A 72,089-nucleotide genomic window follows, 5' to 3' on the forward strand; every position below is an offset into this window, starting at 1 on the left:
ATTGCTCATAATACTCCAAATGTGGTCTGACCAGAGCCTTATAAAGCCTTAGAAACCCTACAGTACAGAAAGAGGCCATTCAGCCGATCGAGTCTGCACCGACCACAATCCCACCCAGGCCCTACCCCCATATCCCTACATATTTTACCCACTAATCCACGCATCCCAGGACACTAAGGGGCAATTTATCATGGCCAATCAACCTAACCCACACATCTTTGGACTGTGGGAGGAAACTGGAGCACCCGGAGGAAACCCACGCAGACACGAGGAGAATGTGCAAACTCCACACAGACAGTGACCCAAGCCAGGAATCGAACCCAGGTCCCTGGAGCTGTGAAGCAGTAGTGCTAACCACTGTGCTACCGTGCCGTGTACTTAGTCGTACATCTCTGCTTTTATATTCTAATCCTCTCGAAATGAATGCTAACATTGCATTTGCCTTCCTAATACCAACTCAACGTGCAAGTTAACCTTAAGAGAATTCTGAACAAAAAGTCCCAAGTCCCTTTGCACTTCCAATTTCTGAATTATCTTTCCATTTGGAAAATAGCTGATAAATCTATACTTCCTACCAAAGTCAGTAATCTCAAATTTTCCCATGCAGTATTCCATCTGCCGCTTCTTTGCCCACTCTCCGAACCTCTGCAGCCTCCCCACCTCATCAATCCTACCTGTCCGTCCTCCTATCTATGTATCATCTGCAAACCTAGCCACAATGCCCTCAATTCCTTCATTTGAATTCACCGTTGGGGCGGCACGGTAACACAGTGGTTAGCACTGCTGCTTCACAGCTCCAGGGACCTGGGTTCGATTCCCGGCTTGGGTCACTGTCTGTGTGGAGTTTGCACATTCTCCTCGTGTCTGCGTGGGTTTCCTCCGGGTGCTCCGGTTTTCTCCCACAGTCCAAAGATGTGCGGGTTAGGTTGATTGGCCATGCTAAAAATTGCCCCTTAGTGTCCTGAGACGCGTAGGTTAGAGGGATTAGTAGGTAAAATATGTAAGGATATGGGGGTAGGGCCTGGGTGGGGTTGTGGTCGGTGCAGACTCGATGGGCCGAATGGCCTCTTTCTGTACTGTAGGGTTTCTATGATTTCTATGATCTAGATTATGATTGTAGAAAGTGAAACGTTGCGGTTCCAACACTGACCCTTGTGGAACTCCACTAGTTACTGGCTGCCATCTTGAAAGGGCCATTTTATGCCTACTCTTTGCCTTCTGCCAATCAGCCAATCTTCTATCCACATTAGTACCTTTACTCCAACACCACAAACTCTTATCTTGTTCAGCAGCCTGTTGTGCGACACCTTGTCAAAGGACTTCTGGAAAGTCAAGTAAATAACATCCACTCCTCTGACTAACCTACTCATTACCTCCTCAAAGTATTCTAGCAGAAACCATACTGACTTTGCCCTATTTTACCATGCAGTTCCAAGTGTTCCGAAATCTCATCCTTAATAGTGGACTCTAAAATCTTACCAATGACTGAGATCAGACTAACCAGCCTGTAATTTCCTATGTTTTGCCCCCCTCCTGCTTAAATAGGGCGTTAAATTAGCTATTTTCCAGTCCTCTGGGACACTCGACTACAGTGATTCCTGAAAGCTTACCACTAATGCCTTCGCTATCTCTTCATCTATCTCTTTTAGAACTGTGGGATGCAGTCCATCTTGTCCAGGCAATTTGTTCACCTTCAGACCTTTCAGCTTCCCTAGCACTTTATCCTTAGTAATGGTGACAATAGTCACATCTGCCCCCGACTCTCTTGAATTTTTGGTACGTTGTTGGTATCTTCCACCATGAAGACTGATGCAAAGTACCGATTCTGTTCCTCCACCATTTTTATGTTCCCCATTACTACTCCTCCAGCGTTAATTTCCAGCAGTCCAATGTCCGCTCTTACCTCTCTCTTACCCTTTATTTATCTGAAAAAAACCTTTGCAATTTTCTTTTATATTGCCAGCTAACTTATCCTCATATTTTATCTTCTTGCCCCCCCCCCCCCCCCCCACCTACCCCGCCTTGTTGTCTGGATTATTGCCTCCTTTCCTCTTTCACCTTATTATTCCCGCTCTCCAAATCATGATTTTGATCCTGTTTCTCCTCTGATGGTTAGTGTCAAAGGCTGTCATTTCAGGATGGCAAAGTGAACCAGCATACTAAATACTGCGAGGCAAATCCAGATCGGTCTAGGAAATGGAATCATTACTTCGGCACATCAACGGTGGCTCTTTCACTTTTCTTACAGCAGAATGGGTCTTAATGTAATGCAAGTGTGAACCAGAATCATGAGCAAGAGGTTAGTAGATAGCCCTCATCACACAGTGGCCATGCTTTGGTTTCCTCTGTTAGCTGCAATGCATCTGGCATGGCAGACTGTCACAGAATGAAGGCATAATGGTTGCTGCCATATATCTAGGGTGATAGGAAGGAGTAACAAGCCCAGAGAACCATGAGTGACCAGAGGTCTTCAGGATACGATGAGATGGAAAAGAAAAGCTTTTAACAAGTACAAAGGGAGCAAATCAGCGGAGGCATTAGTGAAGTATACAAAGTGCAGTGTGGCGATTAAAAAAGCAATTAGGAAAGCAAAGAGGGCATATAAGAAATCTCGGATGGTAAAAGTAGGGAGAATACCAAGATATTCTGTAAGTATGTCAATGGGAAGATTATAACTATGGAAAGAGGGGTTTATCAGAGACCTTGGGGGCAATGTGTGGGTGAAGCCAAAGGACATTGGTCCTCTAATCTACGCATCCCAGGAAACTAAGGGGCAATTTTAGCCTGGCAAATCAACCTAACCCGCACATGTTTGGACTGTGGGAGGAAACCGGAGCACCCGGAGGAAACCGGGTATTGAATGAATACTTCACATCTGTCTTCACCCAGGAAAATGAGGGTAAGGTATGGAATTCAGGGAGAGAGACTCTGAGGTTCTTGGGCAAATTAACACAGGGAAGGACAAGGTATTGGAGGTGTTGGCAGCCTTAAACATGGATAAATCTCCAGGTCAGGAAGAATTGTGCCTCAGACTGCTGTTGGATGCAAGGGAGGAGATTGCAGGGACTTTGACCCAAATGTTGAATTCCTCTCTGGCCACGAGGTAGGTGCGAGTTAACTGGAGAACCGCTACTTAAGAAGGGTACAGCTAGACCAGTGAGTCTCCCATCAGTGGTAGGGAAACTATTGGAGAAACTTCTGAAGGAGAGCATCTATCTCCACTTGGAGAGGCAAGGTTAGATCAGGGATAATCAGCATGGCTTCATCAGAGAGAAGTCATGCCTAACAAATGTGATTCAATTTTTTGAGGAAGTGACTAGGTGTGTAGATGAGGATAGTTCAATTGGTGTAGTTTTTATGGATTTCAGCAAAGTCTTTGACAAGTTCCCACGTGGAAAACCTGTAAAGAAGGTAAATTCACATGGGATACAGGGTAATTTGATAAAGTGGATTCAAAATTGTCTCAGTTGTGGGAGTCAGAATGTGATGACAGAAGGCTGCTTTGGTGACTGGCAACCAGTGTCCAGTGGACGTACCACAGGGGTCTGTGTTGGGTCTGCTATTATTCATCATTTGTAGAAACAACGTAGATGACTGTGTGGGGGTGGGGGGCGCGGGTGGGGGGGAGGGGGGGGGGTGGCTGGTAGGATTAGTAACTCTGCGAATGACACAAAGATTGGCTGGGTGGTTAACAGTGAGGCTGAGTATTTTGGGCTACAAAAAGATATAGAAGGAATTGTCAAATGGGCAGATAAGTGGCACATGGAATTTAACCCTGAAAAGTGTGAGAGGATACACTTTTGATTAAGTAATTTGACAATGAAGTTTTCAGTGAACAGCTTGACACTTAGAAGATTGCTGAAGGCAGAAGGGCATGTTAGTCGGGTGGTGAAAAAAGCATATGGGGTATGCTTTTTTCACTTATTACGCTTCATGAAGTCTTTATCAATTAAGGCATAGATTATAAAAGCAGGGAAGTCGTGTTGGAGTTGTATAGAACTTTGGTGAGGCCATATCTAGAGTACTGTGTGCAGTTCTGGTCACCATATTATGGGAAGGATGTGATTGTACTGGAGGGCGTGCAGAGGAGATTCACTAGGATGCTGTCGGGGATGAAATATTTAAGTTATGAAGCGAGGTTGGATCAGCTTGGCTTGTTTTTGTTGGAGCAGAGAAGACTGAGGGGCAACCTGATCGAACTGCACAATGTTATGAGGGATTTGGACAGAGTTTTTGTGGGAAAAATGCCACTTTGTGAGACAAACCTGAAGATTTCAACAATACAGTTTTATTTAAAGAAGCTTCGTGGAGAAAAGGCACTGGCACTCCGCAGTGCTTCTCGACAGCTACTTTCTCTCAATGAGACAATAGGAGCGGTCTATCTTTATACCATTTACACAATAGATGGACCGGACATCTAGCCATTTTCACATCGTTGTAATCAAGTCCGTGATCGATCGTTAAACACATCGTTATAGACAAATACGGACAGATACAGACATAAGCATGTTAACATCGCATTGTTCTATGAATGGATACATTTCCTACGTCAGTGACTATCAATGACTTTAGTTTCGGTCTATTCATACAGTAGTTTACAATAATTGGTTTTCCTGGAGTTTTGTATTCCCGATTCCACCTGTAGTTAATCTCATTATCTATCCCTATTGTCCTTATCTTTAAGCCCTGGCTGGCTTCCTGTAGGATTTGATTCCTGCATGTTTAACTTTGGGTAGCTGTCTGTCCTTTATGTTTTAATCTCAGGTGGCTGTTTGTACTGAAAGTCAGCGTCTGTTTAATGTCTCTTTCTCAGGTGACTGTTTGTGTGCCAGGCAACCATCTTATGTGTACCCATCTGTGTATTTTTCCTCCTTTAGTCCCCACTTTTGGTCGGATTATGAGTTTCACTAATCCTTAGACCAACGATACAATTTTTATATGTATAATTCTTTGTTGTTCTTTCCTTCTTCGTTTCTTCTGATGTCTTCAGGGATCTTCATCGGGGTTTCTTCTTCGATGTATACACTGGCTCCTGGCACAATTCTTGTCACCATCACCTTGCAACAGACTTTTAGTCATCCAACAATGAGACAGCAGACAATTACAATTGAAATGAGCATGACCAATCCATGTAATAAGTAAGATTCCCAGGACAACCCCCCCCCTCCCCCCCCAACTCGCCAATCCAGCCAGTTACTTCCATTCTTGGGTCCCTGTCTGAAGCTATCAAGTTGTTCTCTGATGCTATTGATGACCTGTGTAATGTTATAGGACTCGTCTGTGACATGCGTTATGCATTTATTGCCTATAATTTTACACACTCCCCCCTGTTGTGCTAACTGGATATGGTGTCTGTTGTGCATACAATCTCAGTTCAGCTATTTCTTGGTGAACAGCCTCCAGTGCTTTTGAAGTGCTGTTTCCCAGGACTGTTAGTCCACAAACAATATGATTCCTATTCTTTGCACTAATCACTCCTGCTGCCCCCCCCCTCCCCCCCCTCCACCCCCAGGGATAAGGCTCCAAGGAACCCATATCCCAGTGAGGATCCCATTGTGCCCAGGGCTTCCCAGTCAGTGCAGAATTCTTTGCTGATAGCCCGAGTTACGGTTCTCCTCCGAATATGCCCCTTCTGAGGGCATGGAACAGTCAGTGGTCCGATTGTTCCTACTGCAAAACGGTTTGGGAGGTTTGGTGTTTCTGTCATGTAAGTACCATTGAAGAGGAACTCATATCCCTTCTTAGCCCGGTAACATTTAGTGTCTTGATTATGAGTGTGTTCATATTGCCAATTGTTCGGTTTACTTGACTCCCCATTTGATCCCACCACCTGGTAAGTATCAAATGGGTATGTCCATTTGGCTGAGCTTACGTGAGTTCCATTGCATTGTCCACAAATAAACTGTCTTCCCGCGGTTATATTCAGACATTTCTGTTCATCACAAGTGCAAGTAAACTGTCCCTTATTAACCCGACAATGTTGACAGACACACTGCGTCTGTACGCAGGAATCGTTCTTAGGGACCAAGGCATAGGCACATCCCCATCCCTGCCCCATAAAACAAAGCAGATAGCTTGCAGTATCTGAACAAGATTTTCCTCCCACCTGTTGGAACCTCCTGCACACAGGGTCTGTGGGGTTTACAAGTCCCACACATCTCCCCTGTATACCTCTTTTATATTTGCCAATTTGTCCCTTACAGGGTGCATCTGATGTATCTACTGTATATAAGTCATGAGGGGTCCACCCAGGGGTGGCTACAAATAGGGCTTCTACCGATTGTGTTAATGGGTAACATACAGTTTGATTCCCGTGTAAATGTATGTGAGCTTTGTAAAACAAGTTATCCTCCGATCCAGTTAAATTTACAATCGTGACAACGCCAAGTAGTACAGTTACATATGCGATTACCTACATATTCGCAACGATCAAATATCAGACCTAACACTATAATTCATGTAATCTTTACAAGTTATATTATCTATTCACCCGTGCACACCAATCGTTCTTGCTTGCAGTCCTTGCCTATGTTGAGGAAAGCAGTTCTGTCAGTTACATTTAACTACATATCCCCCTTCCATAGAAAGCTTAGTGTGAATTAAATAACACTGGCCTTTTTTAGCTGCAGCTGGACATCCATTCATTTGTATGAAATCTTTTCAAAAGACATCGCTTTCCCCATTAAAATCACATGCCATACAGCTCCGATCTTTATATGATGTACTCTTACATAATCTCGAATTTGATCATTTGTTTGTATGCAAGCGCCGCACCACAGTACTTCATAAAATAATTATGTCTTTATCAATACACAGTATATAGTCTATAAATATATCATACAAAGTTGGTTGAGGCTTTTCAGGATTTGAATTTATTCTCGGGTCTATTTGGCAATGCTATACTTTATAATAAAAATAATCAAGCGGCAGCTGTATCATACCACTTTACACATTGTAACTGTGATATCCAAACCCCTTTAATTCAAGCCGTTTCCATTTTTAAACTGAGCTCCAGATCAAAACCCCCGCACTCTAGGAAAATAACAGGCGCTGAATCAAAATCAAAGTAAGTACAATACATACTAGTTATTTGATTAGAAACGTTTTGGTTTGATTCTTAACTGGCTAGATTTTAAGCTTTGCAGTGTTTTTATATTTGGCAAACCTTGAACAATACATGGCACATGAAATTCCGACGGCAGTATATAATTTTAACCGGTTACAGAATACTAAACTATCAGACGTTCGTAAATCGCGATATCCTGCGGACCTTAACAGTGTATTTCACTGACCTGATATATTTTAAACTGACTCATAGACAATATATTTACCTTATTTTTTGTTCCTGCTTTTCTACCTTTCCACAAAAGTACTTATTTTCTTCTCTTAACTTTTCAACTAACTCTTATAATTTCTACTTCAAGACAAAGGAAAGAGCACATGGTTCCTTCCAAGGTTTAAATCCTTTCTTAAATTTCAATTTACTTTCCAATTTTATTTAAACTCTTTATCAAACCTACTGTTGTAAAATCACAATTAGGGTAAGAACATTAAAACATTAAAGCAAACAAAACATCCACGCAACCACTTTGTTTAAACACACACACACACACATGGAAGCTTCCAACAGTCATTCCACAGCACGTCCTTTTTCATTCAAACTGGAATGTAGGTAAAACATTTAAAGAGAATACACAACGTTGATCAAGACAGTCCCTTTTATTGATCTTTCTTCCAAACTGTAAACCAAAGTAAATTCAAGAAATCTTATCACTTTAATCTTTAACAGTCTTAAAACTTCCTCCAGCCCCCCTGAGGCTAAATCGAAGTGCAAAGCACTGCACCCACTGCCTGCAACAAACAATCCACAGGAACAAACAGGCTTCAGCTCCTGTTCTCAATCTAATACAACAACAACCACCTACATTCGACAAGCTACCAGATCACACAAACACACTGAAATACAGAAACTAAGATCTCTCCTATCCACCTCCAGGTACGCCCACTAGCCCACTCTACCAACTCATCATAATCTTGGGACATAATCACTCCCATTTTTAGGATGACCTGGTGAGCGCTGGAGAGTCCATCCTTAAAAGCCTGGATGAACGCTCGATCCCCTCAACCTGGGTTCCCTTGTCCTGAGCACGCTGGGTATATCTGGAACAATTGTTCCCCGTATTCAGAAGCTCCTTCCCATTTTAACTGTTTTGTTGTGGTAATTCTGCTCCAGTTAGTGGGAGCATTCCCTAATACCCACTGAGTCTCTGCTTTAAACTGGGTGAAGGGTGCCCGTTGGGCATCTATCTCCGATGTTAGGGCGACTGCATGTGTCCACCGTCCTCCATTATAATCCTGTGCTGGAGGAGCGGCGGGTCCACCTGCCCCCACTTATCCGCTGGACAGGCTGCCCTGACCAGCTGGTGTATGTCTCTCAGGTGTAATTGGTGTCCTACCCAGATTGTGTCTAATTCTTCCCAGAATTTAGTGTTTGCGCTTCTAGGTTGTAATTTACGCAGGGAAGCCATTATCTGTTGTCTCTCACCTGGGGCGAAGGGTTGATAAGTTGCCTTTAGTCGCGCATTTGTTCCCCCTCGGGTTACTGTGGCTAAGTTGTGTTCTGGCACTTCCCACTCCTCTGGGGGAGTGGTTGGTCCCTGCTGTGTGGACTCATAAGGAGGTAGAGGAACAGTTTCCCCTCTCCATTGTTTTTCTTCTAATACCTGGTTTTGCTTCTCCAGTTCCCTCACTCGGGATTCTAATTCTCTAATCCTTTCTTTATCATCTCTTCACTTCTTAGTAGAGCCGACTACTTGGTCAATTAGACCAGCTAACTGATGTGTTAACATTACTCCTATCTTCTTTGTCTTGTTTCTCTTTTCTTTATCTATCCACTCTCTCTGCTGCTCTAAGGTGTGAGAATTATCCCAGCCATCTTTTGCATTCTCTTTATTAACTCTTTCCTGTCTGTCATGTAAATTTCAATGAGGGATCCTGCAGATCCCCTTTTAACTTCACTATCTGCCATTTCGCAGACTTCACTAACCCCGGCCACGATTACTCCCGAGTAAAGTGTGCTCTCTACCGTAGGGACTTCACTACCCCCGGCCACTATTACAACTCTAGCACCGTGTTTCACTACCGTTACAGGATTTCAAGTTATACTCACGGCTTCCACTATTACCACCTCGGCAATGTGCTTCTCCACCAGAGTCCGGTTTAGGTCAGAGTTGATCAAGCTCCTTTTCCGCCCCGCTTTTCACAACATTGACAGTACAGTTCCCAACTTTTCAAACTTTCATGCAATCAGATAGCAACTCTGCGTTTGTTTTCCACGACAGAGTTTGATGTTAACCGACCACTGCCACTTGTGCTTCACAATCCTAAGTGCCCTTGGTGTCTCTTGCCACACTTCAATCTCCTGACCTTCGCATGGGAGATTCCTCCTCTGAACAACCGGTCTAAGGCAGGGTTTTGAGACAGGCACTACCTTGTCCTCTTTGTCGGTCAGCACAAGCAACAGTTACTTATCACTATCAGCAGTTAGCACTTATCACTATATCATATACAACAATACTTATTACTACAAATACCCTTTAAGTTTTTAACCCCTTAAGTTTAACCCATTGAAAACTGTATTCTTGACCTTATCTGACTCTCACAGATTCAGTGGTCTCGACCCTGGCTCCGATCGTGGCCAATCGATCTCACCAGTAATAGGATCCTAGCCAATTACGCCAATTATTGTGGGAAAAATGCCACTTTGTGAGTCAGGCTTGAAGGTTTCAATAATACAGTTTTATTTAACGAAGTTTCGTGGAGAAAAGGCACTGGCACTCCGAAGTGCTTCCAGACAGCTACCTTCTCTCAATGAGACAATAGGAGCAGTCCATCTTTATACCATTTACACAATAGATGGAGTGGACATCTAGCCATTTTCACATCGTTGTAATCAAGTAGGTGATCGATCGTTAAACACATCGTTATAGACAAATACGGACAGATACAGACATAAGCATGTTAACATCGCATTGTTCTATGAATGGATACATTTCCTACGTCAGTGACTATCAATGGCTTTAGTTTCGGTCTATTCATACAGTAGTTTACAGTAATTGGTTTTCCTGGAGTTTTGTATTCCCGATTCCACCTGTAGTTAATCTCATTTACTATCCCTATTGTCCTTATCTTTAAGCCCTGGCTGGCTTCCTGTAGGATTTGATTCCTGCATGTTTAACTTTGGGTAGCTGTCTGTCCTTTATGTTTTAATCTCAGGTGGCTGTTTGTACTGAAAGTCAGTGTCCGTTTAATGTCTCTTTCCCAGGTGACTGTTTGTGTGCCAGGCAACCATCTTATGTGTACCCATCTGTATATTTCTCCTCCTTCAGAGTGGATAATGAGCAGCTGTTCCTCTCAGTTGAAGAGTCAGTGCCAAGGGGACATAGGTTCAAGGTGAGGGGCAGGAGGTTTAGGGATGCTGTGAGGAATTCTTTTTATCCCAGAGGGTGGCAGAGGTGGGATGTCTCACATCCTTTGAAAAGTACCTGGATGAACACTGGACATATCATAACATTCAAGGCTATGGGCCAAGTGCTGGTAGATGGGATCAGATGAAAGTTCAGGTGTTGCCTATGTGTTCGTGCAGACGTGATGGGTGTAATGGCCTCTTTTGCACTGTATGATTCTACAATTCTATGATATAACATTGACATACTTGATGTGATAGCTAATGCAAGGCACAAACTAACATTGAAAGACTACAATCCAAAACAATGTCCTTGCATAGACAGAGAGACATTTACAAACTTCGGAAACCTTCGTACTCACTCTGCCTCCGAAATGAAAGTAGCACTCTTCATATGAAAGCCTCAATGATTTTGCTTATGCAACAGTGTGCAACGAGCAGCTGTTAAGTTCTCCAGCTCCAGTCTTGAAGAATCCAGATGCATCAAATATATCTCCACACTCAACTACTCTAAGTGTTGCCTTTTCCCTCTGAGATTGTAGTTGATTTGATTTGATTTGATTTATTATTGTCACATGTATTAACATACAGTGAAAAGTACTGTTTCTTGCACGCAAAACAGACAAAACATACCATTCATAGAGAAGGAATCGAAAGAGTGCAGAATGTAGTATTACAGTCATAACTAGGGTGTAGAGAAAGATCAACTTAATGCAAGGTAAATCCATTCAAGAGTCTGACAGCAGCAGGGAAGAAGCTGTTTTTGAGTCAGTTCGTACGTGACCTCAGACCTTTGTATCTTTTCCGATGGAAGAAGGTGAAGCAGAGAATGTCCGGGCTGCATGGGGTCCTTAATTATGCTGGTTGCTTTGCCGAGGCAACAGGAAGTGTAGACAGAGTCAATGGATGGGCGGCTGGTTTGCGTAATGGATTGGGCTACATTTACGACCTTTTGTAGCTCCTTGCAGTCTTGGGCAGAGCAGGAGCCATACCAAGCTGTGATACAACCAAAAAGAATGCTTTCGATGGTGCACCTGTAAAAGCTGGTGAGAGTTGTAGCTGACATGCCAAATTTCTTTAGTCTTCTGAGAAAGTAGAGGCATTGGTGGGCTTTCTTAACTATAGTGTTGGCATGGGGGGAACCAGGATAGGTTGTTGGTAATCTGGACACCTAAAAATCTGAAGTTCTCGACCCTTTCTACTTCATCCCTATTGATGTAGACAGGGGCATGTTCTCCTTTACGCTTCCTGAAGTCGATGACAATCTCCTTCATTTTGTTGACATTGAGGGAGAGATTATTGTTGCCGCACCAGTACACCAGATTCTCTATCTCATTCCTGTACTCTGTCTCATCATTGTTTGAGATCCGACCCACTATGGTGGTGTCATCAGCAAACTTGAAAATCGAATTGGAGGGGAATTTGGCCACACAGTCATAGGTGTATAAGGAGTATAGTAGGGGGCTGAGAACACAGCCTCATGGAGCACCAATCTTGAGGATGATCGTGGAGGATGTGTTGTTTCCTATCCTTACAGATTGTAGTCTGTGAGTTAGGAAGTTCAGGATCCATTCACAGAAGGAGGTGCCGAGGCCCAGGCCACGGAGTTTGGACATGTGTATTGTGGGAATAGAAGTTGAAGGCCGAGCTGTAGTCAATAAATAGGATCTGACATAGGTGTCTTTGTTGTCTAGGTGTTCCAGGGTTGAGTGCAGGGCCAGAGAGATGGCGTCTGCTGTGGACCTGTTGAGGCGGTAGGCAAACTGTAGTGGATCCAGGTTGTCTGGGAGGCTGGAATTGATTCGTGCCATGACTAGCCTTTTGAAGCACTTCATCATGATGGATGTCAGAGCCACCAGCCCATAGTCATTAAGGCACACTGCGTGGTTTTGCTTAGGTACTGGGATGACGGTCGTCTTCTTGAAGCAGATAGGGACTTCAGATTGTTGTAAAGAGAGGTTGAAGATGACGTGAATACCCCTGCCGGCTGATCCGCGCAGGATCAGGTATCCCTTTTGGGCCAGTCGCTTTTTGTGGGTTGACCTTCGAGAAGGCTGTTTTGATATCTGCAATGATGGCCCCAGATACAGGTTCATCCAGGGCTTCTGGGGGGAGGGCATGCTCTCGCTGACGTCTTGCTCAAAATAGGCATAGAATGCATTGAGCTCATCAGTACGTCCAAGGAGTTCCTTACTGAAGTGCGTCAAGTGCTGATAGCACTTAAGAACATAAGAAACATAAGAAATAGGAGCAGGAGTAGGCCATCTAGCCCCTCGAGCCTGCCCCGCCATTCAATAAGATCATGGCTGATCTGACGTGGATCAGTACCACTTACCCGCCTGATCCCCATAACCCTTAATTCCCTTACCGATCAGGAATCCATCCATCCGCGCTTTAAACATATTCAGCGAGGTAGCCTCCACCACCTCAGTGGGCAGAGAATTCCAGAGATTCACCACCCTCTGGGAGAAGAAGTTCCTCCTCAACTCTGTCTTAAACTGACCCCCCTTTATTTTGAGGCTGTGTCCTTTAGTTTTAACTTCCTTACTAAGTGGAAAGAATCTCTCCGCCTCCACCCTATCCAGCCCCCGCATTATCTTATAAGTCTCCATAAGATCCCCCCTCATCCTTCTAAACTCCAACGAGTACAAACCCAATCTCCTCAGCCTCTCCTCATAATCCAAACCCCTCATCTCCGGTATCAACCTGGTGAACCTTCTCTGCACTCCCTCCAATGCCAATATATCCTTCCTCATATAAGGGGACCAATACTGCACACAGTATTCCAGCTGCGGCCTCACCAATGCCCTGTACACGTGCATCAAGACATCCCTGCATTTATATTCTATCCCCCTCGCAATATAGGCCAACATCCCATTTGCCTTCTTGATCACCTGTTGTACCTGCAGACTGGGCTTTTGCGTCTCATGCACAAGGACCCCCAGGTCCCTTTGCACGGTAGCATGTTTTAATTTGTTTCCATTGAGATAGTAATCCCATTTGTTATTATTTCCTCCAAAGTGTATAACCTCGCATTTCTCAACGTTATACTCCATTTGCCATATCCTCGCCCACTCACTCAGCCTGTCCAAATCTCTCTGCAGATCTTCTCCGTCCTCCACACGATTCACTTTTCCACTTATCTTTGTGTCGTCTGCAAACTTCGTTACCCTACACTCCGTCCCCTCCTCCAGATCATCTATATAAATGGTAAACAGTTGCGGCCCGAGTACCGATCCCTGCGGCACGCCACTAGTTACCTTCCTCCAACCGGAAAAACACCCATTTATTCCGACTCTTTGCTTCCTGTCGGATAGCCAGTCCCCAATCCACTTTAACACACTACCCCCAACTCCGTGTGCCCTAATCTTCTTCAGCAGCCTTTTATGGGGCACCTTATCAAACGCCTTTTGGAAATCCAAAAACACCGCATCCACCGGTTCTCCTCCATCAACCGCCCTAGTCACATCTTCATAAAAATCCAACATGTTCGTCAAGCACGACTTTCCCCTCATGAATCCATGCTGCGTCTGATTGATCGAACCATTTCTATCCAGATGCCCTGCTATCTCTTCTTTAATAATGGATTCCAGCATTTTCCCTACTACAGACGTTAAGCTGACCGGCCTATAGTTACCCGCCTTTTGTCTCCTTCCTTTTTTAAACAGCGGCGTAACATTAGCCGTTTTCCAATCAACCGGCACTACCCCAGAATGCAACGAGTTTTGATAAATAATCACTAACGCATCCACTATTACCTCTGACATTTCTTTCAATACCCTGGGATGCATTCCATCTGGACCCGGGGACTTGTCCACCTTCAGTCCCATTAGTCTACCCAGCACTGCCTCTCTGGTAACATTAATCGTATTAATCATAGAAATCATAGAAATCATAGAAACCCTACAGTGCAGAAGGAGGCCATTCGGCCCATCGAGTCTGCACCGACCACAATCCCACCCAGGCCCTACCCCCACATATTTTACCCGCTAATCCCTTAAACCTACACATCCCAGGACTCTAAGGGGCAATTTTCTAACCTGGCCAATCAACCTAACCCTCACATCTTTGGACTGTGGGAGGAAACCGGAGCACCCGGAGGAAACCCACGCAGACACGAGGAGAATGTGCAAACTCCACACAGACAGTGACCCGAGCCGGGAATCGAACCCGGGACCCTGGAGCTGTGAAGCAGCAGTGCTAACCACTGTGCTACCGTGCCGCCCCGAAGTATTTCTCCTGCTGCCAACCCTCTATCGTTAATATTTGGCATACTATTTGTGTCCTCCACCGTGAAGACCGACACAAAAAACGTATTTAAAGACTCAGCCATATCCTCATTTCCCACTATTAACTCCCCCCTCTCGTCCTCCAAGGGTCCAACATTCACTCTAGCCACTCTATTCCTTTTTATATATTTATAAAAACTTTTACTATCATTTTTTATATTAATTGCTAGCCTAGCTTCATAGTCTATCCTTCCTTTCTTTATCGCTTTCTTAGTCTCTCTTTGTTGTTTCTTAAATTTTTCCCAATCACTTGTTTCTCCACTATTTTTGGCCACTCTGTACGCAGCTGTTTTTATTTTAATACTCTCCTTTATTTCCTTCGTTATCCACGGTTGGTTCTCCCTTTTCTTACAATCCTTGTTTTTTGCTGGAATATATTTTTGCTGAGAACTGAAAAGGATCTCCTTAAAAATCCTCCACTGTTCCTCAGCTATCCTACCTGCCAGCCTGCTCTCCCAGTCTACCTTAGCCAATTCATCCCTCATCCTATCATATTTCCCTCTGTTCAAACAGAGGACACTGGTTTGGGACCAAACTTTCTCCTCTTCCATCTGAATCAGAAATTCGACCATATTGTGGTCACTAGACCCAAGAGGGTCCTTCACAATAAGATCCTTAATTCTACCTACCTCGTTACACAATACCAGATCCAAAATAGCTCGTTCCCTCGTCGGTTCCGTAACATGCTGTTCAAGGAAACTATCCCGACAGCATTCTAAGAACTCTTCCTCCATTCCACCCTTACCGACTTGAGTCTGCCAGTCAATGTGCATGTTGAAGTCCCCCATGATTATTGCCGTTCCGTTTTTACACGCATCCCTTATCTGCTTGTTTATAGCCCTCCCCACCTCAACATTATTATTTGGGGGCCTATATACCACACCTACTAGTGTCTTTCTCCCTCTACTATTCCTCATCTCTACCCATAATGATTCCACGTTTTGTTCCTCAGAGCCTATGTCATCCCTCAGTACTACCCTGATATTATCTCTTATTAATAGCGCGACCCCACCACCTTTTCCTTCCTGTCTATTCTTCCTAAACGCCTGATACCCCTGGATATTCATCTCCCAGTCCTGGTCACCTTTCAGCCACGTTTCTGTAATGGCCACTAGATCGTACCCACTTGTGCTGATTTGCACCATCAACTCATTCACCTTGTTCCGAATGCTTCGTGCATTCAGGCAAAGTGTCCTTATTCCAGTTTTTATCTGGACCCGCTTTGATGAGTCGCGAACACCCTCTCCCTCTACTCCCTTATCTAAATTACCGCCTTCATTCACTTGCACCCTCTCCTCTACAAGTAATTTTGTAATTCCCCTTACCCCTGCATCCTCCCCCCCATCAATTAGTTCCTTGATCCTAGTCAACTCTTCTAGCTCCCCTCCCCCCAACCTATCTAGTTTAAATTCTCCCCAGTAGCCTTAGCCAACCTAACGGCCAGGATATTGGTCCCCGTGTGGTTCAAGTTCCACCCGTTTTTTGTATACAGATCACCCCTGCCCCTAAAGAGGTCCGAATGGTCCAGGAACCTGAATCCCTGCCCCCTGCACCAGTCCCTCAGCCACACATTCATCCTCCACCTCACTCCATTCCTGCCCTCACCTTCCCGTGGCACAGGCAGTAATCCTGAGATTACTACCTTTGCTTTCCTCTTTCTCAGCTGTCTCCCTAATTCCCTGTACTCCCTTTTCACGACCCCTTCTCCCTTCCTACCCACATCAGCGGTACCAATATGTACCGCTACCTCAGGCTCCTCTCCCTCCCACCTCAGGATTTCCGGGACGCGACTAGCGACATCCTGGATCCCGGCCCCAGGGAGGCAGACCACCATGCGAGAATCCCGCCTACCTCCGCAGAAACGCCTGTCTGTCCCCTTCACCATCGAGTCCCCGATTAATACCGCCTTCCTCCTCTTTTCCTTAGCCCTCTGAGTTACAGGGCTGGACTCCACTGCAGAGACACGGCCACTGCTGCTTCCCCCAGGCGGGCAGTCCCCCCCAGCAGTACTCAAGCAGGAGTACTTGTTGTGCAGGGGCAAATCCACCGGGGTGCTCTCAACCACCCGAGCCTGACCCTTCCTGGCCGTCACCCACTTGGCCTCCTCCCGTGGCCCTGGTGTGACCACCTGATGATAGCTCTTGTCTATCACCTCCTCATTCTCCCTCATCAGCCTAAGATCCTCGAGCTGTAGTTCCAGCTCCCTAACACGGTCCCTCAGGAACCGCAGCTCGACACACCCCTCACAGATGTGGATGTCCGGGAGGCAAGATGCCTCCAGGACCTCCCACATCCTACACTGGGAACAACACACTGGTTTCACACTCATACTGGACACTTTATGTCAAGTAAGACAGTGAAAAGTTAATAAGAGTGTAAGGAAACAAAAACTCACCCCTGCTCGTCCAAGCCCTGTGAGCCAAAGCCCTGACAGCTCACTCAACTTCCCACTCACTCTGCTGCCCGCTACGATGCTGCCCGCTGTATACTTTGGTGCACTTTTAAACCCTCCAAAAACTTGATACACTTTAGTAAGGAACTCCTTGGTGAAGCATAGATACTACACATGCACACTCTTCCTCATGAAGGTTCGGGTGGAACCACGATGTACTGAACACCTTGGGAAAATATAACTTTCTGTTGAGAGATTTTCTCAATGTCACATGTTCTGCTTTCAATGGCCTATTCTCATTCTTCCAGTCATCCTGATCTCTAAGATGAGGGCTGGGTGGAACTGGTTGGGCAGAGGCTTGAAGCCACCTTCATGCGAAATCGCAGTGGTAACAAAGAATTTTAGCAAAAGCCAAAACAAAACATCCAGCAAATAATCATCAAACTGTTGATGGTCTCTGCCAGCATGTATGTATATCTACATATATATATATATAGATATACATATATGAGGGGGCAGTTAAGAGTCAACCGTTGCTGCATATCTGCGGCAAATGCCGCAGCCTGGAAACCAAAATAGAATCCATATTCTCAACTTGCGCTCAGGACGCAGACCAGCTGCGAAACTCTGCCAAGCAGACGAAACAAAGGAACTACACAATCTACATGCACACCAAGAACAGGAAACTTGAGAAACTCGGCATCTCCACCAGCAACAACCAAGCCACCCCCAGTACCACAGTAGAAAACAGTACCACTACAGGGAAGTCCATTGTCCACTTGTCGGACTACACACTTCAACCAGGTGAAATCCAAGTTCTCAGCCGAGTGCTCAATTTTTGACCCACCAGCAAAATAGACCACATCAGTCTCGCAGCAGACACAGAGGAATTCATCAGGCGAATGAGGCTGCGGGAGATCTTCCACAAACCCCAAGTGGCCAACAGCGAAAACAATGAGACAGCCAATGAACTGGAACAGCCGACAGAGAGATCCGCAGTGCATCCGAAGAGGAAAGAGTCGAATTGGACCCCTCCAGAAGGCCGCTGCCCTCGACTTGACACGTATGCCCAAGCCATCAGGAGGTGTGTCAACACCAAATTCATCAGCCGCACTCACAAGACAGCCCCGAACATCACCCAAGCACAACGCAATGCCATCCGCGCTCTCAAGACCAACCGCAACATTGTCATCAAACCAGCAGACAAAGGAGGGGCCATCGTCATACTGAACAGAACGGATTACTGCAAAGAAGTGTACCGACAACTGAACAACGAGGAACACTACAGACAGTTACCTGCAGATCCGACCAAAGAAAACACCCGTCAACTCAACACTCTGATCAAGACCTTTGATCCGGACCTTCAGAACACCCTCCGTGCTCTCATCCCACGTACTCCCCGCGTTGGAGATCTCTACTGCCTCCCAAAGATACACAAGGCAAACACACCTGGCCGTCCCATCGTATCGGGCAATGGGACCCTGTGCGAGAACCTCTCCGGCTATGTCGAGGGCATCCTGAAACCCATTGTACAAAGAACCCCCAGCTTTTGTCGTGACACTACGGACTTCCTACAGAAACTCAGCACACATAGAGCAGTTGAACCAGGAGCACTCCTCGTCACAATGGATGGCTCGGCACTCGACACCTGCATCCCCCACGATGATGGCATTTCTGCAACTGTCTCCGTACTCAACGCCGACAACTGCCAGTTTCAGGATGCAATTTTACAACTCATCCACTTCATCCTGGACCACAATGTCTTCACCTTCAACAACCAGTTCTTCATCCAGACACACAGAACAGCCATGGGGACCAAATTCGCACCTCAATATGCCAGCATCTTCATGCACAGGTTCGAACAAGACTTATTCACTGCACAGGACCTTCAACCGATGCTGTACACTAGATCCATCGATGACATTTTCTTCCTTTGGACTCATGGCGAACAATCACTGAAACAACTATATGATGACATCAACAAGTTCCATCCCACTATCAGACTCACCATGGACTACTCTCCGGAATCGGTTGCATTCTTGGACACATGCATCTCCATTAAGGACGGTCACCTCAGCACCTCACTGTACTGCAAGCCCACGGATAACCTCACGATGCTCCACTTCCCCAGCTTCCACCCTAAACACGTTAAAGAAGCCATCCCCTATGGACAAGCCCTCCGTATACTCAGGATCTGCTCGGATGAGGAGGATCACAACAGACACCTCCAGACGCTGAAAGATGCCCTCATGAGAACAGGATATGGCGCTCGACTCATCGATCGACAGTTGCGACACGCAACAGCGAAAAACCGCACCAACCTCCTCAGAAGACAAACACGGGACACAGTGGACAGACTACCCTTCATCGTCCAGTACTTCCCCGGAGCGGAGAAGCTATGACATCTCCTCCAGAGCCTTCAACATGTCATTGATGAAGACGAACATCTCGCCAAGGCCATCCCCACATCCCCACTTTTGCCTTCAAAGAACTGCACAACCTCAAACAGACCATTGTCGACAGCAAACTACCCAGCCTTCAGGAGAACAGTGACCACGACACCACACAACCCTGCCACAACTGCTACAAGACGTGCCGGATCATCGACACGGATGCCATCATCTCACGTAAGAACACCATCCACTAGGTACAAAGTACATACTCTTGCAACTCGGCCAACATTGTCTACCTGATACGCTGCAGGAAAGGATGTCCCGAGGCATGGTATTTTGAGGAAACCATGCAGACACTACAACAACGGGTGAATGAACACCGCTTGACAATCACCAGGCAAGACTTTTCTCTTCCTGTTGGGGAGCACTTCAGCTGTCACGGCATTCGGCCTCTGATATTCGGCTAAGCATTCTCCAAGGTGGCCTTCACAACACACGACAGCACAGAGTCCCTGAGCAAAGGCTGATAGCCAGGTTCCGCACACATGAGGACGGCCTCAACTGGCATCTTGGATTCATGTCACACTATCTGTAACTCCCACAACTTGCCTGGACTTGCAGTCTCACTGGCTGTCCTGTCTGGAGACAATAAACATCTCTTTAACCTGTGTTAATGCTCTCTCCACTCACATTGTCTGTACTTTTAAGACTTGATTAGCTGTAAAGACTCGCATTCCAATCATTATTTATTATTCTGTAAATTGAGTTTGTGTCTTTATATGCCCTGTTTGCTGTTTATGAGCAGATCTCCCACTCACCTGACGAAGGAGCAGCGCTCCGAAAGCTAGTGGCATTTGCTGCCAAATAAACATGTTGGACTTTAACCTGGTGTTGTTAGACTCCTATCTGAAGCCAGCCAGACAAAGGAAGGATGGTCAGATTCCCCTCCCTGAAGGGAAGCCAGATGGGGATTTAAGACAGTGATTCATGGTTATCATTAGACTTTTAATTCTTGATGTTAATTTAATTCAAATGTCATGATCTGTTGCGGTGGAGATGCGAACCCGAGTCCATCAGATCTCTGGATGGCTAGTCAAATGACAATACCACGATGCCATCCCTGCCCTGCGTAAGGGTGCTGACTGGATCATTGAGCTCCAAAATATCAGGGCTGCTGTCAAAATTGCATTGCCTGCTAACTAAAGTCCTGATCTCGCTGACCTACACATTCCCAGCAGATGTCCACTGCAGTAAGATGGTTTGCAACTTGTTTGGCATTGGAAGTGTACATGGGTATTGCAGATGTCATTATACAACTTGAAAGGCAACTGAACAGCTCAAAAATAGGTAGGTATAAGAGCAAATCAGTGAGCATTCTGGAATCTGAAACAAAAACAGAAAATACTGGAAATCTCAGCAGGTCTGGCAGCATCTGTGAGAGAGAATAGAGCCCAACATTTTGAATCTAGATGACTACCACCAGAGCTGAAGATAATAGAATATATGGTGATATTTATACTGTTAGGGTCGGGAGGGGGGGAATTTACAATGATGTCATAGACAAAAAGAGAAGGGAATGCAAATGGTGGGAATAAATGCTGAGCATGGTACTAATAGTGGTCCATTAAGAGACCAGAATATATAAATGGCAGAACAAAGTTAAGCAGAGTGTCAAATGGCAAACTGAGACATGTAATAGATAGCTCTAGTAGAATGGGGGGAGGAGTGACCCTAGGAGGGGAAAAAGAAGGAAAGCAAGATTGTTAAAAAAGAAACATGGAATAAATAAAAATGAAATAACGTAAACATATATAAATCAATAAAATAAATTCAAATGAAAGGAAATAACATGAATGGAAATGGGGGGAAGGGGGAGGTTCATGCTCTGATGTTGTTGAATTCAATGTTCAGTCCGACAGGCTGTAAAGTGCCCAATTGGAAGATGAGGTGCTGTTCCCCCAGTTTACATTGGGCTTCACTGGCGTTTTGCAGCAGGCCAAAAACGGGCAGCTGGACAAGAGAGCAGGATGGTGTGCAAGCAACAGCAAGGTCTGGGTCCTGCTTGCAGGCAGACCAAAGATGTTCTGCAAAGCAGTTTGTGTTTTGTCGCTCCAATGTATAGTACACTGCATTGGAAGCAGCAGATGCCACAGACCAGATTAAAGGAGGTGAAGTGCTGCTTCACTTGAATAGAGTGTTTGAGCCCTTGAATAATAGGTGGGGAGGAGGTAATGGGGCAGGTGTTGCACCTTCTGCGGTTACATGGGAAGATGCCCATGTCCGGCCTGCTGTCTTTCTATAATTTCACTGGTGGGATTTGGTTGATATTTGATATACTAGCTTCCGTGGCAACACTCTTACATTGTCCTGTTCTTTTCTTTAGGACACTGTGGTTCTCTGCCAAACACTCCTCCCTTCCTGTCTCTATCTTTGATTAATAAATGCAACATAATGAATGGAACAAGGAGCCTAGAGCCCCTTTGTCCTTCTGCCCATGTGGTCGAGATTAATTTTCTATTCATACGTTAGGAACAAAAGAGTTGTCAGGGAGAAAATCGGACCTCTCAGGGACAAAGGAGGGGAATTATGCTTAGAACCCAAGGGAATAGGGGAGATCCTAAATGAATACTTTGCATCGGTATTCACGAAGGAGAGGGGCGTGTTAACCGGGAGTGTCTCGGAGGGAGGTGTTGACCCGTTAGAGAAAATCTCCATTACAAGAGAGGAAGTGTTAGGTTTTTTAGGGAACATTAAAACTGACAAAGCCCCAGGGCCTGATGGCATCTATCCTCGACTGCTCAGGGAGACGAGAGGTGAAATTGCTGGGCCTCTGACGGAAATCTTTGTCGCTTCTTTGGACACGGGTGAGGTCCCTGAGGATTGGAGGATAGCGAATGTGGTCCCGTTGTTTAAGAAGGGTAGCAGGGATAACCCAGGAAATTATAGGCCGGTGAGCTTGACGTCCGTGGTAGGGAAGTTGTTGGAGAGGATTCTTAGAGACAGGATGTATGCGCATTTAGAACGAAACAATCTCATTAGTGACAGACAGCATGGTTTTGTAAGAGGGAGGTCGTGCCTTACAAATTTGGTGGAGTTTTTTGAGGAAGTGACAAAAACGGTTGATGAAGGAAGGGCCGTGGATGTCGTCTATATGGATTTCAGTAAGGCATTTGACAAAGTCCCACATGGCAGGTTGGTTAAGAAGGTTAAGGCTCATGGGATACAAGGAGAAATGGCTCGATGGGTGGAGAACTGGCTTGGCCATAGGAGACAGAGGGTAGTGGTCGAAGGGTCTTTTTCCGGCTGGAGGTCTGTGACCAGTGGTGTTCCGCAGGGCTCTGTACTGGGACCTCTGCTATTTGTGATATATATAAATGATTTGGAAGAAGGTGTAACTGGTGTAATCAGCAAGTTTGCGGATGACACGAAGATGGTTGGAATTGCGGATAGCGAAGAGCATTATCGGGCAATACAGCAGGATATAGATAGGCTGGAAAATTGGGCGGAGAGGTGGCAGATGGAATTTAATCCGGATAAATGCGAAGTGATGCATTTTGGAAGAAATAATGTAGGGAGGAGTTATACAATAAATGGCAGAGTCATCAGGAGTATAGAAACACAGAGGGACCTAGGTGTGCAAGTCCACAAATCCTTGAAGGTGGCAACACAGGTGGAGAAGGTGGTGAAGAAGGCATATGGTATGCTTGCCTTTATAGGACGGGGTATAGAGTATAAAAGCTGGAGTCTGATGATGCAGCTGTATAGAACACTGGTTAGGCCACATTTGGAGTACTGCGTCCAGTTCTGGTCGCCGCACTACCAGAAGGACGTGGAGGCATTAGAGAGAGTGCAGAGAAGGTTTACCAGGATGTTGCCTGGTATGGAGGGTCTTAGCTATGAGGAGAGATTGGGTCGACTGGGGTTGTTCTCCTTGGAAAGACGGAGAATGAGGGGAGATCTAATAGAGGTGTACAAGATTATGAAGGGTATAGATAGGGTGAACAGTGGGAAGCTTTTTCCCAGGTCGGAGGTGACGATCACGAGGGGTCACGGGCTCAAGCTGAGAGGGGCGAAGTATAACTCAGACATCAGAGGGACGTTTTTTACACAGAGGGTGGTGGGGGCTTGGAATGCGCTGCCAAGTAGGGTGGTGGAGGCAGGCACGCTGACATCGTTTAAGACTTACCTGGATAGTCACATGAGCAGCCTGGGAATGGAGGGATACAAACGATTGGTCCAGTTGGACCAAGGAGCGGCACAGGCTTGGAGGGCCGAAGGGCCAGTTTCCTGTGCTGTACCGTTCTTTGTTCTTTGTTCTTAAGCCCTATTCGTCGCAAATGGTGATGTTGTGCTTGTACCCAGGCAGTGCTGCCTTCCAATGCCAGGGCTCAGGTTCGATTCCAGCCTTTGGTGACTGTGTGTAGTTTGCACATTCTCCCCGAGTCTGCGTGGGTTTCCTCTAGGTGCTCCGGTTTCATCCCACAGTCCAAAGGTGTGCAGGTGGATTGGCCATGCTACATGTGCGGGATGCTTCTATGCTTGAATATGCAAATCATTAAGCTCCTCAGCAGGCCAAATCGCCCTTCCCCCAAACGGAACAACAGAGGCGTGAAATACGTGAAAGGTCGGCATTACTGATCGTATTTTGATAGTAGAATCATGCACCATTAATCGGACAGTTTTTTGCAACATGGTTACTTTTATGAATTATTAAATTTAAAAGTGACACAGAGCAACAACATGAACAGCCAGATATTGCGCTCCATATGATTTATGTGGGGTTTGCAGCAGTCTCCCAGTCTATAGCGCGAGACCTGCAGTTTATCACTGAATTGATCGGTTACTGTACTTGAAATCTTTCAGAACTTCTACATTATGGTTCGAAATATTAACCCGTCTCATCTAAAACAGTGTAGGGTACTGAGGGGCCGTTTTTTACAGTTCTCACAATTCCTCTCTAATCAGCCGACGATGAATGCAAATTTTGCACAAATTGGTAATGGGCGAAATTATTCATTTAGTTTTTCAGAAAGACTGCCAGCAGAAAACCCCTGGTGAACAGCTCAGCAGAGAGCCTCTGGGAAATTGTACGCAAAGAGCCAAATTTCATCACAAGTTTCCTCAAAGCAGGAGGTCCTGAGGGGAGGTTGGTCCAACTGGCTTTTTCTGGCAAATGTGCAAAAGTTTTAAAAATTTCACACAACGTATATGTTCTCGGCTCAAAGACAGGATGTTGCGCCTTCATAATGACGTTTTACATTTTCCACCTTCTTACAAACAAGCAGTCATTTCATGGACTGTCTCTCTGCTTGATCAAGTTGTTCAGAATGTTGGCCAGTGTGGCAATTCCGTGCATTACTGTTCTCGGAATCATTTTCACAGGTATCTGCTCCTATTATGCTTTGTTTTCTCATTCAATCGCGTAGTTACGTATCTTTGTTTTGATGCAGCATGTTTCATTGTCCTTTACAAATATTATCTCAACTCCTTTCCCTCACTCTTTCCCTCCTGTAATACGATATTACTATTACATTTTTACATTTTTCCCATAGGTCCCGGTGGAACTTCAGTCAGAGTCACTCAGCTCCCTGAGAGAGTGAACACAATCACCGGTACGAACATTTCCTTTCATTGCTCGCTTCCTTTCTTTCAAGACGGCCCACGTGTGAATGTAAACTGGTGGAAAAAGGGTGACAATCAATATCTAAGGTCAGGACAAAATGACAGAATAATAACTGGTTTCAAGACTAAATTCAGCGGCTTTCTTCGGATAATTAATGTAAATGTGCAGGACACAGGAGTATACTATTGCATTGTCACGCATCAAAACAAAACAGCTGGAAATGGAACTGGATCTAATTTAACAGTATGGGGTACGTATGAAAAAATGTAAATAAGATTCATCTGACTGCAATATTTCAAACTTCGAAACAGAGATTTTGATTTGAAGAATTCAACTTTTTAATTAATTTCAACGATCAATTTGTACACATTCCAATTGCACTGGTGATTGCTGCATGCTGATGTATGTTGCAATGTTTCAAAAATAATGATAAAGGCGAACATTTTCTGCGAAATGTTTGGTCCTGACGTGTATTCAACAAACAATTGAAGTTAAAATTTCCATATTGGATAAGTTGCATACCTCGGCATTAATAGACAGTGTTGGGGATCTGATAAAGAGAACGCACATTTCTTATCCTATTTCGTGGTGTAATTCGCCTACGTTGATTGCGGAGGGCTGTGTGCTTGTATTCGGCCACTCACCTGAAGCCACTTACCTGAGGAAGGGGCTTGGAGCTCCGAAAGCTTGTGTGGCGTTTGCTACCAAATAAACCTGTTGGACTTTAACCTGGTGTTGTTAAACCTCTTACTGTGTTTACCCCAGTCCAACGCCGGCATCTCCACATCATGGCTTCTATTCGGGCCAGCTGTTCCACTGGTTGATGGCTTATTTCTTAAGGTCATATTTTTAACGGTTGAATTACACACCGTCTAATTTGAACCAAACCCTCCTCATCTTTCACCCATCATTTTAGGCTCCAGCAAGCGTGAAATCATCCGGGTCCTTGGTGCAAATTCTAACTAACTTGATAAATTAAACTTCCCAGATAGTTTTTAGATTCAATGGGGTGAAATTCACCCGCAGTGGAACCGCAAAATTAGCAAACATCCCAAATTACACTGCGAGCAATGTTCTTCTGAATTAGAATAGAAGATAGGGCGAGATTTGTATTGGGCACGAACTTACTTTCTCTCGCGTGTTTCTTTTTTTTTATTTGTCCCCATGAAAACAGTTTAAATTACAAGCAAAATACCGGCGATACGTGAGAATGTCGTCAGATTTAATTGTCACTACAGATAGTGCAATCTAAATAACTATCCTCCCATTGCCCCACGCCAGGGTTACGTCCAACAATGGATTGGAACACACCGTTTAGCTGGTCATCGAGATCAATGGTATTAACTGTAACCGAGTTGGTGTCACACTGTTGTCTCTGAGCCACGATGATCTTGGTTCAAATCAGCCCCATATCTGACTCCATATTTCCACTCCATCTGACGAAGGAACTGCGCTCCGAAAGCGAGTGTCGTTTGCTACCAAATACACCTGTTGGACTTTAACCTGGTGTTGTTAGACTCCTTACTACGATTTTGAAGAGCAGGGGAGCTATCCACAGTTATCCCCGAGTTATCTCCGGTGTCCAGGCCAATATTTCTCCTTCATCAACATCACAGAAACAGACGAACTGATCATGATCACGTTTGATTTGATTTATTATTGTCACATGTATGAGCATGCAGTGAAAAGTATTGTTTCTTGCGTGCACGCTGTTGTTTCTGGAAATTTCCTGTTCACAGATTTGCTGCCAAATGTTCATCAGTACAAAAGTGACAGCATTTGAATTGTTCTGCATTGATTGCTGGGCGTTTGAGACGTCCGGTGGTGTGAAACGTGTTATATAACTACCAGTCTTTATATTTTTCATTGTTCTAGTTCCACCAACCCCATTGAAAATTAAACCTCAGCAACTTGAAACGGATCCAGCTGCACCGTTGACTCTTCTGTGCACCACATCTCCTTTTTCCCCGAAGAATATCAGTTTCACTTGGTATAAGGATGGCACTATAACTAAAATAGGGATCAATACCATCATTAAACCCAGCACCAATGGACTCTATGAAGCTTCCAGCCAGTTGCAAGAGGCGCAGCCTGCCCGGTCCCTAACTGTTTATACCTGTCTGGTCTTTCACAGTGCGCTCCAAATTCCAGCCATAACCACTCACATTGTCACCTACCCAAACACAGGTAAGATTTCAGATATAATCATATAAATTTACAGTTTTGCAAAACGTTATTTCACTCAGCCTTTCGGTGCAGCCTCTTTGAAAGAGCTGTCAGATCTATTACGTCGACAGCAGCATTTCTCCCACAACCGGCAAATCAGAATCATTAGCCTTTATATCCAATTGCCTTTTGGAAATAGCTATATGAATTATTTCCAGCAAAATTTCAGGCAGTACGTTCTAAATCTTCACAATCTCGGGTTAGAAAATAATTCTCCCCACAGCCCCTTTATTATTTGACAATGGTTTTCGATTCAGAACTATTCATGAGACCCACTTTTTGCAGAACACATTTTCCCCTAATTGATAAAATACACCTGTCATAATTTTGCAAACTTTCCGTTAGATCTCACCTTAATATTTTCCTATTGTGTTGAAAAGAATCATAGTTCCAAATCTCGCCACGTAGCCGAAGGCCCTCATCCTTGTTAAACCTGGAAAACATCCTTTGTTATTCTCTCCGAGACATTGGCATTATTCCTAATATGAATTGTACACTGTACATTTGTATGACTTCCATTATACAATGGTTCTCTCGCACAGCTAATTATCCGAAAAGTTTCACTGATCAACATTTCAACTTCCCAACAACCATTTGAAGATTTATAGGTATCTCAGAATTTACATTGCCTGAGATTATCTACGTTGATTTAAGCAAAATGCACACTTTATAATTATTTGCATTAAATTGCACTTGCCAGTTGTGACCACTTTCCCTGTTCTATGAAGTGCTGAATTCTGCTGCTATCGTCATAATAGTGACCAATGTTGTAGGATTTATAATCTTCAAATTGTACTCCCATATCATATAAAGAAATAGTCCTAATGTTGAACCCAGATCCAGTCAAAAACAACAACTTACCACTGCTCTCTACTACCTATAATTTAGCCAATAATGTATCTAAAGTGCCACCGTTCATCAAATCCCAAGTGGTTATTTAAACATAATAAAAGCACCCCTCGACATTTTTATTTTGGTTCATAATACTTATTTTTCTTATTCATTCACAGAATGTGGATGTCGCTGGCTAGACCAGCATTTATTGCTCATCCCCAATTAGCCTTGAGAAGGTGGCGGTGAGCTGCCTTCTTGAATCACGACAATCCTTGTAGGACTGTTAGTTCTGTTAGGAGGGAGTCCCTGGATTTTGACCCAGTGACGATGAGCAAACGGCGATATAATTCTAAGTTAGGATGGCGTGTACAAATGGCGCTGCCCCATGCACCTGTGGCCTTTATACTTATAGAGGTAGACGTCGTTGAGTTTGAAAGGTGCTGCTAAGGAGAGTTTTTGCAGTGCATCTTGTAAATGTACAACCACTGCTGCAGCCATGCATGACTCCTGGTGGGGTTCTTTGAGAAAGTAAGAAGCAACGTGGATGGAGAGGAATCTGAGGATGTGTTGTACTTAGATTTCCAAAGGCATTTGACAAAATGCCATGGTAAAGTTTCCTACCCAAAATAGGAGTACATGGTGTAGGGGGTAACACATTAGCATGAATCCAAGATTGGCTATCTAACAAGAAGCAGACAGTAAGTATAAATTGACCGTTTTTGGGTTGGCAAAATGTGAAGAGTAGACTGTCACAGGGATTAGTATTTGTGTCTCATCTATTTCCAATTTTTGATCAATGACTTGGATAAAGGGACCAAATACACAGTTGTGAACTCTGCCAATGCCACAAAGATAGGTAGGGAAGTAGGATAGCATGTACTTGCTGAGTCGACAAAATAGCACATGCAATCATGTAAGGAAAATGTGAATGTGTCCACTTTGGCAGGAAGATTTGCAAAACAGTAAATTATTCAAATAGAGAGCGATTGCAGAACTCTGGGGTACAGAGGGACTTGGCTGCCCTGGTGCTTGAATCACAAAAGATTAGCGTGCAGATACAATAGATGATAAAGAAGGCAGATGGAATATTGTAATTTATTACAAGAGGAGTTGATTATGAAGGGAAGGATGTTTTGCTAAAGCTTTACAGGGCGATGGTAAGACCACATCTGGAAAACTATGTCCAGTTGTGGTCTCCATATTTATAGAAGGGTGGAAATGCTTTATAAGTTCAGAGAAGGTCCAGTCGAAGTCCACTCCTAGGGTGGGGAAAGGTTGAATAAGTTTGGCTTGTATTCATTGCAGTTTACAAGAATGAGAGGTGATCTTACTGAAACATATGATCCCGAGGAGAATTGACAGGGTGCATGCTGAGAGGATGGTTCCCGTTGTGGTAGAGACTTGGAACCCAATTTAAAATGATGGGGTCTCCCGTTTAAGATTGGGATGAGGAGATTTGTTTATCACTCAGAGGGTCATTAGATTTTGGAACTTGTTTCCCAAGAGACGTGAAGGTAGAGTCAACGATGTCATTGTTGTAGCTGTACTGGAACAGATTGCCTCGAGGCACAAATAGTTCTGGAAATCAAGTTTTCAAGTACTGCTGCCAGAGGTTGTCAGGGCCCACAGCCTTTTCAGTATTCATCAGCTGTTTCTTGATATTGTATGAACCTGTGATGCTGGAGAGCTCAGGACAAGCCCAAATGAATCCTCAGTTCAGGTAAGCGTTGTCTCAATCACTCGATCCTAGTATTTTGCACTGATAATTCTGTCAGTCCTGCATAATTGAGGATGGGGAAATTTGTTTATCCCCCTACTTTGTTTAGTTATTTAATTACCCACCACTATTCTCAATGATTGTGGCAGGACTACAGAGATTAGTTTTTTTTTTTTGCTTTGGGATCTCTCAGTTGTGTCTATCGGATGCTTTTTTCACTCTTTGATATGTAACTGAAACTGGTTCTTGAGCATCACCATGTTTTCACCTCATTTGGATTGTTGCTCCTGATATTCCCTCCCGCATTGTTCACTGAACGAGGTTTGATCCCCGGGTTTGATTCCATTGGTATGGTGGGGAAACGCCAAGCCCTGCTGTTGAATATAATTATGTTGCTAATGAAGCATAATGCCCTATTGATGCCACGTTTTGAGTTTTTGAGAATTAATTCATAGAATTGGGTATCGTGGACAATGCCAGCATTTATTACCCATTCTTAATTACTATTGCGCAGGTGGTCTTGAGTTGGGTTCTTGGATTGTTGTAGTCCATGAGGTGTAGGTATACGCACCGAGCTATTAGGGAGGGAGTTCCAGGACTTTGAACCTTCGACCGTGAAGGAACAAAGATATAATTCGATGTTAGGGTAGGGATGGCTAGGAGGAGAACTTATAAGTGTTGCTTGGTCTGTTGAAAATCTATCTCATCCAGCACAGTGATAGTGCTAGACAGCAATATTGAAGATGGACTTCATCTCCACAAGGAGTGTGCAGTGCTCATTTCCAATACTGGCATGTGCAGATACATCTGTGTTAGATGGTTTGTTCAGACCAAGATGATTTAGGATATTTTCCCCATATTAACTGCTTCATCGTATATTGCCAACCCAGTCTAGCAGCTATGTCCTTTAGGACACAATTAGCTCGAACCGAGGTGCTGGTTTCAAACCAGGCTTTCAGTCTATCATTGAAGTCCCGCACCAGGGTACATTCTGTGAACTTGCCACATGCAGGGAACATTCTGTGACATTGCCACATGCAGGGTACATTCTGTGACATTGCCACTTGTTCGTCATGGAGAAATACTGATTCATCAGCTGAGGCAGGTGGTGGGGGGTTGTTGTCAGTCGGAGGTTTCCCTGTCCATCTTTGTCCCGATACCATGAGACTTAATGGAGTCAGAAGTGAATGATGAGGACTCCAGGGGCAATTCTCTCTCCTGACTGAATATCACTTGCTGCCACTTCTGATGTGCCTGCTGTGCAGTGGGACATGACATATCCAGGGATGGTGATGTCTGGAACATTTCCTTTAAGAAATGATTCGGTGAGTATGACTATGTCAGGCTGTTAGTTGAGTGGTCTGTGAGACAGCTCTCCAAGTTTTGCCACAAGCCCCCACATGTTAGTATGGATGACATCGCAGGATCAATAAGGTTGGCTGTGTTGTTGTCAGTGCAGAAATCAATGCCTGGTCGTCCGTTCGGTTTCAGTCCCCTTTGACTTTCAAGCAGTTTGTTACAACTCAGTGACTTGCTGGAACATTTCAGAGAACATTTACGAGAGAGCTTTGGGCCTGCAATTGCATGTCGGCCAGATCAGGTTTCCTTTCCTAAAGGTGAAGCATATCGGTATTTCTGACAAAATTAATTCCAAATTCTAATAATTGAATTTAAATTCCACCAACTAACTTGGTGGGATTTGAACTCATCCCCAGTGCATTAGCTTGGATCTCTTGATTGCTAGCCCAGTAATATTATCTGACACGGTTGGGATGTTTCCTCTTGTGAGTGAGTCCTGAGCTAGGGGAGACTGTTTTAAAATTAGGCGTTGTCCTTTTAGGACAAAGATTAGGATCTTTATTTTCTCCTTAAAACATATCAACTCAGAAAGCCATTGAATATTTTAAAGATGGATGTGGATAGATTCTTGTTAGGAAAGGGAATCAAAGGTTATCGGGGTAAATGGGAATGTCGATTTCAAAACACAAACAGATCAACCAGGATCAAATTACGGAGCAGGCTCGAGGGTCAAATGGCCCACATATGCTCCTTTTTCGTATGACTGTAGCCGCCTGTACCTTAATACAAATGACCGGAAAGATTGAATGTTTGCTTTGTTTCAGAGGTTGATTATATTGAATTGAATAGTGTAGTGTTTTTATTTGTACAATTCATTTAATTCTTGCAGGAGATCAGAGCACCAATTTCTTATTGATTTCTGCATCGGCAGGAGGCGGGTTCGTTCTCCTGATGTTCGGTCTCATTATTGTGAAGCATTGTGTCACAAAGAAAAATAACGGTAAGAAAGAATTTCTCCTTTTCACTCAAGTAAGCGCAACTTTTGAAGAGGGAGGGAGAGCGAGGGGAAACGTCCTGTTACAGGTAAAGAGGAACTTGTTTGCAACTGAACAGTGCAAACAATATCCTGTCACACAGAAGCAGAGGTGATCACTGCTGATTATAGCCGCTTGTCCCGATATTTGGTGTACGTGCAATCTCTCACAGTCACTCCTGTTGGCTTCATTTATACAGATCAGGCGAGAGAAGTCAGTGATCCCCAAAGGCATATCCGCAAATACGTAGCAAAAGTCTCGCACACAATACCCTGGGTACAACAATAGGCAAAGGGGCCATATTTTAGGGGCATTTGACTGGGGTGACGCACAGCTGCAGGTTCAAAAGACTAATAAAAAATGCCCTGAAAATCAATGATTGTCAAGTATCATTTTGTCATTTTCATAAATGACCTGGATGAGGGATGGGTTGGTAAGTTTGCCGACGACACGAAGGTTGGTGGTGTTGTGGATAGTTTGGAGGGATGTCAGAAGCTGCAGCGTGACATAGATAGGATGCAAGACTGGGCGGAGAAGTGGCAGATGGACTTCAACCCGGATAAATTTGTAGTGGTACATTTTGGCAGGTCAAATGGGATGAAGGAGTATAGTATCAACGGTAAGACTCTTAGCAGCGTAGAGGATCAGAAGGACCTTGGGGTCCGGGTCCATAGGGCTCTTAAATCGGCCTCGCAGGTAGAGGAGGTGGTTAAGAAGGCGTATGGTGTGCTGGCCTTCATCAATTGAGGGATTGAGTTGAGGAGTCGGGAGATAACGATGCAGCTTTATAAGACCCTCGTCAGACCCCACTTAGAGTACTGTGCTCAGTTCTGGTCACCTCGTTACAGGAAGGATGAAGAAATTATTGAAAGGATGCAGAGAAGATTTACAAGGATGTTGCCTGGATTGGTTGGCATGCCTTATGAGGCTAGGTTGAGAGAGCTCGGTCTATTCTCATTAGAGAGACGAAGGATGAGAGGTGACCTGATAGAGGTGTACAAGATGTTGAGAGGTATAGATCGGGTGAATTCTCGGAGGCTTTTTCCCAGGGCTGAAATGGTTGCTACGAGAGGACAGGTTTAAGGTGCTGGGGAGTAGGTACAGAGGAGATGTCAGGGGTAAGTTTTTCACTCAGAGGGTGGTGGATGAGTGGAATCGGCTGCCGTCAATGGTGGTGGAGGCAAACTCGACAGGGTCTTTTAAGAGACTTCTGGATCAGTACATGGGATTTAATAGGATTGAGGGTAAAAGGTAAGCCTATATATAGGCTTAGGCAGGTAGGGTCATGACCAGCGCAACTTGTGGGCCGAAGGGCCTGTTTGTGCTGTAGTTTTTCTATGTTCTATGTTCTATCAAAGTTCTACAAAAATGTCTAACCCAACACCAGACATTTGAGAGTCGCAAGGAAAACGACATCATAAGACAATTCAATTGATAAATTTAATGCTGTGAAATACATTTCTTTTTTCAAATTACTTTGTTTCAATTCACTAAGACACTAAAAATTTCCAATATTGAAGCAAAATGTTGGTCGCAAAATATTCGCGCAGTACGGTGGCACAGTGGTTAGCACAGCTGCCTCACAACGCCAGGGACCCGGGTTCAATTTCAAGGTCATTGCCTGTGTGGAGCGTGCACATTCTCCCGTGCCTGTGTGGGTTTCCTCCGGGTGCTCCGGTTTCCTATCACAGTCCAAAGATGTGCAGGTTAGGTTGATTTGCCCTGCTAACTTGACCTTAGCAGGGTAAATATGTGGGGTTACGGGAGTAGGGACTGGAAGGGATTGTGGTCGGTGCAGACTCGACGGGCTCAATGGCCCGTTTATTCTGCCCACGCGATTTCCGAAGTAGACTCGGAAGGCACGGCCGGCATCAAAACAACTTACTTAGAAATCATGGAATCCTACAGTGCAGAAAGAGGCCATTCGGCTCATCGAGTCTGCACCAACCACAATCCCACCTAAGCCCTATCCCCACATATTTACCCACTAATCCATGCACCCCGGGACACTACAGGCAATTTAGAATGGCCAATCAACCTAGCCCACACATCTTTGGAAGGTGGGAGGGAACCAGAGCACACCCACGCTGACACAGGGAGAATATGCAAACTCCACACAAACAGTGACCCCAGCTGGGATTCGAACCCAGGTCCCTGGAGCTGTGAAGCAGCAGTGCTAACCACTGTGCTACCGTGCCGCCCTTCCTACTGTCAAACCTGATTGGAAACCAAACCTGTCATTTTATGTTTTACACTGAATCTACAAGAAGTTCATTTCTCGGCTCAGTAAATGCTCATTGTAAAGTCTTCAATAATTCCTAGGTATGCAGAAAGATGGTGAAAGATGTCATTATCCGGAACAGCAGGTATGTTTCTATAATTCATTCTAACACATCGCAAATGTTAATATATACAAGTGATGTAATCAATTTACGGCAATGAACGTTTACGTTTTATCCCATCGCTGCACCAATTCATTCGCAGAAACGCAATGCGAATTTTGCATTTAAGTCATTTCCGATAGATCAGAGATGCCTGAATTGTCTACCTGAATTGTAACTGTATCTGCCTGAATTGTAACTGTATCCGCTGGCTGCGAATAAGTATATTGCATAAAACTGAACATCCATTTTAATGAACAGGTAAAGAAAAAAACGATTTTATCTGTCTGTACACAGCGGGCAATGTGATGACGGCTGTACAGTATCCATTAACAAATTGCAAACTGTGTCACATGATTTCATCCGACTGTGATATTTTGAATTCAGTTTTCATCAATCTATCTCATCAAAATACGACAGCAGCAAGAATATCCATTAAGTTGTGCTCCCTCAAGAACCTAATTGGTTCATTAAAGTCTGACAACAAAGCACATCTACCGTATTTAAATGACAGACGTCCACACTGTATAGGTTAACTCTCAACTCCGTTGTGAAATTTCCGCATATGCCCATCACCGGCTTCTCAAGACATCCAAGTTTAGGCAATCAAACGTGGCCCAGTCAGCAGATCCAGAAATTGAGAGTTAGTTCAAAATGCTATCAAAGTTGTCAGTTTTTCTTTAATGTTCCCACGCGTGCCCAGGCAATGGAACTGGAATTTGGGATCAATTTGCCACAGTGAGAATAACCACAAGGAGGCAGGTTCCAGGAAATTGGCATTCGCTCCCATTGCCTTATCCGCCCATCAAATAATCCAACTGAATTTGGAACAATCCCAACAAATGCAAAGGAAGAGCATTATTTAAATAGCGATATATTGGGAATTTTGGATGCACAAACGGATCTGAGTGTCCTTGTACACCAGTCAATGAAAGTGCAGATACAGGTGAAGCAAGCAGTTAGGAAGGCAAATTGACTTTATTGCAAGAGGACTTGAGTTCTGAAGTATAGATGTCTTGCTGGAGTTATACGGTGCCTTGGTAAGACCACACCTGGAGTATTGTGGACAGTTTTGTTCTCCCCACCTAAGAAAGGGTATACCTACTATGCAGGGAGTGCAGCAGAACTTCTTAGGCGGATACCGGGTTTGGTTGGACTGTCCTCTTAGGAGAGCTTGGTTCAAATTGACCTGTATTCGCTGGAAATTGGAAGGATGAGAGGAAAGCTGATTGAAACATATAAAATTCTGACAAAGCTAGACAGACGAGATGCAAGAGAAGATGTTTTCCCTGGTTGGGGAATCTAGAATGGGGGCACAGTGTCAGTACATAGGGTCGCCCATTTAGGACTGAGATGAATAGATCTAACTTCACACAAACGCTAGCGAACCTGTGGAAATTTCTACTACAGAAGGCGATGGAGGCGAAGTCACTGAGTGTACTCAAGAAAGAGATTTTTTTAGATTTTAATGGTTTCAATGGATATAGGGAAAAAGCATGGATGTGGCATTGAGATCGAGGATCCACCTTGGAAACAGAGAAAACAGAAGCAGGAGTTGGCCATTCAGCCCATCGAGCCTGCTCAGCAATTCATTTTGATTATGGCTGATCATCAAACTCAATATCCTGATCGCACCTTCCCCCATATCCCTTGATCCCTATACCAAAGAGGTATATCTAATTTCTTTTTGAAATCACCCAATCTCTGGGTGAATAAATTTCTCCTCATCTCAGTCCTAAAAGATTTATCCCATATGCTCACATGATCACCCCTCGATCTGCACTGCCCACCATCGGGAAAATTCTTTCCGAATCTACCCTGCCTAACCCTGTTAGAATTTTATATGTTTCTATGAGATCCCCTCTCACTCTTCTAAACTCTAATGAATATAATCTTAACTGACTGAGTCTTGCCTCATATTACAGACCTGCTATCTCAGGAATCAGTCTGGTAAACATTTGTTGCGCTCCCTCTATAGCAAGAACATTCTTCCTCAGATAAGGATACCAAAACAGCACACAATACTCCAAGTGTGGCCTCAACAATGCCCTGTACAATTGTACTATAATCAAATGCTCTTGCCATGAAAATCAACATACCATATGCCTTCTTAACTGCCTGCTCTACCTGCGCACTTACTTTCAGTAATTGATGCAGGAGGACACCAAGGTCTCGCTGATGATGCACCCCTCAACTTACAACCATTCAAATAACCTCATATTTATCCATATTATGCTGCATATGCCACGCATATTACCACTCACTCAGCCTGTCGAAATCACGCTGAAGCATCTCTATATCCTCTTCACAGCTCACCCTTCCACTCAACTTTGTATCATCTGAAAGCTTGGAGATAATGCATTTATTTTCCTCTTCCAAATCATTAATATATAATGTGATCAGTTGAGGATTCCAGCACAGATCCTTGTGGCACCCGAATAGCCACTGCCTGCCATTCAGAAAAAGACCCATTATGCCAACTGTTTGTTTCCTATCTGCTAATCAGCTTTCCATCCATCTCAAGACATAACAATAATCCTATTTGTTTTAACATTACACAGTAGTCTGCTATGTGAGACCTTGCTGAAGGCCTTCTGAACGTCTAAATAAGCCACATTCACCAGTTCTCCTTGGTCAACTCTACTAGTTAGATCCTCAAAAATTCCAATAGATCCATCAGGAATTATTTCTTCTTTGTCTGATTATGCCACTGCTTTCCAAATGCTCAACTATAAAATCCAATTCTAGCAACTTCGCCAGTACTGACGTTAGGCTGACTGGTCTATAGTTCGCTGTTTGCTCTCTCACTCCCTTTTTGAAGAGACACAATTTCCAGGGCCACTTGGTTAAGAAGTCTGGAATGAACATTATCAATTCCTGGAGATTTATCCAGTTTCAATCCCATCAATTTCCCCGAAACCATTTACCTACTAACACCGATTTCCATCAGCGCCTCACGGAAACCTGTTTTCTCTCAGGACTTCTGGTACATTATTTCTATCTTCCTTTGAAGGCTGAAGAAAAGTATGAATTTAGTTACTCAGCCATTTCTTTGTTCGCTGTCATGAATTCTCCCATTTCTGGTTGTAATGGGCCTACATTCGTTTTTGTGAATCTTTTTTCTCTTTCCATACTTATAGAAACTTTTAAGTCAGTTTTTATGCTTCCTGCTAATTTACTTTCATATTCTAATTTTCCCTTCTTCATCAATGCATTGGTCTTCCTTTGCTGAAAATTAAACTGTTCCCACTATTCAGGTCTATTGCTTTTTTTGCCAATTTGTATGCTTCTTCATTGAATCTTATACGATTTCCAATTTCCCGTGTAAGCTATGATTTGGCCACAGTTCCATTACTAATCATGGAATAACAGGGATAAGCAACTTAAATGCCTACCATTGCCTGTCCACTGTATTCCTTTTCAATAATACTCCCCAGTCCATTATCACCAATTCATGTCTTCTACCATTATAGTTACCTTTATTGAGATTCTGGACCCTGGTCTCAGAATCAAACATGTCACTATCCACCTTGGCAAAGAATTCAATTATATTATGGTCACATCACCAAGGACTTGTTCACTACTAGATTGCAAACGAATCCTTTCGCATTACACGATGCACAGCCCATGATGGCCTGTTCCTTTTTGGTTGCTCAACATATTGGTCCAGAAAACCATCCCGTATACAATCCAGACATTCTTCCTCGATCTTACTGTGATTAATTTGATGCTCCTAATCTATATGCAGGTGAAAGTCACCCATAATCACAGATGTTCATTTAACACATGCAAATCTGATTTCCTGTCTAATGCTACTCCCAACATTGCCACTACAGTTTGCTATTCTGTATATCACATCCACAAATGTTTTTATTCCCCCTTCGTGTTTCTTAACACAACCCATACAGATTCCACATCGTCTATGCCAATAATATCTTTCCTCAATATCATATCAATATTTTCTTTGATCAACAATACAACTCCACCATCTTTTCCTTTCTGACTGTCCTTCTTAAAGATTCAATAACCTTCCATGTTTAGTGCCAATCCTTTGTCAACTTGGAACCATTTCTCTGTCATTCCAACTATATCATACCCGTTTACATCCATCTGTGCTACTAATTCGTTCATTTTTTTGAATGCTCTGAACGTTAGGTGAGCCCTTTTAATATTATTTGCTCATTCCCACAACTATCTTTTTACCATATTTTTACCTGAATCTGGCTCTTGATTTCTCTGCCTATCACTTTTCTTATTCTATTTGCAGTCTTTTTCCCTTGAACTTGCTTCCCCCTGCTTTGAATCCTTACTTAGATCCCCATCTCCCAGTCACTTCCCTATCACTGTAGCAAGAACCAGCCCCCCCCCCCCCCCACACCCCCCTCCCCCACTTCGAAGGAAACAAGTCCTGGTCCTGCTCAGGTCCCACCTCTCCATCCCAATGCCTCAGGAACCTGAAACCCTCTCCCTCACACCATATGTTTAGCCATGTATTCATCTGGCTGTTTCTACTCTGATTGGCATGTGGCACGAGTAGTAATCCTCGATAGCTATCTTTGAGGTGCTACTTTTCAGCTTGTTCCTTAGCTCCCTATATTCTGTTTATAGGACCCTTTTTTACCATTGTGATTTGTTCCAACGTGAACCACGATCACTAGCTATTCACCTTTGATCATATTGAATGATGGAGCAGACTCAATGGACTGCTTGTCCTACTGCTGCTCCGTTTCTGTTTTTTTATTATTCAATCGTGGGACATGGGCATAGCTGGCTGGCCAGCATGTATTGCACATTCCTAGTTGTCCTCGCTCAGAGGGCAGTTGAGAGTCAACCACATTGCCTACTGCTCTGGAGTCACCTGAAGGCCAGACCAGGTAAGGATGCAGATTTCTTTCCTAAAGGACATTAGTGAACCAGGTGGGTTTTTCTGACAATTGACAATGGTTTCATGGTATTTAGTCGTTTCTTAATTCCAGATATTTTTATTGAATTCAAATTTCACCACCTGCTGTGGTGGGTTTTGAATCCAAAACATTAGCTGGGTTTCTGGGTAAGTAATCTAACCATAATACCACCTGCCCCTATATTTTTTGTATTTGCCTTCAACTTTATTGCATTGATGGGGCCAGCGAGTTTGGTCAAACATGGAGAAACCTGTTGCAATTGAGGGTACTGTGTCTGCCATATTTCCCATTTATTATAATGAATGGACAGAAATATGTTGCCATTTAGTCCATGTTTTGCAATACTCCATCAAATGCTCCATCAAATTACTGGTCCAGGCAAGCAAGCAACATTTCAGAATATCACCCAGTCAATAGCTGAATACAATAATTATTTTTCTGTGATAGATTTTCACACTTGCTTTACATTTGTATCTCTAATTCCATTTCTTCTTCCTGCTTAATTCATCAGAGTCTAGCTTAGAGCAATGCGACGGAAATACCTATAGATAAAAAAAGATACACAATTAGATAATTATTATTATAGATGTCGATGTGGATATTGTGACATTGTGGATGAATTAAAGTCTCAAAGTAAGATTTATATTTAGTCTGGAAGTTCTCTGTCCTGTTGCAATATAAACTGTCTTGTCCCACATTGTGACCATTAATTGTAGATTTCTACTTGTGGTTTGTCTGAACATTGGAAGTGATCTGATTGCTGGCCAGGCTCCTTTCTCTCACCCTATGTTAATTCAATTCCAGTAAGAGTTTTAACAACACCAGGTTAAAGTCCAACAGGTTTATTTGGTACCAAATACCATTAGCTTTCGGAGCGCTGCTCCTTTGTCAGATGGAGTGGAAATCTGCTCTCAAACAGGGCACAGAGACACAAAATCAAGTTATAGAATACTGAATAGAATGCAAATCTCTACAGCCAACCAGGTCTTAAAGATACAGACAATGTGAGTGGAGAGAACATTAAGCACAGGTTAAAGAGATGTGTATTGTGTCCAGACAGGACATCCAGTGAGATTCTGCAAGTCCAGGAGGAAAGCTGTGGGGGTTACTGATGGTGTGACATAAACCCAACATCCCGGTTTAGGCCGTCCTCATGTGTGTGGAACTTGGCTATCAGTTTCTGCTCAGCGACTCTGCGCTGCTGTGTCTCATGAAGGCTGCCTTGGAGAACGCTTCCCCGAAGATCAGAGGCTGAATGTCCAATTCCAACCAGGCGATAATTGCTGCAGAAATTTTCCAATTATGCTTAAAGTTGAATTTCGTAAAATAATATCAGTGGATTCCCTATTTTTGCTGTAGCATCCATATGAATTCGACAGCGGCTCCCATCAATGGAATATAGGGAGCAACTGTGACCCCTCATTTGTTCCTTTATTTCCCTGATCAGGAGATTTCTCAGGATTCCATTAATCTCAACAGAATACTCGGAGAAATCCCACAGCACTGAATGAAAGAATATCTTCAACCATCTATGCTGTTTCTCTCGGGATACTGCTAGCCACCCATACAAGTATGGCCAGGAGACAAGTCGTATGTTTGTGGAATTGTACAGACAGATTTTTGTGTTTTCCTGATGCCAGATCATTAAGCAATGTTTGGGCAGGGCACCCAAATGGAAATCCGGTGGGTGGGATACCACCACCACATTTCAATGTTCGGAAAATGCGCCAAATTCTGTTCTCAGCAGTGCCTCCACCAGATTTTCCATTCAGCGCTCAATGCTGACAATGCTTAAAGCCCAGATGGTAAATCTCTGAAACTCTGATCACCCTCGCACAAACTATTTATTTTTGGTAACAAGACTGGTAGAGACCCGGGCAGAAACTCCAAGTGATCTTGTAAATTTAGCCTGGACCCCAACTTTTTGTGATTTGGCAATGGTAGGAATACAAGGTGTTCCACTCCAGGTGTGATAGCTTTTATGAAAACAAACTTTATTTAACAAGATAGTTAAAATATGACAAAAATAATTAACATAACTTTTAACAGTTGAAATACTTAAACATGATAAAATATAAATCTGAAGTTTTTTTTATTACTTCCAACTTAAGCAACAACCACAAAGGTGTATTTTTTCTTTAGAATCAGTTAGCAAGGCACAGAGGCTGAAGTGAATTCCCACTGCTCCAGCTTTTTAATCCCTCTGGTCAGAGATACAGAGAGAGATACACGTCTTTGATTCTCAGATAGCAGCCTCCAGTGGAAAATCTGTCTTCACACAGCAGAACTCCAATGAGAGAGAGTGAGAAAACACCTCTTGCCTATTTCAGAACTCTGGAGAGAGATACCTTCAATTTCTGAAAACAGAGAGAGGGCAAAAGAGCAACTGCTGTTTTCAAATTCAAACTGCAACTGCCTTCTTTATCCTCTCTGTAAGCCTTGCCCTATCCACTCCACTTGTCAATTAACATGATAAAACACTACTCTGAAACCACAGGTATCACATCAAAGAATATCAACAATGCCCAGATTAAAACAAGTGCTCCAATAATTAGGATCAATTAACCTTATGCAGTATCAGCAAGTGGGCTGTGAATTGTGAATAGTTGGCACATCGTAATTCGAGTTGAAGCATAAAACAGTCCCTTCAGAAGAAACATGACACAAATACATTTCTTAAAGGCACAGTGTCGTCACGAGACTCAGTCCACCCTCTGGGTGCTGGTGCCGGAGGGATGGGACTCTGCCGGGATGCAATGGACAGTAGTGATTTCATTTAATTCTGGATTCTGGGGCTGCAAATTATGGCTTATTCATATCATTCTGCAGAGGAGTACATGACAAGAGGTTTTTTTAAATTGTCTTTCAGTTCATTCAGGGAGCTGTCGAAATGTTGCCACCTTATGCTGCACCAGATACGACCAATTCCCAAAAAACTCCAAGACATCAAGAACAGGCACCACACATCCAGGTAGGATCGAGCAAAGACGCGGAATGCGTAATTAACAAGTAGTGTATGGGAAAATACGTTTAATACTGCTTTGCTACTTCTGTTTGCGTTAGCACTAATTCTGCGAGACTCCCGCTATTATGTCAGTTATAGCTCCGTTTGGCTTCAGAGTCACAAGATTGTAGGATATAGCCTACTCAGGAGACTTGAGAGTAAAGTATAATTTGGCACTCCTGTGCATTACTGAGGGAAGTCTGCATTACCTGAAGTACCGCATTTCAAAGGAGACGTTAGACTGAGACTCTAGTTATCTAGATTTGGAGCAGATTAGGCCTATACTCCCTTCAATTTAGAAGAATGAGATGGGGATCTAATTGAGGTGTACAAGTTGCTAAAAGAGATCGATAAGGTCGAAGTGGAGAGGATGTTTCCTCTTGTACGGCAATCTAGAACACGACGTCATAGTTTGAGGACAATGGGTAGCAGATTTAAAACAGAGACGAGGAGAAATTACGGGAGTCTGTGAAATTCACCACTCAAGATTGTAATGGGATGCTGGGACATTGACTAAGTTAAGGGAAGAAGTGGACAGCTTTTTTAATTCGTAATGGTTTGAAGGGTTATGGTGAACAGGCAGGAAAGTAAATTTTGAGGCCGAGATGAGATCAGCCGTGACCATATTAAAGGTGGAGCAGGCTCGAGGGCCCGAATTGCATATCCCTGCTCTTAGTTCTTATGATTCTTATGTATGATTCATATGACTCATTGGCATTATTTCGAAGAAGAGCAGGGACGTTATCCTCTGTGTCTTAGTCAATGCCTTTGTTCCCCGTCACTAAAGCAAATTATTAAGAATATATTTCTATTTGGAGGATCTTGCTCTGAACTGATTGGCTGCTGTGTTTCTCAAGTAACAACAGTGGCTGACCGCGCCATAACAAGCGTTTGAATGACAGCAAAACACGTCTCCGGGTCGGGAAATGCATTTTTGTCTATTCTAATGACAATAAAGTAAAATTGGAACTAATTATATTCCCAATCATTGATTTCACAGACCAAGCAAAGACTACCCAATAATAAGCTGACGTATGCTGCTCTAGATATGATAGGATCAAAGAAAACAGCAAAGCCAAATCATAAGGATAAAAGCACGGAATATGCTGAGCTAAAGATGGGAAAACAAAGAGCAGGAGTTATCTACACCGAACCGAAAGCCACCTGATAATGGTGTCCAGTGCCTAACGTATGTTAGTTATGTCTATATCTAAGGACAAGCCAATTACCATGACATCGAAAATCGACAAAGTAATAACCACTGTTCGGGGGAAAAGTGCAGGGTTCCATTTTAATAACAGGCGGCCTGGAACCATAAGCATTAATTCAGAAGTGGCGGCTACCCGTCACTGCTTTAAGAAGCTGTGGATGAAATGGATTGTAAAACCTCAAGTTTTGCTTGAACCGGCCACAGAACTCCAAGACCCAACATCTGATTGGTGTTGGCATTTGTATTTGGTATTTGCTGTTTATGTAGTTTGAGGTTTGTGCAGCTTAGGAAAGGGGTATGATTTAGCGCTCTTTCTGCGCTGATAAACCAGAGCCCGAAGATCTCGGAGAAACCAATCACCGGGTTACTTGAAAATTGGCACGAACAGCAATCCCTGGGGACAGATATAAATCCTCCTTGGACAGTAGCGCAAAACAGGTGGTAAGAATAAGCATCAGGTTTTCCTCCCCGCTCGATTTTCGATTCTAATGACGTCCGGATTTAAGGATGGGATAGCATTCAAAGGAAACGCGCAATGAATGAGCCAGAAAGAAACAACTTATGAAATATGATTTACGCTCAGCTGCTCCCAAACTCCGTCACACTGAAGTCATTTTCAAGTGTAGTCAAAATTGCCAGATTGGGAATGTCAGTAACAGCACAGCAGGATCCCACAGATGTACGATCAGCTTACTGTTCCAGTGGTCTTTTTTGACAGATAACTATTGGCCGGGACACGAGGAGAACGTTGTTGTTCTTCTGTAGACAGTGGAAGTCCGATGGGTGCTCTGACATAAATTCCTTCCTATCTATTGAGAGAATGGCTTGCAATTAACTTTCTTCCATCTCCTGCAGCGAAACATCTGGTGGCACCTAACATTGCCTGACTTCATCATTGTCTCAGCTCATTTGCTGCAGACACATTCATTCATGCCTTTGATACCAGACTAGGCTGTCCCGATTCTTGTAGTTTCCTCACATTCTATCCTGTAAAGTTGAGGTCGTTCAAAACATGGCATTCCATGTGATAGCTTCCAGCAATATCGTTCTCTTATCATTCCCGTACTGGCTAAATCACAGTGGTTCCCGGTTTCGTGATTTAAAATTCCCCAGCTTTGTTTTTGAATTCCCTCTGTCATATGTCTGCAACCTCCAACAATCCCCCAAAAGATCTGAGTTCCACTGATTCCAGCGTCTTGTTTCAACTCCAGTTACAACTATTGCCGAGGCCCAAAACTACGGGATTTTCTCTCTCCACCTCTCCGGTTCTCTTCCTCCTTTTCAGCTTTTAAAACAGTCATTCAAACCTATGCCTTCGAACAAATTTTCGTAATTTGACCTAACTTCTACACATGTGGTTGGCTGTTATTCTTTGTTTTATAAAGCTCCAGTGAAGCACCTTGGGATATTCCATTATATTAAGAATGCTCTCTAAATTTCAGTGGTGACTGTTGTTATGATGGTACTTCTTCCTGCATTCAGCTTGAAAGTTTGCACAAAAATGAATTACATATTTTTTCAAAGATAGCTAAATGCAGAATTCGAAAGGAAATCCAAGCAATAGCACCAGAGGGCAAAATATCACAAAACAAATACAAATAGTTTTGTTTTTTAGAAAATGTATTTTGGAATGTAGGGTTTTTTACTCAGAAGATAAATAGCCATTCAAAAGGGGCAAAACAGGCGCAACCGTTAGGTGTATTACACATATGCGTCGATGATGGACTATTGGCGCGACAAGTCTCGATGGCCGATTGGTCTTTACTGGCGTTTTTGCTTTTTTTTTACTTTGTTAATATGAATTTATCTATAACTTAATTTCCAATTTATCACTGTTATTCGAGTGTTAATATTCAGACATGAAAAGTATATGATAGATTGTATAACATGGATGTAGTTCGTTGAGTTTCTTCTTTCATAATATGTATTCTTCTTACATTATATGAAATTGTCAGGTTGTGTTCTGGTAAAGATAATGTATATCATATTGCTTTCTGAGACACTTTCATGTTGCAGTTGCTGTAACATTAAATTTGCAAATAATTTATCAACATTCGCATCAAAAAATTGTTTAAGAAATGTAAAAATGTTAAGCAAAAATCATGCAATTGAATAACAAGATATCAGCACGAAAATTCAACCGTGGATTAATCAGGAAGTTAAGGGTAGACTTTTTAAAGAGGTTTATGAAGTTGCATGGAATAGTGATTTGTCTTGGACTGGGAGTGTTTTGGAAACCATCAAAGGTGTTTAAAATGTTGATTTTAAAAGCGAAAAAAGTAGATTATGAGAGCAAATGAACAAGGAATATAAGAATAGTTTGGAAGCGCTGTTACAAGTGTACAAAACGCAAGAGGATAGTTATCTTAACGAGAGATTTGCTCTAGTTATATAGGGCATTGGTTCAACCACATTCTGAGTACCGTTTACAGTAAGATATAAATACCTTGGAAGCACTTCAGAAAAGGTTTACTCGATTAATAGCTGGAATGGGTGTGTTACCTTTTGAAAAAAGACTGGACAGACGAGGCTTGTATCAGCTGGAGTTTAGAAGAGCAAGACGCGACTTGATTGAAGCATAATATCCTGAGGGGACTTGACAGGGTGGATCTGGAAAGAATGACTATTCTTGTGGGAGAATCTAAAATTTGGGTCACTGTTTAAAAATAAGGAGTCTCCAATTTAAGGCAGCGATTAAAAAGAAATGTTTCAAGGGATGTGAGACTTTGAAATTCTCTTCCTCAATTCAGTGTTTTGGACGTGTGCTTGAATATCTATAAGGCAGCGGTAAGAAGTTCCATGGTAAGAAATGGGGTGAAAAGGTACAAGGGGAAGGACAGAATGTTGTTTTGAGGTTAAAATCGGATTCGCAATGATCTCAATGCATTTTGGTGGAGGGGCCGAGTTACCCATTTTAGCTCCTAATTCAGTTGTTTGCAAGTTCGTCTTGAACAAATAGCTGGTTGTCTGTATTCACAGTAGGAAACACAAGTTGCATATCAGAAATGAAGGACAAAATTGGTGCTAAAGGCGCGCGAAACCTACGGTTATTAATAAAGCAAACAGTCAGGGCCCGAGAAAATTAAATGGATTAAAATCTGGGAAATCTTCACGCCTACACTGGAAGGTTTTAGAAGTCACGGCTGCAGAGATTCGGGACGCGCTGTCCATGAATTGTGAAACTTCCCTCGATACTGGAAAGGTGACAACAGGTTGGATGTTAATAAATATAACACCAGTAAAAACTGGAATTGAAGCCCAAGATCAGCCATTATCGTGTTGAAGGTAATTGGCAGTTTCGATGGACCTTATAGTGTACTCCTGTTCTTGTATTATTGATCCAGGCTGTAAGATGCACATGCTGTTGTGTAAACTTTCCACAGACATCGCCGTGCAGGGCCCTAATTATTTTTGTGGGTCTTACCTGCAGAACGAGGGCTGAAGGTGTGGCGGCGTCAACTCAAGGGTCTTAAATAGATCATGAGAAACTGGGGAAAATATCAGACTGCGTTTCCTGATCTTGTGCAGTGTTTATAATATAATAAGCAAGGAAAGTGAGAATGTTTATTTTTAAAACTTGACCAATGCCGAGGCTTTTGGTGAAGCACACTAAGCTTGAAGAAATATAGAGAAATAACAGGACAAGAAAAACAAAGATGACTACGTAGTGCCTTTCAACCCCTCGGAACTACAACCCGCCCTCGCCCATTATCACTCCCCCCTCCCTCCCGCTCCACACACCCAACTCTCCCACCCCACCCCCCGCTTACACACCCCCGAACTACCCACATCCCGAAAAAAACAAGGAAACTTTTCAAACAATAAAGTATGCCCGAAGCATTATTATGGAACTGTAGAAAACACTTCGACTTAGTTGACCACATCATCTTCCTTCAATATTTCTTCACTTCGTCTTACTAGATTGAATGTAGTTATCGTGTTCCATTGTTAACTATCTAATTCATAGCCAGAATATCGCCTGAATTTGACATTTCTTTCCTTGATACCCCCAAGAATCGACACTTGACATTTACTCTACTTTGACTTGCATATAACCCGTCAACAAAGCCATCCAAAAATATAGCGTTGGTTTGAACATGTACACTGGAAATGTCCGGCTGGACCTCAGTCTTCCAGTTCTCTCTAATCCCTGTTCTTGCGCGACATCCAGTACTAGATAAGCATATATTGCCTTGGATTTGGAAGATGGAAGCTATTGCCTTGAGTCACTATTACAAACTCTATTCGATTGGTATCATTTCCACCACTCTCCCGGGCAAATGTCTGAGGCGGAACTGGACTGTCCACAAAACTTGTGACATCTTTAACCGAGAAACTATCATCTGGCAAAACATCCATGGCATTATGGAATCCCTACAGGAGACCATTGGGCCCATTAAGCCTGCGCCCAAGCCCCATCCTCGTAAACTGCACGCGTTTACCCTGCTAAGCCCCATGACATTATGGTTAATCAACCTAACCTGCATATCTTTGGAGTGTGGGAGGAGACTGGAACATCCGGAGGAAACCCATGCAGACAGGGGAAGAATGTGCAAACTGAATCTGCGTCCTTGGCGCTGTGAGGCAGTAGTGCTAACCATTGTGCCACCGTGCCGCCCATTAAGACATTTCGCAACGTTGTCCTTACTTCAGTTCATCTGCTGATGAAACAAACCGTCAACCATCGCTGTCTAGACTGTTACAACGCGCTCCTGAACATTCTGCAATTTTGTACCCTCCGTGAACTCGAGGTCATCTAAAACTCTGCTCTCCATGCCATTATTCAGTTTACAAGTCCAGTTCACCCATTACCCCTGTGCTAACTGACCAAATTACTTTCTGATTAAGCAATATCTCACGTTCATCTTTTTATCCTTGTTTTCCTTATCTCTGTTCTCTCCTCCGGCCAGCGCTGGATTTAGACTTGGTGAGGCCCTGAGCTACATAAAGATTGGAGGCCCCTTGTTAAAAAGTTACACCAAAAGATCTCACAAAGGTGCGTATCAAAACAGGACCTTGGGTCGCTACAAAAAATATTGAATACATAATTATGCCTTTTAATTATTTATTCGCAAGGTATTTAAAATGAAAAATACAAATTATTTTCAAATGAATGCATTTACTGATTACATATTTATCATTTGGCTGGCTTGATCTCTCTCATAGATTATAATATAGTATACCCTGGAAACAATACTTAAATGTAACTTTTAAAATAATTTTAAGATACATTAATACATATATACAAAATGCTGACAAAATAAGCAATCAGGATCACTTTTATTAATATAAGTAATAATGAAATTGTTTGCAAAATCAGAAAACTGATATCAGATACAACTTAAAACATTTTCTTTCTTGATTTCTCAAAAGCAAAATCATGAATTATGTCCTCAAATGATATGCTACGCAGCTTATCGCTTTCTATGCACATGATGCTAAGTGCAGACAGTTTGTCTTGAGACATGGTTGCTCTCAGTTCATTTTTGATTCTCTTTACCTGTGAAAATGACCGTTCTCCTGAACAATTTGTTACCATTAGGCATAAGAATAGTTGTTATATTGCTTCCACATCAGGGAAAACTAAATGAATCTTGTCTTGGAAGATGATTTGAGACAGGTCTTTGTGGCAAATTTGTTATTTTCCTGGATAATTCTGCTTGACAAAAGCATCGAAGTGCTTCAGTTCCCCCGTAAGGTGAATATCAACATCGTTTGGATACTCATTCAACAAAGTTTCTACTGCTTCACGCAGTAGAAGCTTCTCAATCAACTGAAAATGAAATTTTGTTTGCAGCATAATTGTAGACTGGTGCTCTTCTTCTCAAGTTTGCTTCAAAGACATCGATTAGAGGTGTGAAGGATTTCACTCAAAATCTGTCTCTTGGAGACAGCTCTTCATCAGCATCAGACGCAGCTCCATCGTAGGCTTGTTTTTTTCTCACCCTCCTCCTTTTCTCTGCACACTTGTAATCTACATCAGGCAGTTTGGATTTAGCTTCTTGTTCAATATCATCAAAGTTTTCTCGAATATTTTTCACAAAGTGGGAAAGTGATATGTGCAGATTTTTACATGCCGTAAGTGCAATCTGTGGATCCTGGAGAGCCTTAGGGGCGGCATGGTAGCACAGTGGGTAGCACTGCTGCTTCACAGCTCCAGGGACCTGGGTTCGATTCCCGGCTCGGGTCACTGTCTGGGTGGAGTTTGCACATTCTCCTCGTGTCTGCGTGGGTTTCCTCCGGGTGCTCCGGTTTCCTCCCACAGTCCAAAGATGTGCGGGTGAGGTTGATTGGCCATGAGAAAATTGCCCCTTAGTTTCCTGAGATGCGTAGGTTAGAGGGATTAGTGGATAAAATATGTTGGGATATGGGGGTAGGGCCTGGGTGGGATTGTGGTCGGTGCAGACTCGATGGGCCGAATGGCCTCTTTCTGCACTGTAGGGTTCTATTGTTCTATGATTCTAAGACTGTCCTCGTCACTTACTGAAATCAATTTTGCAGACTTTACTTAGATAGTCCACCACCATATCCGCCATAAATTCACCACTGTGATTTTTCAACTCTAAGAAAGTTAGAAAGCGTTCAACAGGTAAACCATCATCAGGTGATACATATCTTACTATAACATTTAGTTGATCCACGTGGGAAAGATCTGGTGTAGAGTCCACAGACAAACTGAAGTAGCCTGCTTTTCTCAAATCATCCAAAACTGATTCTCTTACTCTATTACTCATAAGCTGAATAAGTTCATCACATATTGTCTTAGACAAATATGAAGGAGACCCAGATCCTCTGTTTCCATATTGTTTTATGTGGTTGGAAAGAAATGAACAAAGAACAAACAAAGACCAAAGAACAATACAGCACAGGAACAGGCCCTTCGGCCCTCCAAGCCCGCGCCGCTCCCCGGTCCAGGATTGAATCCTGAATCCAGGATCCCCGCCCAATTTTCTAGCCTATCTACATCCTAATATCCTATCCACCGAGCTGTCCCTCACAGCTACGATGCTTTGTTCATCACAACCTATTAACTCACAGACCATGTGATCTCCAGGGAGAGGCGAAAACCCAGAGTGAAAACCCCAGGGCCAATATGGGGAAAAGAAAATCTGGGAAATTCCTCTCCGACCCCCTGAGGCGATGGAAACGAGTCCAGGAGATCACATTGGCCCTGATCAGAAAATGCTTCCCAACCCTATTCATTTCCACTTCTGCTTTACGAACACCATCTGAATTCCCTGCCCCTGAGACAGGTTCCCAACTATCCGCAGTCTCACTCTGTACTGGCACCAGCAAGATGATCATAGAATGAAGCCTTGAAACGAGAAACAAAGAACAATTAGCCCGCGCCGCTCCCTGGTCCAAACTAGACCACTCTTTTGTATCCCTCCATTCCCACTCCGTTCATATAGCTGTCTCAATAAGTCTTAAACGTTCCCAGTGTGTCCGCCTCCACCACCTTGCCCGGCAACACATATAGGCCCCCACCACCCTCTGTGTAAAATATGTCCTTCTGATATCTGTGTTAAACCTCCCCCCCTTCACCTTGAACCTATGACCCCTCGTGAACGTCACCACCGACCCGGGGAAAAGCTTCCCACCGTTCACCCTATCTATGCCTTTCATAATTTTATACACCTCTATTAAGTCTCCCCTCATCCTCCATCTTTCCAAGGAGAACAACCCCAGTTTCCCCAATCTCTCCTCATAACCAAGCCCCTCCATACCAGGCAACATCCTGGTAAACCTCCTCTGTACTCTCTCCAAAGCCTCCACGTCCTTCTGGTAGTGTGGCGACCAGAACTGGACGCAGTATTCCAAATGCGGCCGAACCAGCGTTCTATACATCTGCAACATCAGACCCCAACTTTTATACTCTATGCCCCGTCCTATAAAGGCAAGTATGCCATATGCCTTCTTCACCACCTTCTCCACCTGTGACGTCACCTTCAAAGATCTGTGGACTTGCACACCCAGGTCCCTCTGCGTATCTACACCCTTTATGGTTCTTCCATTTATCGTGTAGCTCCTCCCTACATTATTCCCACCAAAATGCATCACTTCGCATTCATCAGGATTGAACTCCATCTGCCATTTCCTTGCCCAAATTTCCAGCCTATCTATATCCTTCTGTAGCCTCTGACAATGTTCCTCACTATCTGCAAGTCCTGCCAGTTTTGTGTCGTCCGCAAACTTACTGATCACCCCAGTTACTCCTTCTTCCAGATCATTTATATAAATCACAAACAGCAGAGGTCCCAATACAGAGCCCTGCGGTACACCACTAGTCACAGGCCTCCAGCCGGAAAAAGACCCTTCCACTACCACCTTCTGTCTTCTATGACCAAGCCAGCTCTCCACCCATCTAGCCACCTCCCCCTTTATCCCATGAGATCCAACCTTTTTTCACTAGCCTATGATGGATCAAACTTAGCAACAAATTCTAACCGGCCAAGGTAGCTGCCATTATTTGGTGATGCAAAAGTTTCATTATCTCCCCTAAAAGCTAGTCCACGTTCTGGTAATGCGCATATCACCGCAACAACACGCTCAAGCACATGTCTCCAGTACTGTTGTTCTGTTTTTATTTGTTCTGCTAGTCTTGAGTCCAAGATTGAACCACGCTTTCTTGTCAAGTATGTCAGCAAAGCTGTTCTCTGCTCTTCAGATTTTTCATGACATTTAATTGCAATGGGATTTCGGCAATCAGAAAAGCCACCAGAAGCTAGTGCTGCAGTTGAAGTTGAAAAGAGCTTGCCGACAAATCAGTAAACACAGCGAGTTGTTGGAGAGTGCACTAGCCATTCCCAATCGTATATTTCACCATTAACTTTTCTGGACTGAAAACGACCTTCTGAACAATATCTATCTTGATTTTTGAATGACCGCTTTGAGTTTTCAAATGGGCGGTTCCAGCGTTCACACTCTGAAGGACCTTTAAGGGAGTTCATGAGGACCCTTAAGGGAGTATGAGACTTCATCCTCGGTTAAGACACCCCATTGACCTACATCATTGAGGTTCGTGAATTTTGTTGTTTCAACTGTGGATGTCGGCTCTGCAACGCTCACATTTGCATCACTTCCAGTGTTTTCCTCAGCTGAGATTCCAGACTCTGTTGTCTCAGTAGCAGAGGCACTAGGCTGTGGTTGTTTAGACTTTGCTGATCACCTTGGGTTTGTGGATCCTTATCTGTTTCTGGAGTAAAGCAACTGTCAACTTTTGGTAATTTTTTGAGTTGCTCTTCAAGCTGGTGCTTTCTTTTTCTTTTCTGGTATCCGCTCTTAAATGTTCTCTTCATTGTAAACCTTCTGAAATTTTGTGAGGCCCCTGCGGATTGTGAGGCCCTAAGCTGTAGCTTGTTTAGCTTATGCCTAAATCCGGCACTGCCCCCGGCCCATAATCCTCCGTGCTATCGGTACTCTCCCAGTTCTGACCCCTTGAACACCTCCATTGCTCCGTTTTCGGCAGCCTTGACTTCGGCTGCTTGGGTCCTAAGGTCAAAAATTGCTTTCCTAAATATCTCCGACTCTCTGATTCCCTTTCCTCGTTTAAGATCCATCGCAAAGTTGGTTAAGGCTTTCTTCACAGGCCCTAACTTCGCCTTATGTTACTAGGTGTAAATTTGTGTTTCATGCCACTCTTGGAAGACATTTAGGGGCGTTTGATTATGTTAAAGGCACTATATAAATAGGGATGTTTTGTTGCTAACTCGGCCTGTGGGCGTAAAAATCATCATGACTTTAAGGGACGCATACACTTACAACTGCACCAGCGGTTTATGAATAGCAAAAATACCGATGTCATCACTCCGAAATGCTACCACGATAGTCTCGAATAAATAGCAACAGATGGATTTCTCTGCAGAAGCAACAGGGTAAAATAATACATCTCTTACTGCTTGCCTGCACGACGTTTTACGACTTAATCTGACCTTTTACCAAAACTGGGATGTGGTTTCTGTTGAACTGATAACTGTTACCCAACATTTATTTTATCATCGTCGTTGATAGTTTTTAGAACCTCGCTGACATCAAAAACTGGGCCTATTGCAACATAATGGAAACATTTCACATAGCTAGCAACTGTAACCACCTTTCAATGCAGATTTGATAACTAACTTATGTTCACACATCGAGAGCAATTTAATTCTGTCTGACTTTAAATGAGTTAGTTTAACAGCTGCAACTGTCACCATGAACGATTTTATCGATCAGGTGACCGAGCTCGATTCCAAGGAAAGGGCAAGAATTTGGAGGAGACGTGTGTGGTTATTTTAGTGCAGGCTTTCACTCAACTTCACATGCTCTATGAATTTCAATACACGATCATTTTTATTTAACGTAATCGCATAAAACAGGTGATAGAATATCGAAAGATCGATTTACATCTCGCCAATTTCTCCTTTTCGTTGCAGAAATCGCGCTGTAGTTTTACACATGTTCATCATTTTTCGCAGTGAAACTCGGGCGGTGTCAGCTTAGCCCTCCATTACACATCAGTCTCAATTTTCCTTTCACTAAAATTAAAGGTGTAGGATTGCGCGGTGTGCAGCGTCTCTGTGTCTGTGTTCGGGCCACCTCCACGTGCCAAGGAAGGTGTGTTGTTCGGGGCCAGATGGATTGAGTATGTGCCTATAAACCCTTCAAGTAGGAAATGAGAGCGGAAGCAAATTCTGGTGGCCATATGATGGAAATAAATTGGAGCCCCTACTATTTCAATGCATAAGCGACAACGTGCACGTAAAATTGCTAAGCAACTCCGAGTTTTTGGGTAAGTGTCCGTTGACTGGACGGATCAGATGTCCGGATCAGTATGGGTTTCATCCCCATTCTGCCCGGGTCGATTTGCCTCCGAGTAAGTAACTAAATGGACAATGTGTGGCCATTCCAATATCGCGAATTGTCTATCATAGCCCAAAGTGAAAATAATTTCCCATTGAAATGGTGCCATCCACCCAATTGGATCTCTCTTCATTTTCATTTTCTCTGATCTCTTGGGATCGAATATATGGTTAAGGACAGAAAATAAGCCAAGAATACACGCCAGATCAGCGAGAAAGAAGAACGGTTGCGGTTTCTGGTCTTTGAATTGACTGCACAGCTGGCAAAGGTGAGAAAAATGCAAAGTACTGCCGATGCTGGAAATGTCAAATAGAAGCGAAAATGCTGAAATTCACAGTTTACGCCTGCGTAGAGAGAAACAGCCCTAACATTTCAAGTCTTTTACTCTGCCTCTCTCCCTCGCCGTAGGTGCTGCGATACCTATCACTTCCAGCTTTGGCCGAACAAAGGATACAGATATAAAGGGTTTCAACGTTTGAAACTAATTCAGTATACAAGTAACGCGGGTTACTCGAGGAGATTCGAAACAATTAATTTGGGAGGAATAACAGTTTGGAACTCTCAAATCTGGAACCAAATTGGGGGGGCGGGGGGGGGGCGTGGAATGGGAAGTACATTCAGGTACAGAAAGCTGAATACCTCAGGGAACCGAGAGGAACATAGAAAATCTAAAAGACGAATTTTAAAAATAGGAAAGAAAAAGGAGTTTGAAAAATAATTGACAATGAAAGTCAAGAAAACGTAAACATGTTTGGAGTTCCATACTGAGTAACATGATAACTCAGGTAAACTCGAGCAAAAGGTTAACCTGCGTGTGGAGCTGGATTGGGTGGACATTCTTCTTACTTTATACTCGGTGTCTGCTTCACAAAACAGGACGCAATGCATAGCACCTGTGCTTCCAGTGTACCAGGATGCCAACTCAGAATAATTTCAAGTTCAGGAGAAGGCATTTTTTATTAATTGGATGTGGGAGTCGCTGGCTCGGTCAGCATTTATTGCCCATCCCTAATTGATCTTGGGTTGAGCGGTTTGCTATGCCATTTCTGAGGGCATTTAAGAGTCAACCACATTGCTGTTTATGTGGAGTCACATGTAGGCGAGACCAGGTAAGGGTGCAGATTCCCTTCCCTAAAAGACAAGTGCGAAATATTGGATTGCATAAACGTTGTGACAGCATGGTCCCACAGCAGAATGTGTGTGATTTTGAGGGGAACTTGCAAGGAGACATGCTCCGATGTGATTATTGCCCATAATCCTTTTGGTGATAGAGGTCTTGATTTTAGAAAATGTTGTTGAAGTTGTATGGGTTGTTACTGTGAATGGTGCACCTTGCTGTCACTTTGCGCCTGTCGTGGACAGAGTGAATGCTTAAGGTGGCGACAGGCTGCATCAAGCGGAATGCTTTTTACTGGATGATGTCGATCTTTCTTGAGTGTTGTTGGAGTTGCATTTGTCCAAGCAAGTGAAGATAATTCCATCATACGCCTGACCTGTGACTTGTAGCTGGTAGACAGACGTTGCAAGCCAGGACGTCGGTAATTCCCCACATAACTCCCAATCTCTGATTTGCTCTTGTCGTCACGGTATTTATACAACTAGTCCAATTATTTTCAGTTCACTGTTGATCTGAATCATGATGGTACTGGGGCCTCTGTGATAACATTAAAAGTCACAGGGAGATGCCTAAATTCTCTTTACTCGAGATGTCTATTGTGTGAAGTTGTGTCACGCAATTGTCTATTTCTGTTGTGCAGGTCAGGCCTCAGAACCGTCCTGTCCTTGCGATGGGGGAATGGATAGCTTTAGTAACTAAACAGCTGTGAATGTGCGGATTGAGCAGCGAATGCCTCCAATCTTATGATGTATAGCCATTTCTGAACCGACAGCAGAATCAGTGAGTCAATAAATTAGTTCAACATCAACTTGTCAATGAACGGGCAATAAATGAAAATTGATGAAGGAATTGCAGATCCTTCGGCAAAAAGTTGGAAGAAAATAAGAGACAGGACAGGCACTGGTTCATGAAGAACACCTAAGCTTAGATATTTTAGGTGAAGGCCACAGCTGAGAAAGTTGATAGAATCTGTTTGAGTAGCGAACAAGAAGCGTAAAATATGTTGACTTCTTTAGTGTATGGTCTACGTCGAGTTTGATGTGACTTTTGGCCAGATCTCACATGTCAGATTGACCAAAAAAAAGAACCCATTATATCCAGGGAAAAGTGGCAAGTTAGTGCCAAAATTGATTCAGTGGCAGGCAACAGAGGGTAATGTTTGACTGCCATTTCTGGGACTTGAGAAATAGTTTCCCGTGATGTTCCAAAGAGTTCAACGCTGATCCCTTTCTGTTGGTTGTAATTAACAATGACTCAATCTTAAATATTGGCGGAGGGGGCATGATTAAGAAGTTTTCAAGTAGTACAAAAACGTCTTCGTATGGTTGATTGTGTGGATGAAAAGTTTAAATTGCGGGAAAATCTAAATGGGCTCGCCAGATGGCCAGGAAACTGTTAAACGGAATACAAATGAAAAACAAGGCAAACAAACACACAATAAATAAACTCTTACTGAGAAGTATGAAGAGGAACACAGGAACCTTGGAGAATATGTCCATAGATATCTGAAATTAACAGAACAGTTAGGTAGGTAGGTTGACCATGGAGGCTTATCAAATATTATCCTTTATACGTTGGCATATCAGGGCAGGGAAGTTACGAGAGACCAGTTACCTTCAGATGTAGTATTGCTTAGAGTTCTGCTCACCACATTACAGGAAAGATCGAATCACACTGCAGATATCATAGAGAAGGTTTAAGAAGGTGATGCTCGGAGTGAAGAATTTAAGCTATAAGGAAATATTGATTATGTAGCACAATGGTTAGCACTGCTGCTTCACAGCTCCAGGGTCCCGGGTTCGATTCCCAGCTCGGGTCACTGTCTGTGTGGAGTTTGCACATTCTCCTCGTGTCTGCGTGGGTTTCCTCCGGGTGCTCCGGTTTCCTCCCACAGTCCAAAGATGTGCGGGTTAGGTTGATTGGCCAGGTTAAAAATTGTCCATTAGAGTCCTGGGTTGCGTAGGTTAGAGGGATTAGCGGGTAAAATGTGTGGGGGTAGGTCCTGGGTGGGATTGTGGTCGGTGCAGACTCGATGGGCCGAATGGCCTCCTTCTGCACTGTAGGGTTTCTATGTTTCTATGTTTTCATTTGAACATAGCGGGGCGAAGGCAGCGGGGAGGAAAAGAGGGAAGATTTATTTAATGTGAACAAAATAATGAGTCGCCTAGATGGAATACATAGGAAGGATGTATTATTCTTGGTAAACAGACCATCTTGATTTGGAACCATATCGCCGATCCTTGATTGTCACTGTCTCAAAACCTATAACTTGTGGTTGTATCTACCCCAGATGCATTGCAGCGGTAAAGAAAGTTGATCACCACCAACTTCTCTGGGACGGATGAGCAGCAAATGCCAGCCTTATCAAAGAATCTCACATCCCACGAAAGAATGAAGGAAAAGTAGAAAGGGCATGGGATTAGTCGACTTGTGAAAATGATTAGATGGCAATTGCGGAGCTGAGGGCTTGGAACTCACTGCTTGAAATACTGGTGGCGGCAGAAAACCTCATTGCATGAAAAACTTTGATATGCACTTCAAGTAATGCAACCTTCAGAGTTACAGAACAAGAGCTGCAAGTGGGGTTTGGCTGCAGAGCTCTTTTTCGGCTTTGTATAGTAAAGAATCATGAACAGTAAAATAGAGTAAATTAAACTAAAATATTTTCAAATACATCATTCATCAGCTGGACGAGTGCTGGAAGTGCTGAACATGGGGACACATGAGGTAAAAGACAAGCTCGTGGGGAAAACGGGGAAGTGTCTACAGAGAACGTAGAGTGGCGGGAAGTGTAGCTAAGGTAGCTGTGGGAGTCAGTGGGGCTACAGCAGGTAATCATTCGCAGTCTAACCCCAGAACTTGAGACAGAGAGGACGAGGGCGGAACCGGTGGTGAATTATATTCAAAGGATGTAGCGGAGGAAACTCGAAACCAGCTTAGTGAAATGATCAAGTTCAGGTTGAACGCAAAATGTAGCATCGAGACAGTGTTCCGAATACTCACCGACCAGAAAACAGAGATGAAGGTGGAATCTGAAAGTGTCTGGAACAAAAGAAAATAGTTTCACTTAACACCTGGAGAATGAGGCAAAGTTAGAGCGTATCCTGCAAAAATAAATGTTTTGTATTTGATACCAATGATGTCCAGTTAGCTTCAGACAACAACATGTTCACAGCTGGAACTCAGCTGCTCCGAGAATGTTATGTGACGTCTGAACAGCAAGCAAATGGATAAACAGCAAAGTGGATTGAATAGAAGGATAGAAACCCCGCCGTGAGGAAATCTGACCCAAAGCTGGGAATCAACATCCCCCCCCCCCCGCCCCCCCGTCCCCGCTCACCATCACCGCCCCGCCCCACCTCCCCCCCCCCCCCCCCACCCCCCTCCCCTGCCCCATGACCTTCTTTACTGGGACATCAGTGCTTTCATGATATATTTTCTGTGAATCCGTCCCTCACAAACAATAGTGCCGAAAGGGGAGAGGGAAGGCGTGATGGTGGGGCGGGGGTGGGAGGGCGGGTGCGTGGACATTGGGGGTGGGGGGAGCGGGGAGATGTGTTTGCACGTAACTCATTTTTTCCCAAGTCCTGCGACCTTCTCTTATTGACATTGTGGCCCCGCCCATTCTATTCGCATTTAGCCACGCGTTCCAGCCTAATTTAATGAGATGAGTCAACTTTCTGTCAAACTGCCGCTTTCCAAACGCTCTGTCATTGACGTTACAAACGACGAAAAAGAAAATAGTTTAACTTGAGCTGACGTTCCTGTTAAAGTCACATTCATAAATCACCTCTTAAAATAGATTCCAACATTTCATGCAACAGCTCGCCAGGTCATCTATCAAACCGGGTTGTCGACGAAATACTTGCAGACTAACAGAGGTGCAGCTCATCAATAGGCTTTTAACGATGTCTGCATGTCAATGCGTATGGGTCCTGGGAATTATTTACGAAGGTATTTTCCACAACAAATTGTTTTCTCCTTTAGAATCTTCTAATCCTGTTTTCTTTTTCATCCGTGTGTCCGCTTATATTCCGCCTACATATCTATCTATCTATCTATCTATCTATCTATCTATCTATCTATCTATCTATCTATCTATCTATCTATCTATCTATCTATCTATCTATCTATCTGCCTGTCCATCTATCTGTCGATGGTTAAAGTACAATTTATTCACATGTAACAACTACATTTTAAATATTTTATAGTTGCATCCACCTCGGTGTCGCAATCGCCTGAAAGCACCATTCTGATGGCAGGTTCAGACATTACCTTCCACTGCACAGCGAACTCTGTCCAGCTTCACTCAAATGTGGATGTTTTTTGGTGGAAACTTGGCGATGAAACCTTATTAGAACCGAATTCTGATGGCAGAAAGCGATTCTTTCCTTTTAAAAGCGGAGCGACTTCTTTCCAGATCCTGAATGTCCGTGTCTCCGACTCTGGATCCTATTACTGCGGAGTGCGAGACACAGGCAGCAGGATCCTCAATGGAACTGGATCCAAACTTGTTGTGCACGGTAAGAGACATGGGGCATCTGCCATTGTAGGATGCTATATAGAAGATCAGAGGCAGTTTTGATAAATCAGGGGGATTAACATGGCAAATTTGTGAGGTTTATGGGGATAGGGCCTGGGAGGGATTGTTGTCGGTGCAGACTCGATGGGCCGAATGGCCTCCTTCAGCACTGTAGGATTCTTAATTCTGTCATCAGTGAATTGATTTCTAATGTTAATTTGTGGAAGAGGATTAGGGAACATTATTTAATGTCGGGCCTAAAACCATACCACAATCCGCACCCATTGTTTGTTATGCATCTATATTCTACCTGTTTATTAGCACAGGGTTCCACGGCATTATTTAGAAACATAGAAACATAGAAAAACTACAGCACAAATAGGCCCTTCAGCCTACAAGTTGTGCCGAACACATCCCTACCCTCTCGACCTACCTATAATCCTCCATCCTATTAAGCTCCATGTACTCATCCAGGAGTCTCTTAAAAGACCCGATTGAGTTCGCCTCCATCACCGCTGATGGCAGCCGATTCCACTCGCCCACCACCCTCTGTGTGGAAAACTTACCCCTAACATCCCTCCTGTACCTACCCCCCAGCACCTTAAACCTGTGTCCTTTCGTAGCAGCCATTTCCACCCTGGGAAAAAGCCTCTGTGAGTCCACCCGATCTATGCCTCTCAACATCTTATATACCTCTATTAGGTCTCCTCTCATCCTAAGTCTCTCCAAGGAGAAAAGACAGAGCTCCCTCAGCCTATCCTCATAAGGCATGCCACTCAATCCAGGCAACATCCTTGTAAATCTCCTCTGCACCCTTTCAATCTTTTCCACATCCTTCCTATAGTGAGGCGACCAGAACTGAGCACAGTACTCCAAGTGGGGTCTGACGAGGGTCTTACATAGCTGCATCATTATCCCCAGACTCCTAAACTCAATCCCTTGATTGATAAAGGCCAGCACACCATACGCCGTCTTAACAACCTCCTCCACCTGCGGGGCCGATTTCAGAGTCCCATGGTCCCGGACCCCAAGGTCCTTCTGATCCTCTACCGTACTAAGAGTCTTTCCCTTTATATTGTACTCCTTCATCCCATTTGTCCTACCAAAATGGACCACGACACATTTATCTGGGTTGAAGTCCGTCTGCCACTTCTCCGCCCAGTCTTGCATCCTATCTATGTCCCTCTGTAACTTCTGACATCCCTCCAGACTATCCACAACCCCACCAACCTTCGTGTCGTCGGCAAACTTACCAACCCATCCCTCCGCTTCCTCATCCAGGTTATTTATGAAAATGACAAACAGCAAGGGTCCCAGAACAGATCCCTGGGGCACACCACTGGTGACTGACCTCCATTTAGAAAAAGACCCATCTATACCCACTCTCTGCCTCCTTTGGGCAAGCCAGTTCTGGATCCACCGGGCAGCAGCCCCTTGGATCCCATGCCCTCTCACTTTTTCTAGAAGCCTTGCATGGGGGACCTTATCGAATGCCTTGCTAAAATCCATATAAACCACATCTACCGCCTTCCCTTTGTCAATGTGTTGAGTCACATTTTCGAAGAACTCCACCAGGCTCGTAAGGCGCGATCTGCCCTTGCCAAAGCCATGCTGAGTATTCTTGAGCATACTAAACCTCTCTAAATGCTCACATATCCTGTCCCTCAGGATCTTCTCCATCCGTTTACCAACCACTGAGGTTAGACTCACCAGTCGGTAATTACCTGGGCTATCCCTATTCCCCTTCTTGAAAATAGGAACCACTACTTGAAAATAGGAACCATTTAGATGAGGGATTTTACCTAAAAATGCCGTGTGTGGTAGCAAAAAGGATCTTGATTGACTGGCGATATGAATAGAACACAGAACATTTTTGTTACGAGGGTCTGTACTTTAGAATTCTATTTCAGAATCCTCGGGTTTGATATTCCTGTGGTACCACCTTCAAAAATTATAATAGTAAGATTACTCAAACTGATCGGGATATGAAACCGATTAGTTCGCTGTCGATTGGAATTAATTAGAGGGCTGAATTATATAAGAAGTACTGATACCAATGACAGCAGGACGCCATTCCTCATCCGGGGTGTTTGACACATACATGGTTAAACCTTCAGATAACACGAAATCGAGTAAATTTCAGGTCGCTGGAAACACAGTCCCATTCCGATCATTTCTGGAAATTAGATTTGATACTCGTTTGGCATATGACTTTGGAATCCAACCTGTGGATTTTACGGAGCCACTTCGTGATGTCAGACCAGATCTATAGTTACTTTTGCTTCGTGTTAGGATTGAAACAAAAAGCTGCACTGCTCGTTCCCCTCCCCTTCGCAGTTCCACGGTTCATCCCTTCAAACGTCAATTGTTGCCATGTCCTTCCAATCAAATTTGCAGCAATTTCCCATTTTCCCCTTTAAAATATTGAACACCATATGATTAATATTCTGCGCATTAAGATTATCGTGAAACCAATGTATCACTTTTCTTGGCTGTAAGAATTTCTCCCTTGCTACAGAAATAGAAGCCTTAACTCAATCAACTTGAATTAATATTATCTACATGAGTTTTGTTTATTTACATGGTGCGTAATCATAATGATTAAATATTTCTGAATAAATATCAAAACATATGCCTTTGTTTTTCCATTTGAAATTTGGTATTCTTGCCTTTGCCCAGATGAGTGCAAAATATGAAGCTTCCACAGCATGCTTCTTTCTCCAGGCAATATTTATTTGCGAGACCAAAACCAACCTGAATGTCCTGCGCATTACTTTCTGCTAGTTCTGTAATATTGTTCATTAGTGTTCGCATATTAGTCTACAATTTGTAATGGGAATTTAAATTTAACGTTTTGTCGTGAGTTAGTTTGGTTCCTGCGACCAAAAACCATCTGACCATCGCAAGGAAGACTGGATCTTAAAGGGGAATAAAGTACACAAGTACAAACCATCAGTGTTTTCGTTTCGCTGTTCCACAGCTTCCCCAGAACCCATAAGACTGATCCCCAACGTTTCCCGCACCAACTCATCTACTCGAACACTTGTGTGTAAAACGGCTGAGTTCTACCCAGAGTCTGTCACCTTCATTTGGTATAAAAACGACAGCAACATTGTGACTGGGATCAGCACCATTCAAACGGGGAACGCAGAGGGGGAGTATGAAGCTTCCAGTACTTTGGAAATGGAAGGTCCAGCTCAGAGCGGTATTGTGTATACCTGTGTTGTGTCTCACCTCACACTGCAGTATCCAATCATGGCTGTTTACTTGGACTCCATTTCTAATTCAGGTAAGATGCCAATCTTTGTACAGATATAGCCGGTCACCGTTTGCTATGTATCCACGTTAATGTCGTTCAATCCTCTGAACTTAATTACGTTCATTTAAAGACTGGTTCGTCTTGGGGATTTGTAAAGCGGATAAAGGAGGGAAAGAGAGCGATCTATTACGAATATTATCCATTACCCAATTTCACTCAGATTCAATGGGTTGCCATTTAACGCAGAACAAAGGAATACATGGAAAATCTTTTCACTCATGACTTTAGAATTTCCTCGTTATGACAAGCTGCTGATACCCTTGTATAGATATTCCACTTTATGAGACACATCACCCTGCACTCATGTGGCTGTAATTTTCGACATGTGCCTAGCTGTAAAATCCTGGTTTTTGTGTCAATGGAAATGCAAACGATACATGTTTATTGATGTAATACAAACAGGGGATGTAATCAGCTGATTGTGAAGTCAGAATCAATAACAGTACCAGGTCATGTGAGTTAAAAGTCTTCGGCTCTGTTACTGAAAAATATTTGCAATATATTTTATTCAATAGACTGGTTGCGTATCACTTCCTTCAACGGGAAAATGGTAATTGATTATTCATATTAATAGCAATAATTATATTACGTTCGCTGTTTTCACTATCATTATGATTTTCACAGATCCTGGGCACACTACCATTTATCTACAGATTTCTAAATATGCAGGAGCTGTATTGATATTTCTAGCCCTGAGCGCTTTCATTATGAAGAGCTACCAACTCCGTAACTGTAATGGTAAGGAGCCAACCAAGTTGCTTATCTTTGATACAAGCGAATAATTAATCCAATCGAGAGCATACCTCCCACCACACTGTTTTAACCCAGCATTAGTACAAAAACGCAGATATTCTTTGAAGCTTTTTCCTCTCGAGCAGATATTCTGAAACGACAAAGATGAAAATAGAAATATCTTGATTAACAACGTTCATCGCATTGAGCAGGCTTCAGACCAAACTACTTCCGACAACTTGCTCTGAATACTCTGCTCAACAGCTGTGACAGATTCCACCCCAGCCGCTGAGCCAATTCATAACATTCTAACACGATTAACGACATTCAAAATAAAAAAGTAAATCTATCGTATCTCGCATTGTTAACTGATGCTTTCTTTGAAATAAACTAATCAGTTCTTCCTTACGCCGTATCCCATTTGTATACCAAATGTTAATAATACCCACTCATTAGTTTCTGAAATGAGTTATTTATAAACGTTTTAGCAGACTACCTGTCAGACAAGAATATTCCATCCGCCCACCTATAGTGACAGGAGGCAACGAAGAAACAACATAACAGGGAGGAAAGAAAGAAATGTTCAATCTGATCCAGGAATGGAAATTTAATGATATGTGAACTGTTCCGTTGGAACCACAACCTGAAACAAATAAATTGTCAATCGAATGAACATAAAGTAATGATTAAGGAGTAGCGATGTTTTGTTGGTTTCATTTTTGGTGATGTTTTGAAGTTTGAAGTATAAATTGCGTCTTCGGGGCCGAATGCATTTAAGGAACCTTAAGATGGGATTTCTCTGTCCTGTGATCCTCAAGGCGGCATTGGTTGAAGTTCAGTCGGATCCACTTCACCAGATATATAGTCCGAGTTGAGCGCTCTATTTCACTTCGACGCCTTTGGAAATAAAAAAGGGGCCAGGCCACGTCGAAGAACTGGTGTGATTTTCTTCTGCATTTCAAAAACGTTGGAAGAACAAAAGAAGAGAATTCTCCAAGAAGCATATCTAAATCGGTAATTTTGTACGCGCATTATTGCTTGATGTTTATATGCACTAGAGTTATTGTGCAACATCATCTAATCCCTATTTGTCCCTGTTCTGGCTTTATACATTCCCAGTCAAGTACAGAATCGAAAAGATTCCGATCGTAGTTCCGTCTACAATGGCCCATCAAACACTTCAAGGAAGGTTGCGAGTGTAGATGTAACTTGAATCTCCCATCACATTGCCCCGTCAAACATTCCCAGAGCAGGTACAGATTTTGTATTGTGAAGTGTTTCAAATACATTGATAGTCTGTAAGAGCTGGCAATGTAAAGGTCCGGCATAAAGACACCATAAACAAAGCCAGCAGTCCCAGAGGAGTCAACCATTGGTTTAAAACGAGGTGAACATGTCTGTTGCAATAAAGTGCGTGAAGATCCGCTTTATTAAATAGTCTACCATTAGATCATGTGATTTCTCCGCAACCTCCCTCTGACGACGTGGTAAAAGACCTGAAGTTGTCAATCTATCAGCATTGATTATGAATACATTTAACACTTGATCCTATTTAGATTCAGCTGAACAGGAAATCAGCAGATTCGAGCCATAAGTTCCAAAGAACAACAGCTTGCATTAATACACAATATTAAAACATGATCCTTAACATCGTCAAAGGTCTCAAGCACCTCGCCGGATTGTTACCAAACACATTTGGCCACAGAGCCATATAAGTCCTTACAAGGAGTGATAAAAACTTTTGCAAAGACATGTTTCAAGGGGTGTCTCGAAGGCGGAAAACATCGTTGCGTTGGACAGATTTTAGGATGGAATTCCAGAGCTTAGAGCCTAGGCAGCTGAATGGCGAAGCGAAGTTCAAGAGGCCAGAATTGGAGGAGCACAGGTATCACAGATGTATAGAGTCACAGTCGAAGATAGATAGGGTGGGATGAGGCCATGGAGAAATTTCAAAAACGAGGTTAATTGAGGCATTGCTGAACCGTGTTCCAAGTCAGTGGGCATTGAGGTGATAATGGAACTAAACATGTCATGTCTTAAGCGATTGGAAAAGAGTTTTGGTAGTCGCACATGTAGCATGTAGCAGCACAAAGTCACGATCCGTCCAGTTATTGGAGTCTCAATATTGAGAAAACACCCCAGCGTCATTAAAATATTATCTGAAACACTCATTGTGTGCAATATTCCGCAGCTGGAAATTTCTCCGGCATTAGGACCATCTCCCGCTCATATCTGCGATGCATCAACAGGAGAGAGATTCTGGGAAGCTACCAATTAACAGGCCGTATCCGCATTCACGGCCGAGTTAAAACCAAGGATTAGAACAGAAATGTTGGAGACCCAAAGAGATGGCAGGCAGGACGAGCAAACTGGAAGTACCAGTGTGAGCGGCGAATACTGCAAAGGCAGAAGGTGAGTGAGAGGGCGCTTAAGAATGGGAGTAATTTCAAAAGGTTGCAGAAAGTTACTTAAGAAAGAAGGCAAGAGCTATAAGACCGAGAGGATGTTGCCCCCTGTGAGGACAATGTGATTTAGAAAACACAATCATTGCTTTTCATTTCTGTTTCATGCAACACTCTCTTGGAGCTAATTTTAAAATAAATTCGAATTCACAGACCAGGGAAGGGACGCCTGAAAGTAGTCATAGAGTCATAGAGTCATAGACGTTTACAGCATGGAAACAGGCCCTTCGGCCCAACTTGTCCACGCCGCCCATTTTTTTTAAACCCGTAAGCTAATCCCAATTGCCCCCATTTGGCCCATATCCTTCTCTACCCATCGTACCCATGTAGCTATCTAAATGCTTTTTAAAATGCAAAATTGTACCCGCCTCTGCTACTTCCTCTGGCAGCTTGTTCCAGAGGTAGTTGTAGCTCTGGACTACTACCAGGGTGGTAGAGGCGGGTACAATTTTGTCTTTTAAAAAACATTTAGGTCGTTACATGGGTACCCTTGTGTGAAAAAATTGCCCCTCTGGACACTTTTGTATCTCTCCCCTCTCATCTTAAACCTATGCCCTCCAGTTTTAGGCTCCCCTAACTTTGGGAAAAGATATTGACTATCTAGCTGATCTGTGCCCCTCATTATTTTATAGACCTCTATAAGATCACCCCTCAGCCTCCTATGCTCCAGAGAAAAAAGTCCCAGTCTATCCAGTCTCTCCTTATAATTCAATCCATCAAGTCTTGGTAGCATCCTAGTAAATCTTTTCTGCACTCTTTCTAGTATAATAATATCCTTTCTATAATAGGGTGACCAGAATTGCACACAGTATTCCAAGTGTGGCCTCACCAATGTCTTGTACAACTTTAACAAGACATTCCAACTCCTGTATTCAATGTTCTGACTGATGAAACCAAGCTTGTCGAATGCCTTCTTCACCATTCTGTCCACCACGTTCAAGGAGCTATGAACATGTACCCTTAGATCTCTTTGTTCTGTAACTCTCCCCAACGCCCTACCATTAACTGAGTAAGTCCTGCCCTGGTTTAATCTACCAAAATGCATCACCTCGCATTTGTCTAAATTAAACTCCATCTGCCATTCGTCAGCCCACTGGCCCAATTTATCAAGATCCCGTTGCAATTGGAGATAATTTTCTTCACCTTCCACTATACCACCCATCTTAGTGTTATCTGCAAATTTACCAACCATGCCTCCTATATTCTCATCCAAATCATTAATATAAATGACAAGTAACAGTGAACCCAGCACTGATCCCTGAGGCACACCACTGGTCGCAGGCCTCCAGTTTGAAAAACAACTCTCTACAACCACCCTCTGGCTTCTGGCAAGAAGCCAATTTTGTATCCATTTCGATACCTCACCCTGAATCGCGTGAGATTTAACCATCATCGGCAAGATGATGCATGCCGTAACCAGATAAAACCAAAATTATATACCGGTGGGAAAGAGAAATAATGAGGAATGTTGTTACGCACATCCAGCAGAATAATGAGATACATCTTGATGGTATTGGATGTAACATTTAACTGATTCGTGCTGAAGTTAAACGTAAAACTGCACGAATACCCTAATTGTAAATGGACAATTTGCAGACATCAAGACATCAAGAGGCGTTCCACCCGAGGAATCAAACTTGTTTTCTCTTTCAGATGCCGATCATACTACAGTTTATTTCTCCTTAATTGAAATGTTTCCCATATGGTTAACACCATTTATTTGACCTTTGTTGATGACATACAGTGTAGTCGAGGGAGATAACAATTAAACTATACTGCAGAGAAAGGAGGTAGAATGGTCCTTCTTTCGAGTTCTCCAGATAACGATAAAGTGAAAATTTTGTTCCTTCTGTTAAGACACAGGCCAGAAAGTTCAAGGTGTTTTATAAAGTTAGCCAGTCCCTAAGTTTCACATTTGATTTTGGCATGCATGAGCATAAGCTGTTTCACTCCAGACATGATTCAAGACTAGGAAGCTTTTATCAAATGAAGTTCATTTCAGAACAAAGTTAAAATATATCAAAAAGATCAGCAGGCCCTAGGGGGCGGGGCCTGATGTGGCGGGGCCGAGAGGCGATCGGTGGGGGTTGGGGCTCCCGCTGCCACTCTGCACAGACATCCATGTGGGAAGTAGGGAGTACAGTAAGAAGTCTCACAACACCAGGTTAAAGTCCAACAGGTTTATTTGGTAGCAAATATCATAAGCTTTCGGAGCACTGCTCCTTCGTCAGATGGAGTGGAAATCTGCTCTCAAACAGTGCAAACAGACAGAATCAAGTTGCAGAATACTGATTAGAATGCGAATCCTACAGCCAGCCAGGTCTTAAATGTACAGACAATGTGGGTGGAGGGAACATTAAACACAGGTTAAAGATATGTGTATTGTCTCCAGACAGAACAGCTAGTGAAAGTCTGCAAGTCCAGGAGGCAAGCTGTGGGGGCTACTGATAATGTGACATAAATCCAACATCCCGGTTTAGGCCATCCTCATGTGTGCGGAACTTGGCTATCAGTTTCTGCTCAGCGACTCTGCGCTGTCGTGTGTTGTGAAGTAGGTTGTAGGATTTGCATTCTAATCAGTATTCTGCAACTTGATTCTGTCTGTTTGCACTGTTTGAGAGCAGATTTCCACTCCATCTGACGAAGGAGCAGTGCTCCGAAAGCTTATGGTATTTGCTACCAAATAAACCTGTTGGACTTTAACCTGGTGTTGTGAGACTTCTTACTGTGTTCACCCCAGTCCAACGCCGGCACCTCCACATCAGGAAGTAGGGAGGCCAGGACTGGGGACTGTCGGTGGGATGGGGGGAGGGGGGGAGGAGTGGTGGCCTGCCATGGTGATGGTGGGGGGGCATAAATTTGAGGCCACTGCGCATGCACTGATCTCAATGCTGACAGATCGGCGCATGCGCAGTCGCGCAGCACGTTGATTTCAAGCTCCCCAGCGGAGATCGGTCCGCCCCTGAAATTTAATAATACTCATGCTGGTGGCCTCTGCAGTGCACAGAGTGTGACCACCCTTGGAGGTCCCTTTGCCCATCTCCTCCAAGGACTCATCTGAGCTGTCTGGACCAGGAGGGCAGGAACTCCAGTACGGGCCTGGAGTCCACAAGGCCCTGGGGCACCCAGATGGTACCCTGCAACACAGGACACAAGGTTAAGTGCAGGGGAGGGAGAGGAATTCGGATGCCAAACACGTGATTCACATTTCTCCATTGAACATAGAACAAAGCACCAAGAAAATTATATCAGAAAAACAGGCCCTTTGGGCCCTCCAAGCCTGTGGCGACCAGGCTGCCCATCTGATTTGTGACCCCTACCCTTCTGGGGACCATATGCCTCTATTCCCATCCCATTCACATAGCTGTCAAGATGCCCCTTAAAGGTCACTATGCATCCGTAATTTTCTCCAGCAGCAAGACCCAGGCACCCACCACCTCCTCTGTGCAAATAAACATGCCTCGCACATCTCCTTTAAGCCTTTCCCCTCGCACCTGAAACTCGTGCCCCCGAGACGTTGCCTCAAAGTGAGTGGAGGAATGACAGGTGCTCACATCTTGATGGCAGACCAACCATGCTGTCACTGATAGCCCACATCCCCCCTTCTCTTGAGAGCTCCAGTGCTGCTCCTCAAAGGGGGTGACGACCCAGAGGTCTGGCTCACCATCCCCTGTCTCCGCCCTCTCACAGGTGTTATGGTCGCTCTCCTACTGTAGAGACAGAAAGAGCCATGGAAGAAATGGTGCCGTGATTACTGCAGAGTATCAGGTGGTGGCCTTAGTGGGCAAGTGCAGTGGGGCTCTTGGAGCGGATACGAAGGAGCTGTTTGGGGATCAGGAGCTGAAAGCATGCAGGATGCTGGGGATAGCAGGATCTGGGGGGGGGGGGGGGGGCGGGAGGCGGTCGTACGCAGACTTTGTGCAGGAATGCCTGCCTGTTTCTCCATTCTTGAGTCATTGATGTGGCATCTCCACATCAATGACTGGGGACAGGGGAGAGAGAGGCAGGTGTCACACAGCCATCGGAGTCCAGAGGAGATGTGGGCCTTGTGTGGGAAGGTTCGGGGTGGGAGTGAGGGGGATCACTCTGCCTGATATCTGTACGGTGGAGGGTGGATCTCTCTGACTGAGATCAGTTGGGGGGGGGCGGGGGGGAAAGCGGGGGAGGGGAGTCGGCTGCCACTCTGCCTGAGATAAGTGGGGGAGAAGAGGGCCCGCTGCCACTCTGCCTGAGATCAGTGGGGGGAAGGGGAGTTCGCTGCCACTCTACCTGAGATTAGTGGAGGGGAAGGGGGAAGCGCCCATAATCAATCTGTGTGGTGGGGGGATAGGGGGACAATTGATTCCCCATCCTGGCCCAGCGTGATCTCTGGCACCACCTCCAGCAGTGACAATCCACCCCTGCAGGCAGACCCCCACCCGGCAGATGCCCCAGTCCGCCCTGATCGCTTGCCTCCCTCCAGCCCTTACCAGATCCCAATACAGAGTGGCAGCAGGGTCTCCCACCCCCATTGCTTGACCCTAGGCCCTGTCCCATTGGCATTGCCCCATGCCCAGTGCGGCCAGTGCAAAGGTGCCCCCTGGGCATGGGCATTTTGCCCCTTGGATAGTATCAGGGTGCACAGGCTGGCACTGCCAGGATGACCATGCCCAGAGGCTCCATTCCCCCCCCCCCCCCCCCCCACCCACTGAGAGCTATAGTAATCCCCACTGGAATGAATCACTCTGGTGGAGTGGGCGGTGCGAGCGGGCCCAGAAAATTCAGCCCCTGGGCCGGCTGATAGTATTTAAATAGTATACAAAATAATACTTAAATGCTAATCTCGCCTCCCAGCTGATTTCCAGGGCTGCGCAGTCGCCACCGGAAATCCGGGCCTGGGAGATGCAAGCGCGGCGCGAATTTTCGTGGGAATCCTGCAAATTGGCCGACACGCGATTCTCCCTGCCCACTGCGCTAAAGAATTAATACAGCAGGACTCGAGAATCACCCACTTCGAATTTTTTTTTGGAGAATTGCCCCCATGGATCATCAACTGCCTGAAAATTCCCCTCCAAGCCACAAACGTATGAATATTTACTTATGAATATGTTCCACTGTTTTTCAATTTAATTATACAAGTCATGAAGAAAGAAAATCATCTGTCTATGTATGTCACCCATGTTAAATTCAGACCTTGCCAGGTAGAGCTTCCCTTAATTTACCTGAAAATGTCTCTCCTTAAATCACTGAACACAAAAGTGACATTCCCATTTCCTCTACCCACCATTTTGTTGTTTGAGCGTGTTTACCAATTCTATGTACTATCATGGTGTGATCTGACAATT

General features: G+C 43.8%; 2 protein-coding genes across 2 annotated transcripts; both read left to right on the plus strand.

The window, feature by feature from the left end:
• Positions 1–20,828: 20,828 nt before the first annotated feature.
• LOC144493123 (uncharacterized) lies at positions 20,829–45,820 on the plus strand. The gene is made up of 7 exons (XM_078212024.1): positions 20,829–20,886; positions 25,092–25,151; positions 27,038–27,349; positions 32,128–32,238; positions 34,595–34,638; positions 42,427–42,528; positions 43,562–45,820. Exons 1-7 carry the CDS (start codon positions 20,829–20,831, stop codon positions 43,727–43,729), a joined length of 855 nt encoding a protein of 284 aa, XP_078068150.1. The 3' UTR covers positions 43,730–45,820.
• Positions 45,821–59,394: 13,574 nt separating this feature from the next.
• On the plus strand, positions 59,395–64,997 carry LOC144492311 (immunoglobulin lambda-1 light chain-like). Its single transcript, XM_078210304.1, has 4 exons — positions 59,395–59,684; positions 59,942–60,253; positions 63,233–63,541; positions 64,196–64,997. The coding sequence occupies exons 1-4, from the start codon at positions 59,546–59,548 to the stop codon at positions 64,351–64,353; spliced, it is 918 nt and encodes a 305-aa protein (XP_078066430.1). The 5' UTR covers positions 59,395–59,545; the 3' UTR covers positions 64,354–64,997.
• The last annotated feature ends 7,092 nt before the right edge of the window (positions 64,998–72,089 follow it).

This window comes from Mustelus asterias, chromosome 4 (assembly GCF_964213995.1).
Source record: "Mustelus asterias chromosome 4, sMusAst1.hap1.1, whole genome shotgun sequence".
Taxonomy (NCBI): domain Eukaryota; kingdom Metazoa; phylum Chordata; class Chondrichthyes; order Carcharhiniformes; family Triakidae; genus Mustelus; species Mustelus asterias.

What these genes read in the sequence shown, in the direction of transcription:
- LOC144493123 (XM_078212024.1), top strand. Translation starts at nt 20,829, where the DNA reads ATGGGTATTGCAGATGTCATTATACAACTTGAAAGGCAACTGAACAGC. An exon ending in GAGAGTGAACACAATCACCG is followed by an intron (nt 25,152 to 27,037) that starts GTACGAACATTT and finishes TCATTGTTCTAG; the next exon opens with TTCCACCAACCCCATTGAAA. An exon ending in TGTCACCTACCCAAACACAG is followed by an intron (nt 27,350 to 32,127) that starts GTAAGATTTCAG and finishes TAATTCTTGCAG; the next exon opens with GAGATCAGAGCACCAATTTC.
- LOC144492311 (XM_078210304.1), top strand. Translation starts at nt 59,546, where the DNA reads ATGCAACAGCTCGCCAGGTCATCTATCAAACCGGGTTGTCGACGAAAT. An exon ending in CCTGGGAATTATTTACGAAG is followed by an intron (nt 59,685 to 59,941) that starts GTATTTTCCACA and finishes AATATTTTATAG; the next exon opens with TTGCATCCACCTCGGTGTCG. An exon ending in GGACTCCATTTCTAATTCAG is followed by an intron (nt 63,542 to 64,195) that starts GTAAGATGCCAA and finishes TGATTTTCACAG; the next exon opens with ATCCTGGGCACACTACCATT.